We start from the raw sequence: 69,128 nt of genomic DNA, 5'->3' as shown, positions 1-69,128 counted from the left end.
GGGTGCAGGATTTGGGTGCAGGGTTTTGAAGTGCAGGGCTAAAGGGGGCAGGATTTGGAGGTGCAAGATTTGGTGGTCCAGGGTTTTGGGTTGAGGGATTTGGGGGTCAGGATGTGGCGGGGGGGGAGGGATTGAGGGTGCATGCTTTTGGGGTGCAGAGTTGGGGGATGCAGGGTTTGTGGGGCAGGATTTAGGATTCAGGGTTTAGGGCTGTAGGGTTTGGGGGTGCAGGGTTGTGGGAGGCAGGATCTGGGGGTGCAGCATTTGGGTGCAGGTTTTGGGGGTGCAGGGTCTGGGGGGAATGATCTGGGGGTGCAGGATTTAGGCGTGAGGTGTTAGAGGGTGAAGGATGTAGGGGTGCAGGGTTTAGGGGTGAAGGCTTTTGAGGGGGTAGGGTTTGCAGGTGCAGGATTTTTGGGGGCAGGGTTGGGGGAACGATTTGGGGGTGCAGGGTTTAGGGTAGCAGGATCTTTGGGTGAAGGGCTGGGTAGGGCAGGATTTGGGGGTGCAGGGCTTTGGGGTTAGGGTTTGGGGTTGCAGTATTCTGGGGTGCAGGATCTGGGATGCAGGGCTTGGGGTGTAGGGTTTGGGGTTACAGGTTTTGGGGGTGCAGGGTTTGCAGGAATGATTTGGGGGCACAGGGTTTGGGGTGCAGGTTTTGTGGGTCAGGATTTGGGGGTGCAGGATTTTACGTCTGCGGGGCTCGAGGGTTGGGGACATGGGGTTGGAGGATTTGGGGGTGCAGAGTCTGGGGTTCAGGGTTTAGGGTAGCAGGATCTTGGGGTGCAGGTGTTGAGGGTGTAGGGGTTTGGGGCTGCAGGGTTTGGGGGTTCCAAACCTGGTGGTGCAGGGTTTGGGGGTACATTGTTTGGGGGGGCAGGGTTTGGGGTGGAGGGCTTAGGGGAAGGGTTTAGGGTGGAGGGGCAGGGTTTACAGTAGCAGGATCTTGGGGCGCAGGGGTTTGGTACAGCAGGATGTGGGGTGCAGGGTTTTGGGGTGAGGTTTTGGGGCTGCGAGTTTCATGTCTTTAGGAACTGGAAGTGCAGGATTTGGGGGTGCAGGATTATGGGGTGCTGGGTTTTAGGGTGGCAGGATTTGTGGGTACAGGGTTTGGGGGTGCAAATTTTAGGGGAGCAGGGTTGGGGGGAAGGATATCGGGGTGCAGGGATTGGGGGGGCAGGATTTCAGGTGTAGGATTTTGGGGTGCAAGGGTTTGGGGCACAGGGTTTGGGGGTTCCAAACCTGGCAGTAGAGGGTTTGGAGGAGCAGGATTTTGGGGTTCTGAACCTGGGGATGTAGGGGTTGGGATGCAAGATCTAGGAGGGCAGGATTTTGGGGTGCAGGGTTTTGGGTGCAGAGTTTGGGGGCGCAGGGTTTTTGTGTGCAGGGTTCAGTTGGTCAGGTCCTAAGGGTGCAGGATATAGGCATGCAGGATTTGGGGGTGCAGGGTTTAGGGGGCAAATTGTGGGAAGAGGATTTGTGGTTGAAGTGTTTGCAGGTGACGGTTTTGGGGTGCAGGGTATCGAGGTGCAGGTTATGAGGGTGCAGGGTTTGGGAATTCAAGATCTTGGGGTGTATGGTTTTGGGTTGCAGAATTTGGTGGTGCAGGGTTTGGGGGTACAGGATTTAGGGTGTAGGGATTGGGGGTGCAGTCTTTTGAGGAGCACTATCTGAAGGTACAGGATATGGGGTGCAGAGTTTGGGGGTTCAGGACGTGGGCGTGAGGGCACAGGATTTGTGGGTGCAGGGTTTGGGGTGTGCAGGGTTTGGGGATGCAGGATTTGGGGTGCAGTATCACAGGGGTCAGGATTTGAGGGTGCAGCATTGAAGGGCAGGATCTAGGGGTGTAGTGTTTGGGGGTCCATTTTGGGGAGGGAGAGGATTTGGTGGTTTAGGGGTGAAGGGTTTGGGGTTCAGGATTTAGGGGTGCTGGGTTTTAAATTGTTTGGGGGTACAGGGTGTGTGGGAAATTATCTCAGGGTGCATAGTTTGAGGGTGCAGGGTTTAGTGGGGCAGGATTTGGGGGTGCAGGGCTTTAGGGTGAGGGTTTCGGGGTGCAGAGTTCTGGGGTTTTGGGTTTGAAGGGCAGGATTTGAGGGTGCAGGGTAAGGGGGTAGAAGATTAGGGGGTTCAGGGCTTGGGGGTGCAGGATTGGCTGCTGCAGGCTTTGGGATTTCAGAATTTGAGGTGCAGGGGTTTGGGGCTGAATGGCTTTGGGGTGCAAGATTTGAGAGTGCAGGGTTTGGGGGTTCAGGGTTTAGGGGTGCAGGATCTGGGGGTGCAGGATTTGGGGTTCAGGTTTTGAGGGTGCAGAGGTTTGGGGCGCAGACTTTGAGGGGCAAGATTTGGGGGTGCAATATTTCGGGGTGAAGCATTCTGGGGTGCAGGGTTTAGGGGTGCAGGATCTGGAGTGCAGGGTTGGGGGTTCAAAGTTTGAAGGTGAAGAAGTTTGGGGTGCAGGGTTTGGGGGTGCAGGGTTGAGGTTAGAAGGATTTGGGGGTGCATGGGTTTAGGTGAAGGGTTTGGTAGGGCTGGGTTTGGGGGGGCAGGGTTTGGGGGAGGAGGATCTGGGGTTGAAGGGATTGAGGGTTCAGGATTTTGGGGTGCATAGCTTGCACAGCAGAATTGGGGGTGCAGGATTTGGAAGGAAAGGATCTGGGGATGCAGGATTTGGTGGTTCAAGGTTTAAGGTAGAAGGATCTTGGGGTGCAGGGTTTGGGGTGAAGCATTTGGTAGGGCAGGATCTGGGGGTGCAGGGTTTGGGGTTATGGGTTTTGGGGTTGCAGAGTGTACAGGAATTATTTGGGGTGTAGGGTTATGGGGGTACAGGATGTTAGGGTGCAGGATTTGGGGGTACAGGGATTGGGGGTGTAGGGCTTGGGGGGGCAGGGTTTGGGGTCCATGGTTTGGGGGTCAGGGTTTGAGGGTGAAAAGTTTAGGGTGCAGGGTTTGAAGTGAAAGTTTGGGGCGGACAATTTTGGGGTGCAGGGTTTATGGGGGCAGGGTTTCGGGTGTGGGGATTTGCTGTACAATGTTGGTGTGCATTATTTGGGAAAGTGAAGGGTTGTGTTGCAGTCGGCAAAAGAATTTAGAAAACGTGGGACTCATTTCATATATAGAGATGTAAATCAATGAGTCCCAAAGGGAGCTGTAGTCATGATCACTTGAAAGAATGAATCCTGCCAGCAACTGCTGACCTAAGGATACATAAATCCTCTCAGTTTTGGTCACTCTGCTCCTCTAACAAAGATGAGAGTGACTTGCAAAACACCTAATCAGGAACTACAAAGACCAGTGTCCTGCAGCGCAGGCGCAGACGCTGAAGCCTGCTCATTTAGTTGAGCTTTAACAAAAATCTCAGAATGTCCTTTCGCTGAACGTTGCTCATTATATGCTCATTATAATACTAAAATACACGCTCCTAGGACAGGAAACCCAGGCCCAGCCCAGGCCCCCTCCTCAACAAGCCTGTGCAGTGGCAAAAAGATTATGTAATGCAATATGCAAATGTGTAATCAGTGGCTTTTAGGACTTGCCCTGGGGGTGTGAATGTAGTGACAATGCATACAATGGCTGTTACTTTTCTTCCTGGTGTGCTGCCTTTATTCCAGCAGCCAGGCTTGTGCACCCCTGTCATAAACAATATCTCGTCTTTGTGTGCTATTATTTGGCTCTTTTTTTTTCCTACACCAGGTGACAGAACCCTGGTTTTGGGACAGCATGGGAGACCATACGAAATCAAACTGTTTGAACCACAAGGACAACACATTGAGGCTACACAGACTATAGATCACATAGACTGTATGAATACCACAAAGACACAGAGACCACTTGGAACATGGGAAGATAAGAACAACCTATAGGACACACTGCCTTGAGACGAGCATAGGACAAATTTCAAGGGACGCAGTGGGACACCTCTTGAGGGAAGCGTCCTCACCTTCTTCCTTCTGTCACTTTGCTCCCGATTGCAGTGGTGTGCAGGTCAGAGCTTCATGATTTCACTCCTTCTCCATGCAGATTCACATTCTCCCAAGCTCTTCATGCCCATGAGCCTCAGAGCTGTAGCAGGACTGAGGACAGCCATGAGCATCTGCTACATGTGCCAGCGCTGGGATGTGATATTCCTCCTCTGTGGGGATGGAGATGGGGCCTCCCAGCAATGCCAGGACCCACCAGCCAGCCAGGTGGACAGTGGGCCACACTGCTGCTGCTGCACTAGAAGGATGGAGTCAGCTGTCCCACTGGTGTCCAATGGCCCCTAGAACTGGTGACTGTTACGTTAAGTGATAAAAAGCTCATCTGCAGGCACATGGAGCATAGACAAACCACGAGATGAAGGTGTAACTATTCAGCAATGGTAATTTGTGACCAAGGAATGACATGGCATGGAAAGTGAGGATGCCCAGCTGCAGAAAGTGTTATACTGGCTGGGAGCAGGAATGCCAGGAACATTGACTCCTGTCAGGGAGTGAAATTTCCCTTGCTGATGAGGTAAGAAGTGCAGCCGCCTTGGCTTTTAGCCATCAGGGAATTAAATCACTGAGGGGCCACCTCTGGCCAGCTGAGTTGGCACTGGGCGATGCCACCTGTCCTTCAACAGCTCTGGTCACACAACCCATCCTTTCCCTGCTGTCCTCGCTCCCACATCACCCAAAGGTGCAAACAGCTTCCCCTGTTTAACTAACCCTTTGTTGGTGCCAAAGGGAGCTCTGTCTATACCACTGGTCAGCCCAGACTACGCGGCAGCTAAGGAGGCTGGAGCCCAGCCTCCAGGTGTGGTGGAAGTGAGCAGTCATCTGGAGCAAGGAACTTCCCGTTGCTCCAGCTTAGGACTGGGGAGGCCTGCATAGAGGAGGTACGGTGCCAACCCTCTGGGGTGGATCCAGACCTGCAGGTAGGAGATATAGCTGTCCCTCCTCCAGTGAAAGACACTATATGCCAGGTGGGATAAAACAGCCCCTGAGGAGGTGAAAAGGGAGGCCAAGTTACTTCCCTCCTATTATACTCTACAGAGTCACCAAACCTGCACCACGGCTGTGGGGAAGAGCACAGCCTGGACAGAGCCTATGGTTGGACCCAGTGTCCTTTCTTCCTCTACCACCTGCTCCATACTGCAGTGAGGGACACCATGCAGTGTTTTCAGGCATGATGAGCGGGCATGACATGGTGCAGAGGTCTTCCTGGGCCTCGGTGAGAAAGGCCTGACAACAAATGGGATAATAAAATTGCTGCCATAATGGCACAGAATGGAAAAGAGGAATATAGATCACAAGTAAATCTTACACCACTTCAGATGCTGGGCTCATCTCCACAGATGGGATTCCCACAGCAAGTCGTGGGAAAGTCTATCTGGGGTCCATCAGTGTTGCAGGAAAGTGGGGTGCCCTGCCTCCAAAAGGATTTAAGATTTACTTGCTAATAGTCCCCTTCTTATTCTGTCTTACTAAAACAGCTATTTTATGACACCACTTGCTGTTGGAGCTTCCTTACCAAGATTCAGAGAATCCTGTGTTGGTTCTTCTTCCCACCCCGGATGCAGAACATCACCCTATTTCGCAAGGGCTGAGAGGAAGCCATTTCCCCATCAACTGACCAGAGCCAAGAAAGAGAAACAAAAAAGTTCTGGTAGCTTTTCTCTTCAGGTCCGCAGGATTGTAAGACCAGGTTGTCAAGGATACCCAGTCCTGGGCAGGTGACTGGGACGTTTTGGTTCCAGTTCAATCATCCCAGCCCTGCAATTGTGTCTGCAGAAAACCAAGCTGTGGGACAGGAAGTGAGTTGTGGCAACAAGGGTGTATCAGGACCCACAAGAAGCCACCCAGCTGCTCACTGCCTCCGGTCAACGCCTTTCTCTGAAGAAGCCCTGCCTGAGCTGAGGATGGAGGGAGCCAAGAGGGGCATGATGCTGCCCATGACCCATGTGCTAGTGTTCGGTGAGTACCAGAGGCTGTGTGGGCTCCCAGTGAGTAACATGAGGCGTCCAGAGACTCCACAGAGATGTTACACAGCTGTTTCTCTTGTAGGTGCTTGGCTGGCAGCACAGAGCGAGGCTACACCAAGTGAGTATCATGAGGAGGCAGACGCAGGGTTTGGACACATTCCCGGTCTCCTGCCCATCTCACAGGGCTCCTCCTCAGCCCCACACTAAAAACTCGCTCTTGTGCAGAGGTGGGGCCTGGAGCCACCTCCAGGCTCACTGCAGGGCAGTTGGGCACTGGGGACATCCGTCTGTCTGACAGCATCTCTCTCCCTGTGCAGGCAGCCCCACAATCTCCATCTTCCTGAAGCCACCTGGGGTGATCCCACCAGGAGGCTCTGCCACCATCTGCTGCAGTTGCCAGTGTGACAATGGGAACTTCACGCTGTATAAGAATGGTAACCCGCTCCATACCCTGCAGCTGCATGACAGCAGGGCCGAGTTCTCCATCTCTAATGCCACCCAAGAGGATGCAGGTCCATACAGCTGCCATTACCTAGATGGTGGGACTGTGCTGTCTCGCAGTGAGACCCTGGATGTCATGGTGCAAGGTAAGGGATGTACCACTACCCCTTCACATGGCATCAGATGCCATATGGTGAGACTGGGATACACGTAGCTACTTGGCTTCCCCCTCCACGTAATGGGCAGGGGTTTTCTCTGGTGGCTCCTGGCACCATGTCAAAGCCCTGCACACCTTCTCATACCCTTTCTTCTTCCCACAGAGTTCCACCTGCCCAAACCTGTCCTCTCTGTTCTGCCTGGGCAAGAGGTGGCTGCAGGAGCTCACGTGGCTTTCTATTGCACCATTGCACACTCCAGTGCTAGCTGTTTCCTGTACCTGGAGGGCCAGAACAAAGCGGAATTATTCTCAAAGGAACAAGGCGATTTCAACCTCTCCCATGTACGTAAAGGTAATGGGGGCCGCTACAGCTGCCAGTGTTACACCAAGGGTGCTTCTTTCAAGTGGTCCGCTGTCAGCAAGACCCTGGATTTGGTGGTGAAAGGTGAGACATTCCCCAACCACACTCTACTCTTCCTCCCTGGCATCTGCTACGTGCTGGGGGAACTAGAAAAGACAATGTGGGGGAAGAAAGCAGCTGCAAGAAGGGTCCAAGCAGAGCAGTACAGCTTCCTTCAGTTGTGTTTGAGCTTTGCCAACTTCTCTGAGACCCTACAGATGACCTTACAGACACAGGGTTGCTAGGCTACCAGTTGGGGGGCAAGGGCTAGGAGACACCTATGCCTGCACCCCCCAGCCCCAGGACAGTCGTACCTCTTGTCTCATTGCAGCACAGTGGCACCATCTGGCTGGTAGTGGCAAGTGAGGGTCAGCTCCATGTTCTTGTCCTCTCTTTGCTTTGACAGGTCAGAAACCTTAGGCAGGGGGTGTCCCAGGGACAGGGATGTGGACTGTAGAGTTGACAGGAGCCCCTGGGGCTCCCTCTGCTCCCAGTGAACTTCCCTTTATCCTTCCTCCAGCCCCAGGAGCTCCCCAGCACGTTCCCTTGTCCACGTGTCTGTTTGCCCTGGGAGCCCCTCACAGAATCCCAGAATGTCAGGGGTTGGAAGGGACCTGGAAAGCACATCTAGTCCAATCCCCCCATGGAGCAGGAGCACCCAGATGAGGTTACACAGGAAGGTGTCCAGGCGGGTTGGAATGTCTGCAGAGAAGGAGACTCCACAACCCCCCTGGGCAGCCTGGGCCAGGCTCTGCCACCCTCACCGGGAAGAAATTTCTTCTCATATTTAAGTGGAACCTCCTGTGTTCCAGTTTGAACCCATTGCCCCTTGTCCTGTCACTGGTTGTCACCAGAAGAGCCTGGCTCCATCCTCCTGACACTCCCCCTTTCCATATTGATCCCCATGAATGAGTCCCCCCTCAGTGTCCTCTTGTCCAGCTCCAGAGCCCCAGCTCCCTCAGCCTTTCCTCACACGGGAGATGCTCCACTCCCTTCAGCATCTTGGTGGCTGCGCTGGACTCTCTCCAGCAGTTCCCTGTCCTGCTGGAACTGAGGGGCCACAACTGGACACAAGATTCCAGGTGTGGTCTCCCCAGGGCAGAGCAGAGGGGCAGGAGAACCTCTCTGACCTACTGACCACCCCCTTCTAACCCACCCCAGGTACCATTGGCTTCCTGGCCACAAGGGCCCAGTGCTGGCTCATGGTCACCCTGCTGTCCACCAGGACCCCCAGGTCCCTTTCCCCTACACTGCTCTCTAATAGGTCATTCCCCAACTTACACTGGAACCTGGGGTTGTTCCTGCCCAGATTCGAAACTCTACACTTGCCCTTGTTCTATTTCATTCAATTTTTCCCCACCCAGCTCTCCAGCCTGTCCAGGTCTCTGATGGCAGCACAGCTTCCAGTGTCACCACTCCTCCCAGCTTGGTGTCATCAGCAAACTTGCTGACAGTCACTCTAGTCCCATATGGTTGATGAATATATTGAATAGGACAGGTCCCAGCACTGCCCCCTGAGGCCCTGCACTAGATCCAGGCCTCAACTGGACTCTGCCCCATTGACCACGACTCTCTGGCTTCTTCCCTTCAGCCAGTTCACAGTCGCCTCACTACCCGATCATCCAGCCCGCACTCCCTCAGTTCAGCCGTGAGGATGCTGTGGGAGACTGTGTCAATGCCTTACTGAAATCAAGATAGACCCCTTCTGCCCTCTTGGGTACCCATGAGCCCCCATGGGACTCTTTTGGTCTGGAAGCTCCTTAAGTCTCCTCCCAGGGGCCCCCACTGACTGTCCCTTCCTGTTCCCTGCAGATTACACCTGGAACAACGTGGTGCGCCTGGTTCTGGGGGTCGCGGTCCTAGTCCTGCTGGGGATGATGGTGGCGGAGGCCGCGCACAGGCCCGGGCCCCGCTAGGCCGGGCTGCGGCTCCTCTCTGCCCCGCGGGGAAGCGGCCGCCCTACCCGCCCGCAGAGCTCCCGTGGCCGCGCCGAACAAGGGGACACGGAAACTCTCGTGCGGCGGCTGCGTGCGGTGAATAAACGAGCCCTCCCTCCGGCGGCCTCCGGGAGTCACTGCGGGGCGGGGCCAAGGGAACGCCTGGCAGGGGGCGGGACCCGGGAGGGGGCGGGGCTCTGGCCTGGGGCGGGGCCCGGGAGCAGGGCAGCCCCCCCCCGCCGCGGCCCCGTGTCCGTGTGTCTGTCTCCGTGTGCATGTTTCCTCCCACCCCACCAGGGACAAGCGACTTTCCCCAGGGGAGGCATCAGGGCTGAATAACCAGTCTGCAGCTGCACAGTCCTCCGTTGCTCACATTCGTTTATTATTTAAAATCACCGACAAAACACATCACGCCATGATCTCTCTATATATAAATTTACTTTTAGACAGATGTAAATTTATATATATATATATATGACCTTTAAACTGCTGTACACTCAGGACACAAAATTCCAGAATAGCTTCACTGGCTACAACAAAAGTATGTTTGTTATGAAAACACAAAAGAGAAGATGCAAATATCAAAAAAGCAGGAAAAAACAAACGAACGAACTAGTGCAAAATGAACGAAAGTGCAAAAAAGCTTTTGTTATCATAATCACACTCCTTCAAAAATACGCCACCCCCCCAGCGTCTCCCTCCAAGGACCAGTGAGTCTCAGGCGCAGGGCAGAGCGGAGGAAGGGAGCCGGGTCAGGTCCTTCTCTGTCCCCCGCCCCAGGGATTCACTCCCAGAGGCTGAGGAGTGAGGAAGAGGAGCAGAAGCAGCCAAGTTGCATCCCTCTCATGGCTCCATCTTCTTCTCCAGTGCCCCTCATTGCACTCAGGTCCTCAGATTTGCCCCTGCAGGCAGCAGCTGCTTTAAGCCCTCAACCCTCCTAGACAATTTGGAGGGCTTATGTCTTTTCTGAAAGTGCTTGTGATCTACACAGAAATCCCTGGAGGAAGGCAGAGGCAGGCAGGCAGCTCTGCGCTGGCAAGGCAGGCACAACTGCCCTGCTTGCTGAGCTTCAGGCTGGCTGCTTTCACGGAAACGGGCACCTTGGCCTTGTGCTGTCATGATTTCCGTGAGGAGGCTTCCTGAGGAGCTCCAACTGCTCCCACGCACTTGGAGCCACCTGTGGACCAGCCGCCCCAGAAGACACCCCGTGCCTCAGGCTGGAGCATGTGGTGGGACATCTCCCATGGCTCCAGCTAAGCCCTGCCAATATCTGCAGCAGCAGGGACAGGAACGGCAGAAGCACGGGCTTGGGGGTCTTCCCTCAAGAAAACAGCTGACTTGAAAAATTCTTCACTGACCTAGAAATTTTGGCTACAGCCACATCTCTCAGAAAGACCTCAGAGAGGAACCTGTGGGCCAGACTCAGCCACATTGTCCTCTCCAGATTCTTAGTGACATGGCAACAGACACCCCTGTGAGAAGTTTGGTCAGGCAACAGGGGAAGGATGAAAAACTTTGGTGCTTCTGCCTTGGTCACAGCTGCCCTTGATGCTCCCTGGGGGGGGGACTCACAATCAATGCTCTGTGGAGATGGAAGAACTGGCAAGGCCAGTGATGTAGCAAACCTTCCTTCTCCTGGCTTCCCTGCTGGGACCACAGAGAACTTCTGCTCACAGAGGACACATTGCCTGAGACCCTGGGACCAGAGCCTGCCACCTGCACAGCCACAGAGACAGACCACCACATTAAAACAGCAACACACCAACAGTGGAGGAAATGGCATCATGGTACTTCCATAAACACCCATTCACATGTACACACAATGCTTTGGGTTTAGTTTTAAAGGAAACAAGAAGAAGGTTGTAAGTTTAAACAGTAAATAGCCCTTGACCACCTACAAACCCTGTAAGTCTTTCACCCAGATGAATCCAGAAGCTTTGTACCCGAACAGCTGAGTCAGCTCAAGAGGCTGACGAACTGAGGCTCAGGACAGCAGGAAAGCGTGTGACACACGCTCACATCGCCCTTCCAGCGAGGCTGGTTTTCCCGGCAGCTGCTCCCCCACAGAGCTCACATCCCGAGAGCCGGGGCCCAGCTGTGCAGCCAGAGCCCACAGCCAGGCAGGAACAACTCGGCAGCCCTGTCCCGTTTCCATCTGCACTCTGAGATGGAGGTCAAAAGAGCCCAGGTAAGGCAGCACCCCACAGGTGCAGCTTCCTGCTGAGCCCATGGCTGGCTCAGTCTGGAGCATGTATCTCTGCCTGCCTTGCTGGTGCCCAGGCAGAGCTCGGCTTGATTGCACCCAATGGCAGAGCAAGAGCCAGTGGTATTGGTTGCACCTAGTCTTGTGGGTCAGCCATAGCTCATGGCTCCACTTCCCCTTCAGCAGGGATCTTCTGAGCTCCCCATCACCTCTGCTCTCCAGGGCTGCCTTGTGAGAGACAAGGCTCTCCATCCTTCAGACTAGTTTCAGATCTGATTCTTAGGTAGCAACTCCTCTCACAGCACTCAGGGACAATGCTTAGTCCCTGACCCAACAGAAGGAATGACTTAGCATGAGTCAATGGGGCAGATGAGAACAGGATGATTTCCTAAGATGTTTCCTTATAAGCTCAGTAACTATGTTCTGTGCAAGGGAGCCACTCTGTTCCAGATCACACCTGGAGAGGTCTCAGCACTGTTTGCATAGCTGTAAGACTTACAGCTGAAAGTCCCAGGGCTCCTCTTCTTCTCCCCCAGCGTACAGTGGCCCACAAAGAGACTCCCCATCTACTGAAGAGACCATTTACAGTACCATTTACCGTGGGATCAGGGACATGGCTGTTCCTTCCCACTCCCTCTCTCTCCACAGCTGGCCACACTGCAGTGCTTGAAGAAATGGAAGAAAATTTAAAAAGGAGAGGGAGAGCTGCCAAATGTAACCCAAGCATTGACAAAACAAATATATGGACTAGTTTTAAGTCCTCTGTGAAGAGTAAGCAGCAGACATTTCAGGAGCAGGTCAAATGTGACCTCAAATATTCAATAACAAGAGTCAAAATGCTACATTTCCATGGGAAGCCTAGAACAGATTGACCCAGGTGACAGTGACTCACAAGGCAGTGCTGCTCCAAGACACATTGCTGGTGCACTAAGATTCCTTCATGCCTGTCTTTGGGCACCGAGAAAGGGGAAAATATTGTTTTGCTTATGATATGTCATTCATGGAAATTGGAAAGAAAGTGGACGTGGGACTTGGATCACATCACCTCGGACTGTGGAGTGGCCGCCCTCCAGTGCCACACCACTGCTTCCACAGCAGACGTGCACGGGAGGGTGACAGGCCACGGAGAGAGCAGCGTGGCTGCTGCCGGGGAACACAGGGACTAGCAGAAGCTGCCTGGGACTTTGCCAGCATCCCCAGGCACGTTGGCTTTCCTGGCTCTGGAGTCCTAGCCTACTCAGCCTCTCCTCCATTACAAGGGACAGTGTTACATGGGCACTTCCAAAGTGCCTGAACCCTTGTTGAAAAGGTGCTATGTTACAAAAAGGATGGCAAAAAAACCCAGCTAACTGCTGAATTTCTTTTAGCTCTGCAGGTAAGGAATGCAGGGACAGCAGGAGATTCTGCTCTTTAGACACCAAAACCAGAGGCCTCATGAGGACAAAAAAATGGGAGAAGGCAGCTTGGCACAATGGAGTCCGCCAGCTCAGGAATGCCTTCAGAAGTGAGCTGCGGATCTGCCTATGGAGGAATGGATGCTTCCTGTCCTTGGCAGCTGTCCCCATTCTAGAAAGGGCCTTGCTCCCAATACATAGACCAAAGAGGGCCCGACTCTCCCTTGCAAAGTATTTTTTAATTGCTGCAAGGGGAACAAATTAACCAAGCATCCTTTCTCCCAGAAACGTGCTGGCCAAGACAGCCCGAAGCACAAGAGGAAACTGAGCTTGTTCTGCACCCTCCCAGCCCTGGCCCTGTGAGGCCCTGAGGCTGCTGCATTACAGTAAAGAGGAATAAAGCACCGACGCTGGTCGTGGGCAGAGCAGCAGCCAGGACACACTGCTCGCTGGAAGGGGCAAGAGGTAGGCCACTGGCTCCCAGTGCGACGACGGGGCAAAGCAAAGTCAGCGTCTGGTCTTAAAAGAGAAAGTCAAAAGAATTCAGAGAAAAAGGCAAAGTGAGCAGAAGCTCCTTTAGAGCATCTCTTGGAAATGACGTTAGCACAAGACACCCCGGGGGATACACTCAGGGGAAAAAAAATTCTTCTTTTAGCTGCTGAGCAAAGCCAAGACCAGCCTTTAAATGGGTGCAAGCACATACACAGGCCATCAGTCCCTTCTCTTTTCTGGGTGACCTGAGCAGTGGTGTCAGCCTCGGCTGGTATACCCTCTGCCCTGCTCCCCCATCCCTCAACACACCCCCCAAATCAGTGCAGCCACAGCAGGACATGCAGGGCAGCTGTCGTGCTAAGACAGGTTAGTCTCACATCCACCTCCTGTCCCTGCAGTCGCCGCTGAGGCTTGAGGTCAGCCTGTACCCAGCGCTGGTGGAGAAGGGCAGTGGGGAGTGGAGGGGAGAGGATGGGGCGAGATGGACTGGTGGGAGAGTGGAGATGCGGCATCCGAGAAGACATGAGCAGGACATGACAAACTGCAGTCAGTTGGGGGGAATCTGTCCTGACCAGACAGTTTGGCAGCACTGCTGCTGAGAGAAGATCATGACTGGGCCAAGAAAAATCACTTTAAGGTGTCATCAGCATTCTTGAACATGAGGATGGCATTGTAGATCTTGAGTGCTGGGCCCAGCTTGACACTCATGATCTTGACGATGTCAGCCTGCGTCAGCAAGAGGAATGCCTCACCATCGATCATCTGGAGTGGAAAACAGGGACAAAGGCACTCACTGAAAATCCAGGCTGTGACTTTCTAGGGACAGCCAGCACAGGCACAACCTGGGGATGTGCATCGTCACACTCACCCTCAGCCAAGTGCCACAGATGATCCCAGGATGTAGGGCAGTGGCCACCCACAGCACCCCCACACTTCCCCAGACAAGCCAGAGCTGGGAGCCTGCACACCCAGGAACAGGACAGAGAGGGGGACAGAACCTTCCAAGGGCCAGCCTCAGGAAATGACACTGCAGCCAGCCCGGGCTTCTGCACCAGAGTGCAACGGGCACAGCACACAGCCAGCAGGCAACCTGCTCTGGGCAGACACCCGTCCATTCCCTGCTCGCATGGAGGTTGCCTCCAGCTCAGCTTCGCGTGCATGAGCACCCTTAAAGTACAGGGGACATTTCCTAACCGGCTGAGACGCTTGCTGTACCCAGTGTGCCCAAGATCAGCTGGCTCTTTTCTGCCAGAAAGCAGCCCCTCTGTGCATTTCTCCACAGAGAAGTCTAAAATCAATGAACCAGAGAGCTAGACAGCAATGCCACTGAACTGCTCTGCTGGTGAGAGGATGCAGGCAGGAAAGCATGAATGGGTGAGGATCAAGCAGCTTCCCTCGCAGGTGGTGGTGCTGTTAATGCTGCAGCACCACCCTCCTCCTGTTCCCCGATCCTGACCTCCTCAGAGGGGCCCTCCCTCACCCATGCTGGGAGAACAGGGCAGGTTCCTTTGGGTCAGCATCTCCCCTACTGCCACCATATCTGCACAGGCAGACAGCCACACACTCCAATGCAGTGGGGCAGTGACCCCAGGGGTGCAAAGTGGGATCACTGTCAAGTGCTGGGTGCGCTCACGGCAATCAGCAGCAATCCATCAAAGGAAGGCCACTGACTCCCCACCCTGTTGGCCAACAGCTGTCCTTGGCCACCTGCACTCATCCTCCAGCCCTTCTCACCTCATCCTTGAAGAGCTTGGCTTGGTCCTCACAACCCGTCAGAGTCTGAACAAAGCTAAAGACCTTGGAATAAACAGAGAGAAATGTCAAGACAGAAGTAATGTTTCTGGCTGGAGACCCTCCCAGGAGCCCACATCCCCACTTCCACAGAGGCGTTTTGTACCCATAAGGTAACATGTGGCTGTTAGGGCAAAAGCTGCAGTTGCAGCACCCTGCCATGCCTAGAGATCACCCTTGGACCAGGGCACAGGAGCTGGCCTCCTCCAGCCCAAGTAGAAAATGCTACAGCAGGTTCATTTCCAATAAGCCATCTCCAGCACAGCAAGACAATTCTCCCTGAGGGTTGGGGACAGGAAGGGGGCACACAGGAGGGTAATGAGGGAATGAGGCAGCTGCCTGAGTTCTAGCTACTCAGGCCTTAAGAGAGGCCATCGCGATGCCAAAGAAAGTGAATGAAGGTGACGATGAGGAACCTGAGGTAAAGATTTTTTTTCAGAGAAACAGGGAAGTGACTTCTTATCTTCTAACTTGGCAAAGATGAAACTGATACCTGTAGAAAACTCTTAGATGCTAAATGAAGACACTGCTGTTTGTCTTCACCCACCTGCCCTGGGGAGGGTCACAGACAAGCCAGTTGAGAACCTGGTAGTTCTGCATGTGCTTCCCAGAAGCTGCCATCAGGTCTCATGTCTGGCAGCTGTCTATACAGTACCCCACAAGCATGTCCAACAGCCTGCGTCCTTGCTAGCCCGGAGAAGTGGCTGCTGAAGCACCTCTGTGCCTGGTGCATGTACCATTGTGCTGCACAGCCAGGTGGAGTGCTCCCAGCCATGCCATTGGGTTAGGAGCCAGCACACAGTTTTCAAAATCATCTCACCTCATCAATGGTCCACTTGGCCACTGTAGTTGCTGTGATGCCAGCCACACCTGGCAGCAGTTTGCAGTGCTGCTCCCAGCAGAGTGACAGGGAGCGGTCAGGGTGGGCAGACAGGGCAGACATGAAGAGCGATTGGTGCATATTCTCTGAAGCAATAGCTGGCAACAAAAATGCAAGACATGATACAAGGAGGAAGGACGAGATCATCCCATCCTTTCCTACAAGCCTTTGGGAGGGCCCCGTTCAGGGGAGGGCCCAGGGCTGGCAGCAGATGGTCTCATGGGTCCAGGTATCAAGAGCTAGAGGTTGTCCCTTGAATTAACAGGATATCAGTGTAAACAAGTGTTCAGCTTGGTGGGATTAGGGATGGTGGGGGAAGAAGTTCAGAAACAAGCTTGACTTTGCCTTATTCTCACCACCTCCAAGCATTCATTTTTCATACTGAACTAGATTTCAATGTCAAGTTTCACACCAGAATACCATCCTATATCATTCCATTTATTACATGTTTTCAACAAAACTTTTCCCTTGCTCTCTGCTCCAAGGAGTCAAAGATGGCTCCCAAGAAGAGATCCTCTTCATTCACCCCCAGCACTGGGGTAGGCAGCAGAACAGCCTGTGGTAAAATGGATACTGGCTGTCAGTCATCGTCTTATATCAGTCATCAGAATTTAAAGCAAAGCAAACTGTTCAGCATCAGTTTCTGCTCTGCACCAATAATTTAGCATTTCACAATCACACCAATGTTTTGGGGTATGGAAGCCACAGGAGGAAGGCACAGCATCGAGCCTGAAGAGGACAAGCACCGCAGAAAATGCACTGTAATTGAGAGAGGATCCTAATTCCCTGCCCTAAAGCACTCAGAGATTCACAGACATAAACCAAGAGACATGATGAGGGACCTAGCAGAGCTCTGGTAAGAGGCAGGGACATTCCTTGACAGATGGTCAACTTTGGCAGTTGACCACAAGCTCCTCACTGGTGCTGACCCATTTGAGGCCTGAGTGAGTGAGCCAAGGGAGACCCGCTTCCAACAGCCACCACCTCAGCTCCTTGAGCCTTGTCCCTGCAATGACAGCACAGCAGAGGATGTCACTTACCCTGGAAGTCTTCTTGCTGGATCTTCCGGTACTTTGGAGGTCGTCCTCTAAAGAGACAGGAAGACTGATTTCCAACTTGGTTGGGACTGGCCCAAGGGCCCTCCTCCACACCGCACAGAGCGATGCCCTGTCAGTGGGAGCAAGGACTACCTCTTGGACCCTGACCCAAAGGGTTGACAGCTAAAGACACAAAACACAGGAAGAAAAACCAAGAGAGATGCCCAACAGAGCTGGAAGGACAAATGCCAGCTGCCAGCAACCATGCTCCCCCATGGTCAAGGAGCCTTTCCATCTCAGGCATCCCTCCCAGGGACAGCAGTCACGGCACAGGGACCCTGCACTGCTGCCCAGGGCTCACCGGGCTTGCTCCTACCTCCCATGGTGCCTAGATTTCTTTCGCTGAGGGAAGCCAATCATATTCCTCTTGCGAGTTGAGGCCTCGGTGTCAGACAAGTCTGCCTTAAGCCTGCCCTGGTTCTTCTCTGCCAGCGGGCACCCTGAGAGGCAGTAATGGGCCGTGAATCTCCCAGTCACGTGTCCTGACCCATCACAGCCTGGCGTGGGGCACTTCCTAGAGAACAGAAGGAGGTGAGCGTTGAACCCAGCTCAGAGCGGCATGGTGGGGGAGCCAACCCTCTACCCCGAAGCACAGGAAGCTATAGCCCTGGCCATGGAAAGCAGAGCAAAGATGTGCTGAACAAATTCCGGGGCAAGGGTTCTGGGATCAAGGGCAGGGCACACCAAGTCCTTCCAGGCACAAACACAAGTCCCACCTTCTCTGTTGCCATCACAGTGACCCCATGCAAGTCACCACAGTGCTGATCAAGCAGGTCACTGGGGTTCACAGAGTCTCTATCTTCCCATTCTTGGCCCCACAGGCATCTGGACTAGCCTCAGAGTGAAGAGGAAGCAAGTGTTATGAGTGTGGCCAGTACAGAAATCCCTAGGAGCCAGATTTGCCTTCTCCATCCTCACAGATCTTCCACCGTGCTCACTCCTCTTGACACCAGCCTGCCATGCTAGAGTCAGCACTATACCATGCCTGGTTTCTCCTGGAAAAGGTCACATAAGCAACTGACTGAGCTGGGGATGATGCACTGTTCCTTCTCAGAACTTCCCAGCTCACATCCTCACAGTGAAAGGTATCCATGAGTGGTGGGAGGAAAATCATCCACGAAGCTGGTATCGGTGAACAGCATCTTAGAGGCATTGACCACTATGTAGCCCATACATCCCCACAGGTAGATGGGCACACAGGGCACCCCCAGAGGTTCTGGGTGCCACAGGACAGGCACAGAGTAAGAGCTCACAGGAGTTACACTAGCCATGGGCTCGATGCTGCCTTGGGGTCCGGCCTAGGGAGAGCAAGGGCTGCCCCTAAGCAGGGGGCAGAGCCAGGCGTGAGGTGGATGCAGGGAAGGGCTGGTTGCTGGTGGGGCTGGCAGATGCAGAGGAGGAGAGGAAGGGCTGTGAGGGAGGCTGTGCCCTTCTGAGTAGTGCTGGGGAGCTCACCTGTGGTGAAAGCTGTACTTGGAGCTCTTGGTGTGAGGGATACTCTTGCAACTCAGGGTTGGGCAGCCCCCGTGGGCAGAGGAGGCTGGTTCCTTTGGCCCTAGACCAGGAAGAGAAACAGGAGAGAAACTGCAATGGCTGCAGCCCCAAGCAGAGCCAGGGCTCCAGGCTCCCTGCCTGTGCCAACCAGGGAGGACTTTCCAACTGATAACTCCATGGAAAATCTCTTCCTCCCTGCTCATCCTTGGCCAGCACCTGCCCTCTCATTTCTGTGCATAGACAGGTGGTCATGACAGTGGGGTCTGGCTGACCCAGGCGCAGGACTTACTGAGAGGAGGCTGTAGTGGGTGTCCAGTTTTTGAGCACCAGCCTACGGGGTGGATGTCTGGATGATCCGCATCAATCCAGAAATCATAGACATGGCTCCAGCCATCAAAATGGATCTGGGGAGACAAGTAGAGAGGTCATCCTTCAAACCTCAGGGCATCTGCCTGAGGAGCAGCGGAGCCATCCAAGCTGACAGCAAGCAGCAGGCTAGAGCTGAACTGCAGCACAAGGCTTTCCTCCACTACTGGAACCAGGCACTAGACCTGCCTTCCTCCACAGAGTGTGCTTCCGCAACCTCCACACACTTTGCCACTGCAACCAGCAGTGAGTTGGGAAGGGCATGAGCAAGCCAGCACAATGCTTGGACACAGACTCAGCACCAAGAGTCTGGAACTCACCTTTATCCTGTGATCTTCCACATCCTCCACACTAGCCACTCGGATGAAGGCAGGAGTCCTCCTGTCCACTGCCTCCAGCTTCATGTTGACCAGAAAGCCGTGAGGTGGGCGCTGGGACCAGGAAGAACCCAGGTCAGTGGGGAGCAGGGCCTTCCTTTGGGCTCCCATGCCCCTCAACACCTTTCCCAGCAGCGTGTGCTACTCAAATCCAGCTACCAGCCCTGGCTTGTCTGGGTAAGAGCCATCCCAGCTCACAATAGCAACAGGACAGAGTGGGGACAGGCCTCCCGGACCTGTGTTTTATCAAGGTGGGAAAGCTGTGTCCGAGAGGAGAACAGGTTTAAGAGACACATTTTGAGGGATCTATATTGCAGTCACACTTGGCTGGACACAGCTGCTGTTGCTGCAGTTAGAGACAAAAACTATCAAGCAAGCATAAATGATTTACCATCACCTGGCTCCTGTCTAGCTCCTGTCCCCATTTTTCCCAGTTTTGAACTATATCCCCAGGATAGCCCTGACTTCTGAATCTTGAGTGTACATCCAGAACCCAGGCCTGTGGCCCTGCATATTCAACAACACTTGACACTTCCTATAAAAGCAAAGACCTGACAATGGAGAAAACCCAAATTACTGCCCAGGCACAGTACAAATGATGTGGCACTCACCACTTTAAAGGCCCAAGCCGGGACAGCAGATGCTCCTGTTTCCTTTAAGTACTTTTCCCAGGTAAAGTTGTCAGGGTCAGGATAATCTAGAAGGAGGAAGATGCAGAAGGTGAGACACTCCTGCAAGAAGATGGCAAGTACCCCAGAATGTCCTACTGCCTTGAAGGACCAACCAAGTCTGTGCCAGGCACATGGGAACAGGAGAGACATCATGAAATGCTATTATTTTATCACGGACCATGAAATCCAGGGTACAAGGAAGCAGAGACATCTGTGACTGCACAGGCAGCTTGGGTCCTCCTCATATCTCCACTCAGTCTGACACAGCCAGCATGATGCACCTGAACATGGCAGGAGCCTGCCACCTCCCTGGCTGTGGCCTTGCTGAAGGAAACTGCCTGCGCCTGCAGACAAGCAAGGGCCATGGGGTTTGTGTCCCCAGGCTCCCCATGCCAGCCTGGGAAGCCTGTCCCCAAGGGGATGTGCCAGTGAAGGCTGCACTCCCAGGATATTAACTCACCTTGAGGAGGTGTGAGGGGTTTGCCGTGCTCCTGACACCATCCAACTGGGTGGATGTATGGACTGCTGGGGTCACACCTGGAAAACATACCCAAACTCTTACACAGGGCTGAGATGCCCATCTCATCACCACCAGGCAGCATGGGCTGCAGGCATCAAGGGCAGGCCATTTGAAGGCAGCCCCCAGGCCTGCACCACCAGCAAAAGCCCCTGCAGAAGCCAAGGTCTTCTACAGCACCCTTGTCCCTAAGTGACCCAGGGAACCACTGGCCCTGGCAGGACAAGAGCTAGAGCAGGGGGAGTCCAGCTCAGAGGAGCAGGACACAAACGCCCTGAGTGCAAGCCCTGTTGCAGAGCTGCCCAGGGAACAGCCGCCCTTTGCTGCGAGCAGGGAGACGGGCCATGCCTTTCAGAGCTCAGAATGGTGAGACCTGAGCAATCACAGGGGCTCATGTCCCGGTCACAGCTCCCAGTGGGTCACAGCACACTCAGGTGCTGCTGCTTTGCAGGTCTGGCCTGGAACAGAACAGGCAGCTGCCCAGCACCAATGAGCGAGGAACAGCCAGGGACAGAAACTGCTGCAGCCCCACAGTTCCTCGGGGCAAAAAGAGAAAGTCAGAGTGTTCCAGCCACAGAGGAAACAGTTGCTCTCAGGACTCTGACTGTGTTAACTGGGCATATTAACTGGCCTTAACCAGCCTCAACTGGGACCCACCCAGCCACCATCCTCTGTCTATAGACCCAGGAGCTCCTTTTAAGATCAGGCCTTCAATCTCTGCATTGCAAGTGGCCCATTTCCCAGGTGGGTTTGAGGGCGAGCCACAGCATGTGATCATGTCTGTCTTTGCCCCTTGTTAACTACAGGGCCATGGCAACGTCCTAGGAGGTGATGTGGCATAGGTGAAGGTTTGTCCCCCAGCACGGGGGGTGTCCCTCTGCCTCACTGGACCACTGGTGGCCTGTCTGCAGCAGCATGCTGGGATTCTCCCATGCTTTCCCAAGCACCTCATCACTCTTGCTGAAATAGTGGAAGGGTGTCTCCTCAGCACTGCCACCCCAGGAGCCTCTGTGTACTTACCAGTAGTCATAAGTATCATCCCAGTTGTCAAAGTGCACCAAAAAGCGATTGTCCACCACATCAGTCACTGTGGCAACACAGATCAGGGAAGGGTTCATGCGGTCCACAGCTTCGAGCTTCATGCCCACCTCGAAGCCTGGGAAAGCCTCATGCTGGGAGGAAAGAGAAGCAGGTTTCTTTCAGAGCCCTGGCCCCGGCACCTTCCTCACCACTTCCCTGGTCTACTGCAAATAGGTCCCTGCCCAAACCCTCCCAAAACCAGACCCTCTGCCTCTTTTCTTGCATGCATAGCAGGGCACTGCCCTTCTGGGATCCTAAGTGGCCCTGGACCTGCCTGGAGGTCAGGGAAGGTCTGTGCAAATCACTGCATCACATATGCTAGTGTGATTATTGCAGTGATGAACAGGAGGGTTTAGACACAATAACTTGGAGAAACTGATCTATCAGTAGCTTGAATTTCCTCTGCAACTGACAAAGAAACCATCAGCACTTTGCACTCTGCTTATTTTCCCACTTTCCTTATCCAAGTTGCCATATGAAAAATAAAGGTGGAGACAGAAACAAAGAAGACACAAAGCAGAGACAAAAGAATTATACTTATGAAACATTAACTGAGGGTTTTGGGAAGAAAAAGAGAGTAGCAGTTGTTTCTCCTCACCAGTACTTTTGCAACAGATTTAACTGTGCATGAGACTAATCTGGATGAAAACAGAATCAATTTTGGGCACGCCAAATTAGTGTCCAAGCTGCAGATCCTCAGCAGCAAAGTGTGCTACATCTCATTGAGCAATGGCAGGAGTACACTCTGCTGGCCCTCTACATTGTGGGCTTAAGAAGCGTGGGGTGGATAGAGAAAAGCCCAGCACTGGTGGAGGAATTCTGTGAAGCTGGAGGGGAAGAAATCACATCAGAACCTGCAGGCTCTGGCAGGAAGGTGAAGCTGGTACTCACAGTGTTTCGGACCATAAAGAGGTGTTTAGGAGCTGCCTGAGCCTTCGTTATCTTCAGGTAGTTTGTCCAGCTGAATTCTTCTTCCTTATAACCTACAACCCCTCAGGAAGAGAAATGAGAACAGTGAGTTCACAGAGAGCAGCGAGGAGGTCATGAGGCTGAGTCTGGCCATCCCCAGTCGTCCCTCAGCCTGCCAGACGTGTCCTGCTGTGGGTGGACGGGCCCTAGTGCAGCCCTGGCAAACCTAAAGCTTGTGACTTAGACCCAATGGCTGATTTTGAAGGGGTGCGAGGAAACATTAGCAGTGGAGTTGAAAACCAGAGCTCAGCTGCTCCCTGGAGAGCATCAGTCCCACCTGTCATGGGGCACAGCCGCTCACTCCAGCCTGGCACTGGGACATCCAGGGTGACAGGGCTTTTCCCCAAAATAGCAGCAAGCAGAGATCTTTAGCATGATGAGTGCCAAAGAGGTTGTCCTGTGGAATTCCCCTAGCACACCAGCATCTGTTCCTGGGCCCCATGGAGCCACCCTGCCCCCATCTCCAGCTCCATGTTTGGGGGCCCACTACATCCCACTCCTTCAACATGACCCACCAACTGAGACCTGCTAACTGCTTACCTTTCGGGGGCTGGAGTTTGTGCCCCGTCTCCTCAAACCAGCCAGGAGGGTGGATATCAGGGGAGTCAGCATTCAGCCAGAAATCATGGCACTCAGAGTAGCCATCAAAGTGCAGGCGCATCCGGTAACCACAAACCTACCAGCAGTGAGGGCAGGAGAAGGAAAGGCCATCACATGCACCTCCCCTCCCACACACAACCTCAGCATTTCACTTGGGGAAGCCACGAGTTAATCACAGGCCAATGCCCGAATCAGGAGGCACATGCCAGTCCCAAAAGGTGTTCAGCATGGAATGAGGTAAGTGCAAGGCTACCACAAGCCAGTCCTAAGAAAAAGAGGTTCAGGCTGGTGTGTGAGATGCCATGGTGTGCCACCTTTCTGGGTCCAAGTGCATGGATTCCCTTTTCTCTATCTGGGGGAGATATTGGCACAGGGATTTTGGCTAAATGCCACACTGCTTTGGTGAAATCTCTCCAGCAGCAAGAGCTGCAGCCACTGTTATATGGCTGATCTCCCTGGCTGCCTGGGGAGCACTACAAGGCAAGGCTGTTTCAGCTGCCACATGGCTGAGCAGAGAGAGGACATTCACAGACACAAGAAAGAGCAATGGGATGCCTCCACACCCTCCATCTCAAGGGCTTAGACCTGTCTGAGGGGCATCAGCTCAAATATAAGAAACTGTTGCTGTCATCACAGCCTCTCCTCCCATGGCCCTGCTGTGTCAGGGTGATGGAGGAACCAACGAGGCTGGGCCATGACAACTGCTCCACAGCACTGTCTCCTGCCCCTACAAACTGGAAGGAAACTCCCATTCACCTGAGTGAGGTGCTGGAGCACCAGCTCATCTCATGCAGCGACATGCTCAAAGCTCATGTCCTTCACGGGCCAGCCAGCAGCATCTCCCCTCCCACAGAGCTTCCCACTGCACAGGTGTGAAAAGGAACGAAGGAACATCGGGACTGGAGGCACCTTACCTCAACCACTGTCAGGATAAAGTACATAGATGGGTGCTGCGGATCAATCCCCTCCAGCTTCATCCCCACTTTAAAGCCATTCTTGTGCTGGGAAGCTACTTGGTACTAGAAACAAAAATTAAATTACAATGTAAAAAATGGCACAGGTAGATGGGTCTAGAACCATCCCAAGAAGCAACCATCAGGCAACGGGAGCTGCTGGGACCAGGAGATTGTGGGCCACAGGCTTTTTTTTATCCAAATTTTTTTTCTTTTTCCTGTAGAAAAACACATTCTTCCACCTTCTTGTGAATTTGCTTCTCTTGCTACTGGCAGGGCAGGGTGTCCCTGGGCTAACAGCTGCAGTCAGGGAGAGTGGGGCACAGGTCTGGCTCCTCTTGTAAACTGGCAACCAGATGCCTGGGAGCAGGGGTGCAGTGCAGCAATGTGCCCTCAGGAGAGCCCACGTCTGGCTTCAAGGAAGGGTTGGAAAGGCTTCACCACCCTGCCAGAGCCACAGGGATGTCCTAGGCCAATGGGGGGTGCTTGGGATGCAGGACAGCACCCTGCTGGGCAGCGGGACTTGGGGCAAATCACAACTAGAGGCTGACTGGTCACCTCCAGGTGAAGATGGGAGCTTGCTTATCACTCAGAGTTCCACAAAATAGGGAAGCAAGAAAGAGAGGAGAAGGAGGAGGGGTGCGGGAAAAAAGAAAAAAGAAAAGAAAAAAGAAAAAAAGGAGAGGGAAGGAGAGGAGAAAAGAGAAAAGAGAAAAGAGAAAAGAGAAAAGAGAAAAGAGAAAAGAGAAAAGAGAAAAAAAGAGAAAAGAGGAAGAGGAGAAGAGAAGAGAGGAGAAGAAGAGAAGAGAAGAGAAGAGAAGAGAAGAGAAGAGAAGAGAAGAGAAGAGAAGAGAAGAGAAGAGAAGAGAAGAGAAGAGAAGAGAAGAGAAGAGAAGAGAAGAGAAGAGAAGAGAAGAGAAGAGAAGAGAAGAGAAGAGAAGAGGAAAGAAAAGAGAAGATGAAAGAGGGGAAAAGACAGGAAAATCCCAACTCACATCCTGGAAGAGATCTAAAGGGGCAGCGACAGCTTTCTGCTCCTCCAAGTAGGACGCCCAAGACCAGCCTTCTTTCTTCTCCTCACTGGCACCTGAGCGCAGCACAAATGCACACACAAGAGCGCTGCTGAGGGTCCGCTCCAGCCCCCACCCTGCCTGCCTTGGGGCAGCACGGAGGGCAGGTAAGCCCATGGGTCCCACTGGGGCCACATCCTGCTCTCACACGCAGTCCTGTGTCCCTGCAAAGCTCAGCATCACCCTACCGCAGCCCATTCTCCAGCAAACCTGGCTGGCTGACCGAGGAGGGATAGAGCCAAGAGGGCCCCTCTCACACAGGTCCCAAGACTCAAATGTCCTGTCACTGTACAGCGCTCTCTTAGGCACCTAAGGAGCCTGAGAGACGAGTCATCCTGTGCAAAGCAACCCCAAATCACCTTTGCAACCAGTCCTCCTTCCAGCTAGCACATCCAAAATGGCCACAGCACTGATGGATTTGGGACAACCAGCAGGATCCATCCAGAGGTCTTTAGAATCACTCCCAGCTGCAAGGGGCTCCAGGCCAGTCAAACCAGCAGTGAGTTCATCTCCCACTGCTGCTTCAGAGGCACCAGCTCTGCTACCCTCTGCTCTGAGACAACCACATGAGCCCCCTCAGCACACCAGGGCCACCCTGATGCCCTAGAGATGCATTTACCCTTACAGTTTTCAGGAAAATAAGACAGCACTGTCTCTACATGGGCAGGGAGAGGATCCTTCATGTTTTTGACCCCTTTGGGAAGGCTACAAAGGCCTTGCCTGAGGCACGGGAGACACAACCCAAGTCTCTTGCTCTCCATCCACTTTCTCTGCCTGCTTTGTAGAGGCTGATGGGACACCAGGAGTGCTGTGCCTAGTCCAACACTGACTAATTCACAGCTACAGGTCAGCCATGCCAGGCAGCCTTGGGTAGGGCCGGCCAGAAACGTGGGGGAAAAACAGACCAACTCCTTCCTCCCTTGGGCTTACGGGAAGTGGAGATGGAAAAAATAGGAACTTGCAGAAGAAATGAAAGCTGAACTTCAGTGAGCAAGGTTACTAATTTAGTTGCTTTGCTAATACTTAAGAGTGATGGAACACCTCTATTTTTCTTTAGGATATAGAAAAAAGTGGTAGGCATGTTTGGGGAACTCATAAGTACTTCTGGACAATGACATACACCTGGAGACAGAGCATACAGTCACTTTGCTGCACTAAAGCATCCAGTTGTGTATTTTGTTTGCTGATGTACTTCTAAAATAAGAGAAAATAAAACGCTGAAATAACAAGGCTCAGCACTGCTTATTTATGTGCAGCAGGGAAGGTTACATGCTCAGGACTCACAATGTCGAGAAAAGGACCTGGAAAGTGAGTATGAGATCCCTCCTTAATAGTGGTTAACTTGGTGTTATATCGGGAGTTAATGATATCTGGCCCCTGTTACTGTCTGTACATTTGGTTATGGAGAGGAATATGAGGTTGGAACAGTTCAATTTTAAAATTACTTTGAGTATGACCTTTCACTATTCAAGCACAGATGTTTCCCATAAATGTTTATTTTCAGTGTTTTCCCAAGTTTTCCTTCCCCTTCACCCCATTGTACTGCAATGAAAAAAACAATCAAGCAAACACTGCATCCCTCCACTTGTCTCCTTTCCCTGTGCCAACAGCTCTGCATTTGAGATCTCTGATATGGTCCAGGTATAGATCCCCAGAAGATGAGACAACCCCAAATCACCTGGCTTCAGCATCACCAAATCTACAGAAGCAACTCCCATATTTGTGAGCTCCTGATCACATGAGCCAAGATCCCTGTAAGACTGTCCAAAGGGGAGGCAAATCCAGACATGGCACAGAGCCACATTATTGCTCAGGATAGTGCCTATTGGAGCAAACAGCTCCGCAAGCAAGTACTGAATTCAGCTCCCAAGGGGAGGGACCAGAAAGCACTGTATACAGTACAACCCAATGTCTGAAGAAGACACAGCTGTATCTGTAAGGGTGCACCCGTCCCATGAAGAGAAAGAGAGGAAAGGAGAGAAATGGAAAGAGACAGAGAGAACAGGATCAAGCAAACACAGGAGCTCACAAGCCTTCAGTAACACGTACCAGCACACTGGACTGGGTGTTTGACCCTGCAGGAGCACCAAAATGCTGGCCCAGCCCCACAGCAGAACCCCAGAGCCGCGGTGGGAGCACTCACCCCACTGCCCACCTGATCCCTCCATACCGTGCTGAGTCCCGTTCCATGCATCAGCCTCCAGATTGCTGATGGCAGAGTCCTCTGCAGAGTTTTTCATCTCTTCCTGCTTTTCCTCCTAGACATGAGAAAAGACAAAACAGAAATCCATTGTGTTGGAGGTCTGCACAGAGGTTTATGCTGTGTGTTGTACTCTCACACTGGTGCCAAGGACTCTATGTGCCTCTGCAACAGCCACGATTTGACTGATTCTTGGCCCAGAAATGGGCAGCCAGGAGGATATGATGATGGGAGCCTGAGGTGAGGAGGATTTTGGTGCAGAATGGTAGCAATCTCACCTGGAGTGGGTCTGTGATAGTTAGGGCTGGTAAAGAGAGCTTTCTTGCCTTGTCAAGGTCACTCTTCCTTCCCCAGGATACACATAATGCAAATATACACTCTCTTACTCCAGCACTTACTTTGGTGGCCCAGACTCAAGAGCAGTTGAGAGTGCTTGAAACCTCCAGCCCATTCAGGACATGTCTAGCACTGCCCAGTTGAAGGTGCCTGGCATGTCAAATAGCCAGCCAAGTGTCTAGAACCCCTGATGCTCCACACATTCAAGTCTTTTGGGCATTAACAGCCAACAGGTTACCCCTTCGACACAGAGCTGTCATAGCACTGAAAAGCACTGATGAGAACTGCACACACCTACAGCGCATACAGGGGTGACCCATGGTCCATCCTTGACATTGGCATATGCATACACATGCCCTCCCTGTCCTCTTCCTACCATTTGCTCAGATTCATATTCTTCCTCCGAAGGGCTCTGGTACTCCTTCCTCTTTCGTTTCTTCACTGGCTTGAGGATTTCAGTGGCATTGTTGCTGCTGGCAGAGTTTTCCACAATGACAGACCTGCACGGAGGAAGGGAGAGTAAACCACTGTGGCATGTGGTAACAGCTGGGGTGTCGGTAAAGTAGAGGCTGCTGGAGAATCACTGTCACTCTATTTCTTACTCATACATGCTCCCATACCTCCTGACTAATGTATACACTCCTCTTAGCACACAAATTGTTAGGAGGTTAGAACCAGGGTACAGACCAGAGTCACCCTCACATGCCTAGGTGTCAGAAACCTGAACCTAAGGATGGATCAAAAGTGATCTAGTTTTGTTGCAGGGCTCTAAGCTGCATCAGACTCACACAGAGATGCTGGAAAACGAGTCACAGGAGTCACACATTAGCAAGCAGAGGGGCTGAAAATGCCCTCGTGACCCAGACCTCCCACTGCTGCTCAGCCTGGAAGCACCTGCTGCAGCAACCTCCTGCTGCACCCGTGCTCCAGCAGATACATGTTTATGAGGCCACAAATTGGACAGCAAAATACCCAGCACCCATGCTTCCTGCTGTTCCCTGGGACAAGTCTTCATCCCATCACACTGCAGTCTGGGCACTCTGACTACAGAAAGGAGGGAAACAAGAAGGGTCCCCAGCACCTGCTGCAGACACATGAGCTTGCATCCCTTGCTGGAGCACGTGGACCAGGGGAGGGTGGGCAGACAGACGGATATGGCTCTGCATGGAGCAGTGTCCCCTTCCTTTACCTTTCTTTGAACTGCTGGTGACAGTGCTCACTGCAGAAGCCCCTGCCTTCCCGGGCTCCATCTGACACATGTCTCTGGCCACAGGTATCACAGTGGTACATGCTTTCTGCTGTTGGCAGCTTGGTCTGCTCCGGCACATCTGAGTCAGAGAGAAGAGGAGCAGTGAGACACAAGGTGCAGCAAAGGAAGCAGGAAACATTTGCCTTGCCCAGGGCCTACACCAGACAACGTCTGCTGGCTGATGGTACCCACCCCAGAAGTGCCACTATGGTGCCCTTACCCTGAGCCACAGTAGGATTGTCCCTGCTGGTGGGTGCCACTTCTGAGTCCCCATCTTTCTCTGTGTGACCCTCCTTTATAGCTTCCACTGGAGGCATCTTATCAGCGCTCACTACCTTCAGCGTCCCGTACTCATTTATTCGAAACTATGCAATTGAACCAAAAAACAAGGAAAAATAGTTAACAAGGAGGATAGAAATTAACAGAATAACTTGATAGCTAGTGGGTGCACATGAGCTCTGAGAATGAGAGGGACATGGTTCAGTCACTAGTGAGTCCAACAAGAGGACAGCTTTTCCAATGACAGAGGCGAGCATGGTACCAAAGTCACCTGTCCTGCTGCCCCTCCACACAGCGCTGGCCGCTGAGCCCGCCAGGGCAAGCACACTGCCTGCACTTGGGTGAGACCAGCACCAGCAGGCAGCACGAGTGGCAGGGTGATGGCTGGAGGATGTGGCGCCCTGAGGATGAGTAGCAGCTGAGAAACTGGAGCATTTTGTTCAAGCTATTTCATGTAATGAGGGGTACACCTCAAGGCACCTGCTGTCTGATGAGCACAAGGCCACTGTTTCCAGGGTGCGTGCAGGTGTTTGGTGAGAGCCAACTCCATGGCACAGCTTGGAAAGGAAAGATGCCCTGCACAGCAAATATCATCCCTCTGACTTCCTGTGCAGGGCAGACCTGCTGCAGTCCCCCACACACCATGCGTGTGCTCTATCTGCCAAGCTCACAAAATGGGAGGGCTGCAGAGATGGGGCACAAGAAGCCTTGCAGAGCCAGGACAGCTGAGGGATCCTTCAGCTGGGGTGCGGGTACTGCCAGGGGCCAAGTCACATCCTGCTGGTCCCTGACTGGCACAGGCTGGGAGACTGCCATTTACAGGGGCAAGCAGCTGCAGGGACTGCCGGGCGTTAAACGTGGTGGCGCAGGGCTACACTCCAGGACAAGAGCAAATGGCCTCAAGTTATACCAGTGGAGGTTTAGATTGGATATTAGGAAAAAATTATTAACGAAAAGGGTTGTCAGGCTGCCCAGGGAAGTGGTGGAGTCACCATCGCTGGAGGGGTTTAAAAGATGCATAGATGAGGTTCTTGGGGACATGGTTTAGGGACAGTGTTAGGTTAGCAATAGGACTTAATGATCTTAAAGGTCTTTTCCAACTAAAATGATTCTATGGTTCTATGATTCTACGCTTACCCGCAGGTTACTCCCAGGCAAAGTAGCCACCCCATCTTTCCACTCCAGTACACGGACTGTGCTGCAGGTCTGCACCCCGCTGATCTGAGGAATGACAGTAGCTGTGATGGGCTCACTCCCCGCTCCCCTCTCTGGCCTCTCAGCCCCTGTGCTTCTCTGTGGTTCCCGGGGGAAACGCTGAATTTCTAAGGTGCTCGTGGGAAGGTTGATGGTAGCAGCATTTGCTTGAGAAGGGAAGAAAGCAAACAAACAACAATAGGCATATGCAGAACACTTAACTGATGCAAACAAGGCTCAAAGGCAGCACAAAATGACAGAGAAGACATAGTCTCCCAGATGAGAGCTCAGTGCTAAGGGCTAAAGCACCCACAAGCAGGCAGCGTGACCTGACAAGATCTGCAGCCAGCAATAGCTTGTGCTGGGGTATGCCACCAATACTATCTGCATTCAAGGGCTCCGGCATCAGCCTAATCTCAAGCTGTTGCAATGACCGGGATGCCCTGATGTGGCACTAATGTGCTGGCAAGCTCCTGGACTGCATCTTCCAGTTTAGTTTCATTTGAAAGGAACACACTGTGTCGCCCAGGGCCTCTCCACAGTGGGAACCGAGGCACCAGGAGCAGGAAAACTTGGGAGATTTGCTTCTAAAGAACACCCCTGATCTCACCTAACACACATCCATGCTTTTCCCGGGCACCTCCTGAAAGACACTGGTCAGCTGGGCTGAAAACTGTTGTCCCAATTTTCAAGAAGGGTAAGAAGGACGACCCTGGTAATTACAGGCCTGCCAGTCTCACATCAGTGCTTGGTAAAATTACGGAGAAGGTTATCCTGAGAGTTACTGAAAAACACTTGAGAGACAACGCAGTCATTGGTCATAGCCAACACAGTTTCACAAAGGAAAGGTCCTGTTTAACTTAATTTCCTTTTATGAAAAGGTCACCCATCGAGTTGACCAAGGCAAGTTAGAAGATCTGAGTTTTATGCATTTTAGCAGAACCTTTGATATAATTTCTCACAGTATCCTCCTAGGCAAGATGTTCAGCCAGAAAAGTCCATAGTATGATGGGTGAACAACTGGCTGACAGGTCGGGCTCCAAGACTTACAGTAAATGGGATCACATTAGGCTGGCGGTCAGTCACCAGTGATTCCCCAGGGCTCAGTTTCAGGGCCAGTGCTCTTTAATATTTTTATAAATTATCTGGATGCAGGAGTCAAATGTACATTCAGTTTGCTGATAATACAAAATTAGGAGGAGCTGTGGATTCCCTCAAGGGTAGAGAGGCCTTAGAGAGAGACCTAGGTAGACTAGAGAGCTGAGCAGTTACAACCTGTATGAAATTTAACAAGAGCAAGTGTCTTATTCTCCACCCACGGCAGGGTAATTCTGGTTATATGCACAAACTGGAAGATGAGAGGCTGGAGAGCAGCTCCATGGAGAGATCTGGGGTTTGGGTTGATGGCAAGTTGAACAGGAGTCACCCCTGTGCCCTGGCAGCCCAAAGGGCCAGGCGTGTCCTGGGCTGCGGCCAGCACAGTGTCCCCTCTGCACTGCCCTGCTGCGGCCTCACCCCGAGCACTGGGGACAGGTCTGGGAGCAGCTGAGGAGCAGCTGAGATCACTTGGTCTGTTCAGCTTGGAGAAGGCTGAGGGGTGACCTCATCCCTGAGGGTGACCTCAACACTGAGGGGTGACCCCACCACTGAGGGGTGACCTCACCACTGAGGGGTGACCTCACCACTGAGGGGTGCTCTCATCACAGTCTACACCTTCCTCGGGGGGGGCAGTGGAGGGGAGGTGCTGATCTCTTCTCTCTGGGCTCCAGCGACAGGACACGAGGGAATGGAATGAAGCTGCATCAGGGGAAGTTCAGAGTGGACATTAGGAACAGGTTCTTCACGGGGAGGGTGGTCGGTCCCTGGAACAAGGTCCCTGGGGAAGTGGTCACAGCACCAAGCCTGTCGTATTGCAAGGAGCATCTGGATGATCTCTTAGTCATATGGTAGAGTTTTAGGTAATCCTGTGAGAGGCAAGGAGTTGGACTTGATGATCCTTGTGTGTCCCTTCCAACTCAAGATATTCTGTGATCCTGTGATAATGCGACAACACACTGCAGAGCGGGCACCCAGCATGCTGTGCTGCACTGGCACACATCCCCAAACATCAGGGCTTTGTTTTGTAACTCAAGAGGTTTTAGTTGCCCACAAATCATCCAAGTGACATGGGATAGCCAGAGAGAACCTCTAAGATGGCAACAGCAGCACAGGCTTGCCTTACAAGGTTTGGGAGGAGCACAGATATACAAGGACCATGAGGCATCAATGTAGAGGGAGAAGGCCGGGGAGGCACCAGTTAGAGAGGACAGTCCTGCATACCTGGTATAATGAAGGCAGTCGTTGGCAGGTGAGTGCTCTCAGTAGTGACCACATGGACGCTGACCTCCCCAGCAGCATTCCCCTTCGTGCTTCTCACAACCTCCATCTCTGCTCTGCTGTCCATCACCTTGCTTGGGCACAGAGTCAGTCACTGGAAGACAGCAAGAAAGAAATCAAGTTGGGTACAGGTACAAACACGACAAAGGAGTGACAAAGAGACTGGGGAGGATGGTCCCTCCCTTTCCATCATTTCCCAGCAGAAACCCCTATAAGATGTATTACAGGCCCACTGAACCCAAAAGAGAAGAGCATGAAGGTCACAGCTAGTACAACATGACCTAGTAAACCCCCTGTTGCAAGATCCCAGCTCAGAGCCTGCGAATGCCAAGGGTTTTTTCTTACCTGGCTCCACTATATGATGGTATGAGCACAGCAGGTCCACCTGAACTATGGCCACTCCTGGGTCCCACTGAGGCCTACACCACTCTGACACAGACTGTGACTGAGGGTTGGAAAATCCTACCCTGGAGAAAATGAAGGTCCCTGAAGTTCCCCTTGCAGTTCTCCCATTGGGCAGTCACCCTTGATCTTTTAACTGTCTGTAAAAGAGAATTTCACAAGTGACAGGAGTTAACTGGGAGATGAGAGGGGAACATGAAGGCCACTGCTGAGATTCTCACAGGACTGTGAGAATCAACCCATTTAGCCATGAATTTCAAGGAGTAGGCAAGGTGTCAAGGCCCTGAGGGCACTACTGGGCCTTACTGGCCCTGACCAGCCTCCCCTGGGACCCAGGGGCTCCATGTCAGCCCACTCTCAGCATCTCTATGCCACGCTGCAGCAGTGCCTGGCAGCAGAGGAACCTGATCCAACAGCTGGTGTCCTGGCTTGATCTCAGACCTTGCCTGGTGACCTGAGCTTCTAGCAGAACGTGGCCACGGTGGCCCTGCCAGCTTGCCTTCCTCGGTCCCCTGTCCCTGGGGCAGCAACCTGCCCCTCCCGGGCCCCAGCAGGCAGGATGGTGCCTACACCGGGATGTCTCCATTCCAAGACCTGTCTGCAAGCCGGAGAGAAGAATGGCATTGCCTGCTGGTGCCCAGGGCACCTCGTCAAGGGACGGCTCTCAGTGCTGCTCCTGCCCTCACGAAAACGTAATGGACATACAGAGCTAAGCAAAAAACAAGCAATATCATCAGATGTGCTCAGGGAAGGCAGATTTCTCCATGCCTCCTGAAAACGATGGTCCGAGTGTAACAGAGACTGCTGGAGACTGAGGACACTGGGCTGGGAAAGGATTTTGGACCTGCCCGGTTTCGCACACCCTCTTCAAAGCACTTGCTGCTGCGATGCAGGATGGGCTGCTGTGGGGCTAAGCAGGGGACCGCACTTGTGTCTTGGTTGCTTTTGATACAATCTGAACTTGAAAGAGAAGACAGCCATGTGCAAAACAGGATGATCATCTTAATGAAGCAGTCTTAAATAAGAATTTGGCTACAAAGGACAAAGTCTGGAATTTTAAAACTTGAGACACTAAGATAAAGGTGTCACAACCAGAGGGTAAAGAGTGGCATAGTGGGCTCATGTTAGGGAAGATCTATTTCTTCCTCTCTCTTACAGTGCTGTCATGTTTGTAATCAGAAATACCTGATGTTCAACTGCAAATGGTATGGACCTTTAAGGCCCTCCAGGTGCAACATCAGAAAAGTGCTGTTACGTATCAGGAGAACTGAAGGAACTCAGTAACTCAGCTGGACACCAGACTCCAACTTAAAGTCACAATGAATTTTGCAGCCAGCCTGTCTTGGTGCTTCCTAATACCATCCACGAAACTATCTGCTTTCTTAGGCATTTAAATCTGATATTTATCCTTGATTCATCACTTGTGTCAAATGTTTCAAGGACAACTCCTTGTTTTGTGTGAGCTGTTGTCTTTTTTTATTGAAACAGAACTTGGGACTTGAAATGCCTAGAAAGGAAGAGAAATAACCACATCCAGTGCCCAAGCTGGGTAATGCTCAAACTCATCTCTGTACAGCAGTCTATGATGCAAACACAATAGCAAACAATTGCACAGGAAATAACCAACACTAATTATCATGTGTCAAACACTCTCCAAATCCTTGCGGAGCTGCCTGCCAGTGCTGTTGAGATTGGTTCTCCTGTGCCTTATGAGTTACAAGGGCGAACAGAGTGAATGTGGATTACAGATTGTGGCACTATTCCTTAAACTAGAAAAAAAAAAAAAAAAAAAAAGAGAGATTTAGGACTTAAACCTCCAGATAATCTCTCCTCCCATAACCTCCTTGGTTGGTGAAGGGTTTAGAGGGGAAGACATACGAAGAGCAGCTAAAGTCTCTAGTCTGTTTAGCCTGGAGGAGACCTCATAGCGGCTGCAGGTTCCTCAGCAGGGAGCAGGAGGGGCAGGGTGAGCTCTTCTCTCTGTGACAGTGACAGAACCCAGGGAATGGCAGAAGATGTGCCAGGGGAGGGTCACGTTGGACATTAGGAAAAGGTTCTTCACCCAGAGGTGCTGGACACTGGAACAGGCCCCAAGCCTGACAGTGTTCAAGAAGAGACTGGACAACATCCTCAGACATGTAGTGTGAAGTGTGGGGTTGTCATATGCAGGGACAGAAGTTGTACTTGATGATCCTTGTGGGTCCCTTCCAATTCAGGACATTCTGCGATTCCTGGGAAAGGCCTCACTGCAGCAAAGGGCTTGTCCCCTACTGCACCACAGCTGGGCAGAGGGGTCAGGAGCCCTCCAAGGAGCTTGAGGGAGCCATACAGACCATGGCCCTGTCCCACAACAATCTGTCACTCCTGTTCCTCCTCTGCCCCTCAGCAGCGGTGTCTGTGCTCCCCCTGGTACCTCTGGCCAGAGCAACCTCTTTCTTGTTAGCAGAAACCTTTTCTTAACACCTTACCCCAACTCCTGCCCTTCAACCACATGTGGAGCACAAACACTGCAAACAACTCCCCCTGTGTCCTGCTCCATCCCGCAGGAGAGCAAAGACTTTGAGGTCCTGGACACCACAAAACCTTATGCTTACAGATATCTAAAGCCGCGTTTATCTCCTTTTAAGATCCACGGTGGGAGACAGACCCAAAACTATTCCAAGGTCACACATGAAATTCAAGAACATTGTTGGTGGTAGAGGGAACTAACACTTAAAGGGTTAAACACATAGCAAGTGCCTAGCTTAGAGCTTTGTGTAACCTACTGTGTTAGAAACAGGATTTTGGTGAAGGGAGCACACTCTGCAAAGATAAGAGGCCCAGCAGCATCCTTGGGTGGACGAGATAACGAGAGTCTTCAGCACAAGGGAGAACGATGATCCAGTTAAAACCAGTCCAGCAGTTTGAGCCCAGCCAGCTCAGCATACTAGGCCAGAGATGAAAATTCCACAGTGAAGATGAGCAGCCTTCTTCCAAAGACCCCAGCCCACGACCACCAGGTTGGCACTGCACAGGTACAACAGGGAGGAGCTGAAGGAGGAGACTATGGAAATGATTCCCCGGAACTCATTTTAATAAGAACTGTCTTTTTGGGGAAAGGTTATGAATATGTATAGGTGTCCTGGTTTTGTTAAAAACAAGTTTCTCCTTTAGTGAATTTTCCTGTCAGCTAAAGTCTTCTTACTAACTGCACTTTACTGAAAGTTAGACACATGTTTTGGTAGACATAGCAATGGAATGCAAGGTCGCTGATAAGGATGGATGCACATCCTGCAAGAGGGGCAAGGAGAAGCAGTGAATTGAAACTGACCAACTAAGTATTCCATCCCATTCACATGACACTTCACAGAAAAGTGGGAGATCACGAGGATCTCATCCCTTTTCCCTATGGCTGACATCAGGAGAGGACCTTGCTAGTCGTCCCTGTGAACTGAGGCCAGTGACAGACTGAATCCAGCTCCGGTTGGCTGCAGAGTCCAGTCCAGGACTTCGGGTGTCGGCTCTGCAGTTGCTGGGACTTTCAAAATTGGTTTTGTATATTCTGTATTATTTTCTCTATTTTATTAGTAGCATTAGTAAAACATTTTTAAGTTTTCCAACTCTCTTCTCTCTCTCCTTCTTTCCCTCCAAATCACTTGCCCTTACTGGGAAGGGAAGAGAGGGAGGGGCTAAAGGGGGAAAAAGGGGGGTATAGGGGGTCAACAATACATCTGCCAGGGTTTATTGTCACCCCGCAATCAAACCTTCACAACAGGCATTCCCGGGATTACCGTGAATATGTAACACCTTGCTACATTTAAACACACTTCCTGCCGCCAGGATCTCCCGCGCTTGCCTGAGAAGGAGTGATCCCCGCGCGCCCGGCGCTGGATAAACACGCCTTCTTTATAACCTCCTAGGTTGTCAAGTTTTTCCCCCGCATCAGTTGGTGTGCACTTGTAAGCACACCCTTGCACAGCTGAAACCCAGCCACTCCCAGTGCGCTCTCACCTCTTGTCAAGGGCTTCCATGGTGTCAGACAAGAACAGACCACCAAAATGTGCTGACATGAACCATAGCACATTGTTCATCTAACTCTGAGATGACCCCAAGCCCCAGAGCTGCCCTCCTATGCTCTGAGGCCTTGCTGGCGGGCATGACACAACACCCAGGCTGCAGAGCTCCGTCCCCAACCCAGAGAAAAAAGAATCAGGACAGGAGACATGGTTTGCAACACACAGTTTTCAAAACCCTGGCAGAAAAGCCCCTGGACGCCCAATCTGCTGTGAAATATCTCAGGTCAGGAGCAGCATATAAGGAAAAGCAGAGAACATGCATCTCTGTAAAGGAGTACAGCCACACCTATGAGCTGCCCTAGCATCACTGTCACAGCAGGAAAAAGGCACCAGCACACATCCCTTTGGACAACCCTGCTCCCCAACAGCAGGACCTCCGACAGACGTCACAGAGACGATGCCCACGTCTGAGACGTCTGGTTGCACCAGGGCATAGAACCAGAGCCTGAGCAGATACCACCACCCCAGAGATCACTTCAAGGGTTCTCTTGCAAGCCCCAGTATGACCCATTAAGGATCACAGGTTAATTCAGGCTGGAAGGAACCTCAGGAGGTCTCTAGTTCAACCTCCTGCTCACAGCGGGGTCAGTGATGGGATTAGACCAGGTTGCTCAGGACTTTTCCCAGTCTGGTCTTGAAAATCTCCCAGGATGGAAACCATACTTCCTACAAATTAGCACAATTAGCAGAACAAATTAATTCATTTCCTTTCTGGTGACTGCTCTAGATGATGAACAAAAGGTTTATCTATTTTCTAAATTTCTTATTTAGTTGGGATCTTAAAAAGCTTTTGGCCTACACGTGCCCTAGGGATGCTTGGTAAAAATCTGCCCACTCTGACAGGACCAGAATTAAGCCAACACTTAGCAGCTTTCAAAAATCTCACCATTCAGATTTTAAAATAGCAAGCAACTGTAGCAGTGAAAGCTATTTTGGACTTAGCAGTGAGGCTGTGAGTTCTCCATTTTTTCCAGTACTGAGTGTAACTCCGTATGTCTTATAGAGGGTGTAGGTCAGTTCCACTCCCCAACAAGCCTGCCATTCAGCCTTTCCTTGGGGTCCACAGGGACCTAAAACTCTGCACACCCACTGCTCTTTTCTGCCTTCTGCTGAGGGGCAGCCAAGGACCTCAGGCTCCCACTCTGGAGAAGCCAGAAAGCAGAAAAGCCACAGAAACCCCAGCCACACACACACGCTGACCTGGGATTCCTCCAGAAACAACCCCAACATGCTGGCTGGAAGGAGGAATTTTTCAATACAACTTTCATCCAGAGGACCTCTCTTTGTTGGCCTGCTTTGCTCCAATAAAACAGTTCTTGCAATTGTGTTCTCCATGTATTAGTACATACGTGCATATGGACATCTGTCTGCAGTCAGACCCCACCAAGCTAATTCAATCAGTTTTGACAGCAAGATTAGATGTCTCTATAACAATGGTCTCTGTCAGAGTAAAGCCTCCAAGTTCAGGAAACCAAGCACCTGCACAGAGGACAAGGGTCTCTGTATCACCCCTCACCGCACAGGGCAGGGCTGGACTTCCTGAGCAGAGAGCAGCTGGGGACAGCTGATCTGTGCACACACAAGGGCAAGTGCAGAGGAAAGTGGCCACAAAACACATGCTGTAAGGCAACCAAGCTACACCCATTCTGCTGCTCACAAAGTTTCTAGCTTATCCAGCAAGAAGCGTTGGGTGTTGGCAGAGCAGTGGTCCAGACCAGTGGCACAGAGGCTTAGAAATCAAGTATTTCTACAGTTACTACACACATGAGTCTCCAACTGTGCCACAATCTCACACCCGCCCTCTCACAAAACCATAGCAAAGCCAGCGAGTGATCTGCTGTTTGGAAAGAGGACGGATACACTGTACGCAACAGGCCATCGAGGAGCATGGAGAAAAGCAGACCCGTCGGCACTTCATAAATACGCATTTCTTTTAATCACAAAATTGGCTTAAAATAGTGGTGTTTCAAAGAATATTGACATGTTTATTGCCTTTGTGGCTTCTCTGATTTCAAAATATTCCTGAAGTCTGTACAGGTATACACTGCAGGCCACCCAGCTGGAAAGCAGCTCTGCAGAAAAGGCACCGGGGGTCCTGGTGGCCATCAGGTTGCCCTCTTGCTGCAAGGGCACGTTGTTGGCTCGTGTTCAAACAGCATCCTGGGCTGCATTGCAAGTGTCACACCAGGTGGAGGGAGCGGATGCTTCTCCTCTGCTCAGCTCTGGTGAGGCAGCCCTGGGGTGCTGGGCTCCCCAGTATAAGAGAGACAGGACATACTGGAGAGAGTCCCGTGAAGGGCCATGGAGATGATGCAGGGACTGGAGCGTCTCTGCTGTGAGAGGCTGAGAGAGCCGGGACTGTCCACTGGAGCAGAGCAGGCTCAGGGAGATCCCGTCGGTGTGGAGATACTGGAGGGAGGGTGCAGACAGGACAGAGCCAGGCCCGTCCAGTGGTGCCCAGCGACAGGACCAGAGGCCACGGGCACAAACTGGAACACAGCAAGGCCCCCTGAGCATCAGGAAACACTTTTTCTCTGTGAGGGTGACCAAGCACTGGCACAAGTTGCCCAGAGACGTGGTGGAGTCTCCATATGTGGAGACACTCAAAAGCCACTTGGACATGGTCCTGGGCAACTGGTTCTGGGTGGCCCTGATGGAGCAGGGGTTGGACAGGGTGACCTTCAGAGGTACCTCCAACCTCAACCAGCCTGTGCATCTGTGAATCATTTTACAGGAATTTCCTCAACCATAACAGAGAACTTATCTGTCCTCAGCAACTCCTGAGGTATGGATGATTAATTACTTCAGTGGCAAAATTGAGCCCTTAAGAAAAAGCACCTACTGCAATTGTGCTAAAACTGCAAGTGATTCACCAGAGCACTGCAGAGACACAGTGGGTTGGGAGCTGCTCCCTTGGACCTTCCCCTGTCTTCTGGCATTGCCCAGGGCAGGCATTTAAGACACTCATGGCACTGCAGAAAGTATTTGCTCCACATTCACACAGAAGCACATTCAGTAGCACCCTTTCCACAGGCAGGTGGACCAGCAGAGAAAGGCAAACACACACACCTCTTCCAAATCTAACTGTTGCTTTAAACCCAGGAGGTGATCCCTCCTCTGGAATAAACCCAGGACCACAAAGTCCTCCTCCATGCTGCAGTATGGGGTGAGGTTTGGAATGGACTGCAGTATTTATCAACACCTCAGCACAGGATGAAGTGTCCTTCTGTGCAGTAAGAGGCTGTTCATGTTGCACATTTCAAAATAGCAAATAGATTCTGTGAAGACAGAAATCGGAGAGAGAAGGGCAAGAGAGCAGAAAGCTGCTTTCAGTCCTCAGATACAGCTGTCAAAGCAGAGACAACTGGGTTGGGTGTCACCTGCTGTCCCCAGGAGCACCTCGCCACCGGAAACAGCTCTTGGGCCTGTGGATCTGCTCAACCCACAGGTGGAGAGAATGAACAGTTACCAAGGGATCTCAAGTGCCACCCCAAGGGGCTCAAGATGACACCATCCAAGCTCAATGCTGGGGCCAGAAGGCCTGCGCAGCTCTGATGGGTGCAGACTCCCAGCCGCCGCTGAGAGAGGCACAAAGGGGACACCTGCATCCCACCTTACACGCTGGTGTTGTGAGCCACTGCCTACTGGTAGTGCCAGACGTGCTGCAGTATCCAGACCTGCATAGACTTAGGGCATAAGACAGGATATTTTTTCCACAAGTACACTTATAAGCAGGCAGAAACAACCAAAGATGATTGATACATGATCCCAAAATATTTTAAAGTGTGCAGTCTTCTATCTTCTTTTGCAACTAGTAGAGAAATAAATCCAGAACCCGCCCTAGACCATATGGACCATCCTCACATAGCCTGGGCTGTTTGTTCTGTGCCCTGCTAGGCTGGACTAATACCCTCCATGCTGCAGGACCCCTTCAAGGACTCCAGTAGCATCATCTTCAGGCTCCACGACGGCGTGTCCTCATGTGGTGTTTAACAAACACCAGAAGGAACATGGTCAAGCACCCACCCTGGAAAGGGCTTCCAACTTCTGTATGTCCCAGAGAGTGTCCCTTGGGAAAGCCAGGGAAGAACAGTCCCACTCCCTGTCTCTGCTGGACACCGTGTCGTGCCCAGGCAGCGCCTGGCACCACACACACCCAGCTGAGACCAGTCAGCCCAGCAAGACCTGCAGTCGCACCGGTACAGAACTTGTCCAAAGGAGAAAAGCACCCGGGCGTCGTTTTTTAAAGTTTTTGGGAAGACAGCCACAACTGTTGGACATAGCGTCTTGCCTTGAGAAGAAAACACCTTGCGGCACGTAAGTATTACAGCTGTAAAACGACCCGGTGCGGGCCCGCCGCTCCCCCCGGGGCGAGCAGGGCAGGGCAGGCAGCTCCCGGCCGCCCCCGCCAGGCCGCAGCCCCCCCCCGCCGCGGCCCGGCCGCTCCGTGCCCCGCCGACCCGCCTGGCCGGGACGCGGCGCAGCGGGCCCCGCCGCCCCGCCCGCCCGCGGTGGGTTTGAAAACAGGCGGCAATAGCGGAGCGGGCCTCAGCCGCCGGGCCCGCGGCCGTCCGGCTACAGGGGGCGGCGCGCAGCGGGCCCGGCCCCGCCGGCCCAGCCCCGGCAAGGCCCCGGCCCCGCTCGCCCGACCAAAACGTCGCCTGTGGGGAAAATCAAAGGCGGCGATCCCGGGCGGGGAGGCGGCCCTGGGCTGGGCAGTGCCCGGCCGCGCTCCTTACCTCCACGGCAGGGCCCGGCGGCCGGGACCCGGCCAGGGCGCTGCTCCGAGCCGCAGCGGGGCTGCCCGGCCCGGCGTGCGCTGCGCAGACCGCGGAACGGCCGGGCCGCCGCCGCGGCGCCCGCACGGCCCTACCCGGCCCGGGGCTGCGGGGCTGCGAGCGCGGCCGCGCCGGGCGGGGCGCGTGTGTGAGTGCGCGTGAGTGTGTGCGCGGGGAGGGGGCGGTAATTGGGCAGGTTGAAATGCAGGCACTTAATGAGCGCCGTCGCCATGGCAACCCGTGCGCTCCTCCACGCCGCAGTGTGCAATCCCGCCGCAGCGTTTCGGGAGCTGCCTGGCGGGGAGGGGTCGCCACGGCAACGCCCGAGCCCCCAGCCGGGGTGGCCGCCCCAAGGCCGCCACCGCCTGGCTCGGCCGCCCCTTGGCAGGGCAGGGGCTGCGGGCACGGAGCCGCTTGTCCCCGCCTCGCTGGGGAGCCGGCATCTGGCGCTGGGCGCCTTGAGGCACACGTTGAGTTCCGGGGTCCCAGCGAAACCCCATCCTTGCCTTGCACAGGGGCTGCGAGTTGGCTGAAATGCAATTTTCCACTGTTTTTCTCTCTTGGGTTAGATGGGACGGGGGGCTTGAAAGCCAGAAGTTGCTTTTTCTCTAAGTCATTAATATTAACACCCTCAGAGAGCAATAGGACTGTATCACTGGTGGTAACATGTCCTCCTCGTTAACAGCCAAGAGGCCCCGGAGAGCAAACTGGTTCCCCAGCCTGACGCAGGGAAAGCTGCTCTTGCTCAGCACTCGTACCACAGCATCAAAGAACAGACAGAAAACAGTCACATGAAATCCCCAACATCGCTCAGAAGCAAAAGGATAGCATGAACTAGTTCTCTTGCACAGTGCTCAGTAGTTCTTCGTAAGTGCTCTGCTCAAAAACCAGAGGAGTTTACATGTCCACCCTTTATTATCTTATGGCCACACAAGAAGTGTACCTTTCAGACACAGAATGTCTGTCCCACTTACCCACCGAAGGTGGCAGTGGAAGAAACCAACACTGGAAGCAGAAGGGCCAAAAGGCAAGAAGCTGCTGAGAACTGCAGCGGCGCGTTGGAGCCGCCGCGGGAGGCGGGTGCTGCTGGCCCCGCGGGACGCTCCCGCCGCCGACCCGGCAGGGACCGCTCCGGCTCGCTTCGTGGTTCTAGCACGAGTATCTGCCAGTTCTTTATCACCTTGAGTCGCATACTTTTTTAATACATTTAAAAAGATGAAGACTCTGATTAAGCAATCAGATCCTGAAAATCAGGAAGTAAGTACATAAGCAAAAGTATTTCCCTTGCTGCTGCTGCCTTCTTCCCCTTTTTCAAATAAACCTTAAGTGGCACAGTATAGAAAAAGTTCTTGCCATATAAATCCTTCTATGCTGCAGTGGGAGGTTCAAACAGATTTGAATCAGAAGCAGAGTGAAACTCAGTCACTTGAAAAGCAACCCAGCATTCACCTTCTCCCATAAGTTCCCTGTTCTGGCTATGCCTGCCATAAAAAACAAACAGAACATTAATTCAGTATGATGAATTCCCGGGAAACAACTACTTAAAGCAAAAAACAGAGGCATCCCTTGCTTCCCAGCAAGCCCTCTGGCTGATGTAATACCGCACCATTTCTCCCTCCTGTGCCTCTGCTTCCATTTCTGTGACCTCTGCTATAAAGCATCTTGACTTATAGGTACACGTTGGGGTCTGAGAGGCTGGAGAGCAGCTCCATGGAGAGATCTGGGGTTTGGGTTGATGGCAAGTTGAACAGGAGTCACCCCTGTGCCCTGGCAGCCCAAAGGGCCAGGCGTGTCCTGGGCTGCGGCCAGCACAGTGTCCCCTCTGCACTGCCCTGCTGCGGCCTCACCCCGAGCACTGGGGACAGGTCTGGGGCCTCAGGAGCAGGAGGACATCAAACAACTGGCGTGTGTCCAGAGGAGGGTGACCAAGATGGTGAAAGGTCTTGAGGGCAAGACTAACAAGGAGCAGCTGAGATCACTTGGTCTGTTCAGCTTGGAGAAGGCTGAGGGGTGACCTCATCCCTGAGGGGTGACCTCAACACTGAGGGGTGTCCTCACCACTGAGGGGTGACCTCATCACTGAGGGGTGACCCCACCACTGAGGGGTGACCTCAACACTGAGGGGTGACCTCATCACTGAGCAGTGACTTTATCACTGAGGGGTGTCCTCAACACTGAGGGGTGACCTCATTACTGAGGGGTGTCCTCAACACTGAGGGGTGACCCCACCACTGAGGGGTGTCCTCACCACTGAGCGGTATCCTCATCACTGATGGGTGTCCTCACCACTGAGGGGTGACCTCAACACTGAGAGGTGCTCTCATCGCAGTCTACACCTTCCCTGGGGGGGCAGCGGAGGGGAGGTGCTGATCTCTTCTCTCTGGGCTCCAGCGACAGGACACGAGGGAATGGAATGAAGCTGCATCAGGGGAAGTTCAGAGTGGACATTAGGAACAGGTTCTTCACAGGGAGGGTGGTCGGTCCCTGGAACAAGGTCCCTGGGGAAGTGGTCACAGCACCAAGCCTGTCGTATTGCAAGGGGCATCTGGATGATCTCTTAGTCATATGGTAGAGTTTTAGGTAATCCTGTGAGGAGCAGGGATTTGGACTTGATGATCCTTGTATGTCCCTTCCAACTCGAGATATTTTGTGATTCTATTAACTTTTGTTTATTTAAATGTAGCTCTTAGTAATGCTTTTATTATTTAATTTATTCTGACATGGCTTACCAGACTGCACTATGCCATTAATACCACTAGACCTAACTAGTGCAGACTGCAACAGGGCTGTGCTTAACAAGAGATGCTCTGGGACACGTTAGGCCAGGATTGCCAGGACTCATCCCCACGCATTCTGCTGTTCACAGGGTGGCAGCATCTGCAGGTTGTTGTGCTCGCCACTCCTGTCTTCACCCCCAGTCACAGCCGCTGCTCATCTGACCCAGAGCCTGATAGAGACCTTAAAAAACATGAATCAACAGGAGTAAGTCTGAAGTAAGAACTGGCATCCATAGCTTTTATTCCCACTGGGCAAGTCACTGTAATTCTGTGTCTTAGTTTCACGCTCTCCAGGGGGCTTTTGTGTGTGGAGTACTACAAATCAATTCTGCTCTGGGTTGTCAAACGTACATAGATGGCACCTAAGGTATAGGAAATGGTGGATTATGCTTTCAGCTCACAGAAAACCTTTTTTTTATTGTCAGCAAACAGACCCAGATGAGGCGAGCGGAGAGGCTCTTCCAAAACGCTCTCTCCCGTCTCCCCAGTCACTGTCGGTGCTCGCTCCGTGCCCAGTGGCTCGTGCCAGACGGCTGAGAGAACAGGAGATGCCAACCAGGGCGGCTGTTGCACCCGCCACTGCCACCCAGGTTAATTGTACAGCATCACTGTCACACAACTGGGATCACAACAGACTATTTGTTGTGTTATTTTCCTGTCATGTCAGTGCTGACCAAGGACGTGGACAAGCAGAACAAGGAACACCAGTGCTGTGTAGGGGAAAGCTTTTAGCACTTTACCCATTTCTAGGAGCAACGCTGCTCTTTGGCTAGCAGACAGACTGCGTGCAACTGTACATTGTGACCACACCGAGCAGATGAGATGGGATCTGTTTAACACCTACGGGCTTAACAGCACTAACTTTTCATAATCACATTTACAGGATAACTCTGTTTCAGGAGCTGTGCACACCAGTAATAAAATTTGCCCAAGTAATTCCCCCACAACTCCAACCACACGCCAGCACTGGCTGCATCTTCCAACCCTCGCGTCACCTGCAGAGCTTTCCCTCCACTATTTTCAGTATTTTGGACTGAAATCACTGTACTCAGTTCTTGCCCAAAGGCAAAACATACGGGCAAATCTTAAGCTTTTGCATTTAAAATGAGTAAAATTTTTAAAATGAAGTATTTGACATATTCTAAATTAGATCACAGCCACTTTCTGTGAACAAGAGCAAGAGGATGTAGCTTGAGTGAGAGAAATCATCCAGAATCACCTCCAGAATTTGAGTATTAGCACGAACAGTTGTGAAGTACATCCTGAAACATACATTAGCTGCAGATATCTTCCTATTGACACTGCTGTTTCAGTGGTATGTATCACACCAACTGCTGTGACCCATTCCTTCCTATATAGCAGTGCACCTTTGTTCATCCAACCACCTTAGCTATGTACAGATGTAGCTAAAAGTTTACAAACCACTTCAGAGCAGTTTGTTTATTTCAATTTTTTATTGGATTATGAAAAAAATGGAACTTCCCCTCCAATATCTACATAAGCATTTTGCAAAAATAATAATGCATGAGGCAGCTTTCAGAGTTAAGAGCCCACATTCTGCTATTTGATTCTTTCCACCTCACCACAAAACAAAACACGGGGGAAAAGGGCTGATCGCAGTACTAACAGATACCATTATCATCCCAAGAAGAGATAGTTTAAATTCTTGAATCATTAACAGCTGCCTCTATGCAAAACAATATTCATATTAGTTTTGCTCCTCACTTTTAAAGTAATGCATCCCTATTCACTTTAGATAGACATGACAAAGTGCACAAGAAATGCAGCAAAGATGTGCTAATTATGTCACAGGAACTTGACCTTCTGATCAACAACTAACATTTGAACTATGCATCTTTCAAATTATCACAGCATTGTGCATCATCTGAACATCAGATCAGCTAAACTGTTGGGATTTCCAGGCTTCTGAGCCAAATTCCTACTTTTCCAGATTTTGCTCTTTAGGTAATTGCTACATGGATGTTACAATGACAATCAGAACTAGATTTAAGTAGGAATTGGTAAATGTTAAAGTTATTCCATGTGTGAATAATAAATCCAGCAATCATGTTTTAAATGCCCCTCCACATAGCTCATGCAAAGACGGTTACAACCTTATTTGGGACAGAGTAATCTCGCAATTGGAAATGGACCCTAAACCCACAAAATTTAGAGGTAGAAATGCTATAGCAGGCAAGAGGAGCGTCACCTATTCTAGACACTCACTGTTTGACTTTAACCGCAGTTAAGGCGAGATACTTATTTTAGTGTATGTCAGACAGAAAAGTTGTGCTCTTCCTTACAGCAAGTCAACCTACTGTACCTGTTTTTTCTTAGTGGTGTAATGTAAACGGCTATTTCAAAGGGTATGTTTTGTGACAGCACAGTTTAAATCCTCTTGTTCTTAGCCCATCTGCTTTTTCTTCAGCAATGATTTCTGAACGCTTGGCAAAAGACAGGCCGGTGTATCTGCCTATTAAAGCATGTTGCATTCTTTTCCATGCTGGCACAAGGACTTGCTGAAGCAGAACCACTTGCATTGGACTCCAACAGTAGTGTTATAAGTTGCTGAAAATCCCATGTTGTGGATGTAAATTCCTTTCTGGGCCTCAGCATGGCAGAGGAAGTCAGCATCTTTATTCCTCTGCCCCCTTCACAGGCTTTGGGAACAATCAAATTACCTTCCTTGCCAACTAGATGCTCAGCACCGTCCTCAAAGCCTACAGCACAACCTCATTTCGTGCTTCAGGACTGGAGTCCATCACCTACCTAGATCAGGAATGATCACATTTTGCAGCTTGCTTCCTCATCAGATCAGATGCATCAGGGACCAGTTCTTCAGTAAAGCACTGGGCCAGAAGCCAAGGCACGGAAGAAAACACCTTTTAAGCTGTGAAAAGACTTCTATAATCTCCTGACACTGGCAGTGAAGGAGATTAAGTTCAAAGCACACCAACGATGGGTCACCCAGAAACTTCGAGTAAGAATGAATTTTGTTTAGTACCAGATGTCCCCATTTGTGCATGCTAGCCGATATCACTGCTGTCAAAAGGAAATGGTGCAAATAAGATTTCATTTCAGGTCCAAAGCTTCAGCGGGAAGAGTGCACCGAGTCACCCCTACACAGCAGAAACTTTCCTACTACCTGCCAGGGATTATGTGAGACACACGAAGGGGAGTGTTTTCACCATCCAACTTTGAAGCAGGTATTTTGCATTACATTAATCACTGATTTAAGGACAGAACTTGCAAGGAGGGAGCAACTTTTTTAAAATACAGGACAAGTCTAGGAACACGCTCCAAATAAAATCCCATTTTATTTTTAACTGTCGAGCAGGGGTGTCCAACTCATTTTCACCGTGTGCCATGTCAGCCTCGCAGTTGCCTTCAAAGGGCCAAATATAATTTTAGGATTGTAAAAATGTAACTACTCCTGCATTTATAGTCCTAAAATTACATTTGGCCCTCAATGGCAACCACAAGTGAAACCCCAGCGAATATGAGTTTAACACCTCTGCTGTAGAGCATTGATTTCCTATAAGACACATTTTAAGTCAAATCTGAAGTCCACGTTTGATGAGAAGTCATGCTTCTCTTTCGTCTTTTTAAGAACAACCTTCTGTTGGTCATACCAAATGCAGAATAAGAGCCAGGATGTCTAATATTACTAATGCACATCCCTTAAACGATGGCTCCACAGGTTAAAAACTAAGAGCAGCACCTGATGGTTTTGCCATCAATTCCTGCTGCTCCTGCAGGCCAACGCAAAGCACGTGCTACAGATGCAGAATGCACACAAGTCTTCTACCACGTCTTAATGTCTTAAGACATTTATCCAAACCACGCTTTTGTAACACCTACAAGAGATCTCAGAAATAATCATGCTCGTGATCACATATCCACATCACATTGACTCTTCCGCTTCTACAAAAGATGGTGCTGACAGACCCAGAGGGACCGGTCTTTGTGTTTTGTTGGTGGGTTGTTTATAAAGAGTTACCGCGAGCCTTACACTTAACTGCACTGCCTCAGTACCCACCACTCCTGAAATCGTACTGGCTTTTCAGAGGAAACAAATCCAGAAGGATGCAAGTCATGCCAAGGAATTCCTGGTTCATCTGCACAGTAAAGGGCCATTTCTCTTCTCCATAGGAGCCACTGGAGACACTGCATGCAGTTCCAGTAACAGAAAAATAAATCTTTGATATTTAAAGGAGTTACAGGCAAGTTGGTCATATCCAATTGGTAAATTAAGGTTCTTCAAACATAACCATTGTCATAACAACCTAATTTCAGAAAGCTAAGAATACAGCTGGTAAAACCTTCATTACGCATTGCTGCTTAAGACAGGGGTGCTAATGGCTACTGTAAGGACGTTCTCATGCTGGCACTGGAAATCTGTTTTAGAAACAAGCTTTTACTAATATTTACAAGCATGTGTAAAAAAGGAATTAGCATCTTACCACAAAGACACACAGAGATATTGAAAATATGCACAGACACCTTTTTACCTACTAAGCTACAAGCTCAGTTCTCATTTTTGAGGACTGTGACACATACGTATTTTACTGAAGAGCCCCTGAGGCCAACGAAGAGGAACAGTTCTCCATGAAATCTGACCTACTCCATGATCAGAATCAATACGGTCAAGAGGGCATCATGTTTTTGTGTCAACAAGTTTAAGGCAGGTAAATATTTCCACAAGTGTGCCTTATGGCTGTAAACTTGCATTAAAACTCTTCTCACAGTCTGACTTGTGTAGAAAGCCCCCAGTGCTCCTCCACATTTGAAATCCGATGTAGAGGTCTTACCTGCAGTGATCAGACTACAGCATATACTTTTTCCAGGCATTATTCTTTAATACACCTTAACTAAAACAGCTTCAATTTGAAACAAAACAAAAAACCCCCACAACCTTATAATAAATTCATACAGGAGTCACCTCATTCCACATGCAGAGAATAAAATGAGTACTAAATGCGCTCTGAAGAAGTGTGGATTTAGTCATGCCAGAAATATCTGTAAAACTCCATGGTTATATGAACAATCATGGGGAAGTTTGGCTTGGCAGTTTAAATGCAACTGCTTTTCCACGCCTGGAATAGAAACAGCCCAGAGAAGAGTACAGTCAAACAGCAACTGTAACCAGATCTTACGGCAAGCCAAGCCATCTAAGCCCTTCCATTCCAGTTCCATTAGGGATGTGAGCTTATCAGGCAAAACCAACTTGACTCAGCCTGGGCTCCCTTCTTGTACTAGCACAGCTACTGACACAACAGGGAAAAGCTCAAGCTTTCTAGATGTGATCAGGAAATGCTAAGTGAGTATTAATTTTCAAGAGAACTGTTTACACAACGTATTGTGACACAGCGTGCTTGGGCGGTTGTCTCAAGCACAAAAGCAAGTGCATTTCAAGAGCGCCCAAGTCTCTTACTAAAACAAAGCAGCTACTCCAGCAAAAGAGATAAATAGGATGAATTGTGATTTCCACACCATGGAAGGGCAGATAAGGAATCCCATTACACTGCAATAAACACAAAGAGTTTGAGTCACCAATTTAATTTTATACAAGTCAAACTACATGTTGTATAAAGAGTACAAGGCAGCTCTAACGTTTGCTATTGCGTGTTACAAAAGTCAATTTAGCTATAAAGGGGAATTTTTGGGATGAATCCTATTCCACAATTTAAGTGAATTGGCAACTGTGGTTTAGCAAAGACTTTGTTAAGACTAGAACTCTAGCTCAAAGAGATTACATTTCCAATGAAGTTCAGACTCACACACAATAGGAATATAGTTCTAGTCTGAAGCAAAATGTTAACATAAATGAGGGAAGACATTTTTATTTACCTAGTTTTCATATCCAATAGGTATTCAGAGGCTGACAAACCATACAACATACTAGTGACTTGGACCACATCCAAGAGACATGTTAGTGTGTGACAACTGAGTGACACTCCATATTCAGGCAAAATAAAAAAAAAAGTCTGAAAGCTTTCTTTCAAGGTTGAAACATAGGATTTTTCAGCAATACTGTACGATACAGTTTCCAGACTACCTTTATTACCTTTAATACAGTCACAGTATGGGGGGGGGGGAATGTTCTTTTGGCAAGTTAAGATACAAATGCTCCAACTTGAGTTTATTGCTGGTCTAAGATCTTCCTAGTATTGTTACCAGTCTATACAGTTTGCAGACTGCTTCCACAAATTAAGATAAACCAGAGAATTATGTGACCTGCTCAGCAAGGCAATCCTGCCTTTGGTAGCAAGCTGTAACCTATTAAGCTAATGATACCCATAGTTCTAAAACCATGAAAATATAGGAAAAAATGATACTTCCAAAAAAGCCCAGATTTAAGCCTGTTTATATTGTTTATTTTTAATATAAAAACCACTGTGCACTTAAGAGGAGTTCAAGTTACTCCTGCAAAAATGCTACAAAATGAAACTTTTAGCTGAATTTCTACAAAAGGGGGACTTTTCCTGCTTTGTACCACCATCTGATCTCATATTTTCAAATTTGGGATACAAATTAAGCCTCTATGCTTCATTTCTTAGTTCTTAGGCCATTCACTCCTGCAAGAGAAAAAACCAACTTCTGAAGTACTAACATAACACTAATGGCCTGACAAGTAGGAAAATGTTCTGTAATAGTGTGCAATGTAAGAGGAGAGTTCTAGTCTTAATCTCTTGAACTAGATCTTGATCGTGAGCGAGATTTTGAACGAGACCTGGAGCGGGACCTTGATGCAGCTCTCTTGGGTGGTGACTCTGAACGAGCCTTGGCAGACGGCTGCTGCTGCGGAGAATTGGAACGAGACCTACTCCTTGACCTGGACTTAGACTTAGCATCTCCTTTACCATTTTCTTTTGGAGATCGAGACCTGGACCTGGACCTGGACCGAGACTTCTCAGACTTCTCCTTGGATCTGCTGTGAGAGCGTGAACCCCTGTCAGACTTGGGTTTTGATTTGCTCTTTGATCTAGACTTCCTGCTTTTAGATCTGGAGCGTGAGCGGTCTTTGCTTCGCGACCTGGATTTAGATCTTTTAAAAAGAGACACAGTTTATTCTGCATGATCTGAAGTGCACTTACAGCAGTTATAAACTGCTACCAATAAGTAGCAGTTCCTGTACTAACAGAAAACAATGTATTACTTACCGCGAACGGCTTTTGGAAACACTACGGGACCTGCTGCGGCTGCTCCTGCTTCTACGACTTCTGCTTCTAGACCGTCTCCTAGATCGTGACCTAGAAACATTTAAAATGTAATTTGTCCCTTATTTTTTGTCTGGTGTGCCCTGCTACGCTATCTATTAGAGAAAAGCTAAAAAGAACTTCTCAAAAACAAGTATGGCCACATAAGATGAAGTATTAATCAACCAAGATTTGATATACTGTCAATGAATTATACCTGAGGTTTCGCATGTAAAAAACTCTTAAACCAGACTTAGCTGTATTACATAATTCCTTCTATATTCTCAGGCATCATCCTATTCCTAAAATATCAACTAAAGTTAACTACTGCAGATACCATTTTATCACGTAATTAGTTTTGATGCAGCGACTGACGTGTCCCCGCAGTTACCTTGACCTGCTCCCAGAGTAAGATCGCCTGTGGCTTGACCGCGGCTTGTCTTCAACCAGCCTGATCTTCCTGCCGTTGATCTCTGTGCCATCCAGTTTGTCCAGAGCACGCTTCATGTCCGAGTAAGATCGGAACTCAATCACTCCTTCATTTGTACGTTCTTTGTGAGCATCTGCATAGGTTACCTCCCCAGCTTGCCTCATGAAATCCTTTAGGGAGCAGATGCAAAATTACATAACCATTCCACATGCTTATGCTCTACAAGTACTTCAGCTTAAGACAAGTCTGAGCAGATGCAAGAAGCATTAACTGTGTGTAAACAATTCATGCACAAATACTTCTTCATTACTTCTACCTAAATCAAAATGAACATTGATATTAAAGGCAGTTATTGCTTCCTGCTAGTCACAACAAGCTCTATGATAGAACATGAATACATACTTTCAAATCCTGCCAACTACAGCGACTGGAAAGGTTTTCAACAATCAGTCTGAACTCTGTACGAACAGGTGGTCCGTATTTATCTCTTCCAGATTGCCTCCGACTGCTATATCCGCCACCACCCCCACCTTTATTGTACAAAGAAATAAAGTTAGATTGTCTCCTAGCATGAAGAAAACTAAATGTTCTGAAAAAGTTAGTTAAACAGTTATATTTACTGGAGTAGGACTTTATTGTTCTAAGCCTCCAATAAACTTTGCAATTTTGCCATAATCTATTATTAATGGCAAATCAAACAGACTAAAATCCTACAAGTTTGTCCTCCTAAGATCTGTTAGAGAGTGACTGCTCCTTATTAGATTCACCTTGCTAAGTTTTATTTTACAGAACATTGTAAAATATAAAACTTAACTGATTACATGCATTTCTACATTTTTACAAAAACGTTTACTAGTTACACTAAGTACTTACATCACAGCATGAGGTTTTTGGTGGTGGTTTGGCCACAAAACACGCAAGGTAACAGTCACCTAGTTCAGTTTAACCAGTTTTGTCTAACCCTTGGGATCCTCACCATCACCCTGCGTCTAATGGCAAAAGGCTGCTGTCGTCATGGCTTCCGGTAAGGTCAGCCAAAGGGTCATAGGGCAAGGGTCACACAATGTATGGAAAAGCCATGGCCAATCAGGAAAGGCAGTCATCTTAGCCTCAGTGGACACAGCCTCAGCCCCACTGGTCACTTTTAAATTGAAACATCAAGGACTTGTTAAAAAGTTTGAATTGAACATGCAACAATTTTAAACAACATACATTTGATTCTTTTTTAAAAAGACCGATACCACCCCCCACCCCCAAATACCAAGCTTCTAGAGATTACAGAAAGATGAACCTTAGTACTTTTAATTATAGTACTAGGCCAGTTAAAGTCTGTACATGTCAGCTCAATAAGCTATATAAGTTAGCTGAATACAAATATTTACAAAATCCCCCACTTAGTACAACAGATTTCTGCTTGAAAACCTCCCCCCCTTCTATATTGTCAACTGCAACATTCACATTAAAGTTCACAGCTGAATGCTTCTGTCCCAATTATGCAATGGTATTTATCCATTAACATCAGTGATACAACATCACTGTTTCATCTAAATGCTCCCAAGAACGTCAAAGCCCTTAAGTTACCAGAGCACGTCGTTTCTAATTAACAAGAAACCCTTTCTAGAAGGCCACAATTTTGTAGCCAGAATTGCTTCACGTATTTACCCTCCTAAATTTCTTAGGGATACCTGGCACCAGGCCAAACGCCCGGAGCGCTGGGTCGGCAGATCGCTCGCTCCCAGCCGTGCACCAGGTATCCCCGCTACCGTGCAGACAGCCCCCATCCCCGAACCCCCCGGCTCTGCCCCGCAGCACGGCCGAGCCGCCCCCGCCGCCAGCCCCGCGCCCGCAGCGGCCCCGGAACCGCAACCGCGCCGCCGGCCGGGCCCGCACTCACTGCGGCTGCTGTAGCTGTACCCGTCCCTGTCGCGGCGGGGCCCGCGGGCGTGCTCCACGATCACGCGCTCCCCGCACAGATCTTTGCCGTTCAGCTCGTAAACGGCATCGTCGGCGTCTCGGGAGTCCTCGAACTCCACGAAGCCGTAACTGGGGGAAGAAGAGCGGCCGCGTCAGGCGCCGGCCCGGCCCACCGGCGGCTTCCGGGGCAGCGCGGCCGCGCGAGCCGAGCGGGACAATGGGAGCGGCCCCGCCGCAGCGCCCCCGCGGCCGCCGCCATCTTGAGCTGCGCGCCACGCGGCAGCGCGGCCGGGAGCCGCCGCCAACATGGGGGAGACGCAGCGAGGGGCGGCCCGGGCAGCGCTGCGGGCGGCGCGGGCGGGCTGGGGGGGCGGCCGCCGGGCGGCGCCGGCCCTTGGGCCGCGGTCGGCGCTCACCCGTTTTTGAGGTCGACCTCGAGCAGGCGGCCATAGCCGCTGAAGAAGCGCTGGATATCCTTCTCCCGGACGTGATAGCTCAGGCGGCCGATATAGACGCGCGGCATGTCCGCGGCGGAGGGGGCGGGAAGAGGAAGAGAGAGGGAGGGAGGGAGGGAGAGAGAGAGAGAGAGAGAGAGAGAGAGAGAGAGAGAGAGAGAGAGAAAGAGGGAGAAAGAGAAAGAAAGAGAGAGAGAGAAATAGAGAGGCAGCGAGAGGAGCGCGGAGAGCGACGCTACCAGACCCGCAGCCCGCCCCGCCGCGGCCTGCTCCGCAGCACAATGGCGCCCGCTGCCCGCCGCCGCTTTTATAGCGGGGGGCGGAGCCCGCTGCGGACGTTTCGGCGCAGGCGTCATCACGCTCCCGAGAGCAGGGCGGGGCGGGAGGGAGGCGGGCAGGGTGGTCACGCGCGGGCGTCGTGCACGCGCTGAGCCCCAGCGCGCTCCGCGAAGGCGTGCTGCTCTGCGCACGCGCAGCGGCGCCTCCTGTGGGCGCGGCCGAGCGGGCCCGGGCCTGGGCTTCCGGCGGCCCCGCGGGGTGCCGCGGCCCCTCCGTCGCTGCTGAGGCGGCCGCAGGGCGGGTGGCGGCCGGTCTGGCTTTGTCGGTCAGCTCCGACCGGGTCGCTTCACCCATATCTGCGTGACGGCTCTGTGGGCCCGGGCTCTGACGGGACGGCGCGCGGCCTGGCCGGGGGCACCGCGTGTGTCGTGACGGGGCCGGTCACGGCGCAGCCCCGGGGCCGGCAGGCCGGGCAGCCCAGAGCGCTCTGGCTATGGGGTTGCTGTTCAGACATCATGGTAATAGAGCAGTCCCTAATACCAGCCCGAAGTTACCAAGTTCTATGTCCTGGTTTCCCTTTCATATACGTTCTGAATTAGAAAAATCCTCCTGATATATAATAAAACCACTGTTTCTGCCTGCTTGGCTTTACATTCTAAGACTATTTCGTAGTTTATACTACTGTTTCCATATTTGATAGAAACTATACATGTATATGATATTCAAATACATATGTTAATGTACACAATACAAATACTTTAAGGTGAAAAGGCCCTGTTTACTCCTCCTGGATTTTTCGCAGCTGCATGAAAAGCAGTTCCCGTTGACCTAATGCTTCACCACCATGAGCGTCGATGGCAAAGACATCTCAATCGGCCTCAGTTCTCAGGACGTTAACCTGAGCTAATCTGTAACAAAGCAACTGCTGAGTTTCAGTTAAAGAGGCGGGGGAAATGCCTTAAGTCTCATTTTTTTCTCATTTAATTAAAGCTTTATTCATATAATACAACAGACAATGAATGACCTCTTCCGTTACAGTGGGCAGTACTTGGAAGATTTCATGAGTTCATTGCGTGTTTTCTGTCTGCTTTAGAAAGACTTAAGCAGGTAAGTCACTAACTTAAAGGCCTGCTGTATTTTTTTCATACAATATCACTGGGACACTTGATTTGAAGGTAAATTTAGCCATTAGCCAGGCTGTAGTGTTCATCAGCTCTGTGTGGAGAGTTCAAAAAGCTTTTATTCAGTCCTGAATAGCCCAGCACAGGGGGGAACAGCACAAGATACGCTGTACCTTGCCCCGACCTTACTGAAATAAAAACTCTTCTGGAAGAGCTGGGATGTATCTCACACTCATGGTCTTTAACTTGGCACTGTTCCATTTAGAGAACAAACTCTGAACCACCAAGTAATTTCTCAGAAACAGGTAACTGAGAAAAGTATTATAGCTATTTATTGCTAGAATGTAACAGTGTCTCTCAGCCTCTCACATGGACAGCAGCCTTGAGAACTAAAGGGTGGCTTCTCCTGCCAAAAGCTTGTAAAAAAATCCACTGGTCCTAGTTGTTTGTGTCTTCTTCGACATAACTGCAGGCTATAGTGTCTGATCATGAAGGTCCTCTCCCCACTGCAGCTGTATGCTGTCATCTTCCACTCCTGTTCTCATAAGAAGATTATGATTCATGGGCCCAAATTTTAAAAACCTTGGATATGAGCATTCATCTCAAATTGTCTGTGCTGGCACTTAAGGAGTAGGAGAGCTGTATGCTAAGACTCACTGGAAACAGCCCAAGGAGTTCTTGCTAAAACATCCTGTGCTCGGTTGAAGATAGTGTGTAAGCCTGTACTGAAGTTCAAGGATAAGAAAGCAAGCTAAGCCACTTCCCTGCAAGTGGATGCTCTTCAGGATCATAGCCTTAAATAACCACCTTTCCTGAAAGATCTACACTTCTTTGTTTTCCTCACAGCCCATAAAAGCCGCTTGCTTGTAGGTGATAACAGTAATTTCAATATCTCTGCCTCTTAGTGTAAGGAATTTCTTTTCCCTTTGGTCATGGAGGCACCCCAGAAATCAATTTAGGCAGGCAATAAGCTCCACAAAGACATTATTCTAACCATAACTGTTTAGTGGAGAAACAACTAGAAATGGGGTTTATCCAAAATTATTGAGCACTTCAGCAACATTTAATAAACTGCAGGTTCAATGTACCAGTTGGGGATATTATCACCATAAGACCACAAAAGACTGATGACCCATAGCGTGCATGCACTCACTCTCAAAAAGAGGCCCCTTTCACTCAAAGGTACCCAGAAGAAATAATTGCTTGCCAGGGGGAGAGGGGGGTCAAGGGCTCTCTCAAGGATATATCCAGAAGAAAATCACTCACCAAGGAGCAGGTGAGGGCTCAGTCCCGGGAATTCTCCTTAGACAGTATCCCTGATCTCAGGGCAGGGCTCTGATCACAGTCCCGTTGCTCCGAGAACACACTCCAAGTGGGTCTTCAGTGGGGGTCGTATTTTTTATAGCCTTTTTTTTATAGCCTGTTCAGATCTTGGCTGTGGTCATTACAAGCTGGTCCAGAAGCTTCTCTGGGCCTGGGTACCTCCTTGGCTTAGGACCCTGTCTGTTGACCTGGGGTCCTGCCCTGCCTGCTCCCCAAGCCAGGCGGAGCTGAATGCGAGGAGTCACCGTGTCCAGGGGTGGGGGTACGTGACTGCTGGCTAAGGTGCATAGGACATGTACAGCGGGGCACAAAAGGTGCTAAAGAGCCATCAACTGCCATCTTGAAAGCTCCAGATCTCATTGGAGATTGTACAACTGCCACACAATCCACCCTGTGATGACAGTCATGATGCGCCTGGTTACTTTGCAGCGGTGGTGTGGTCACCTCCAAAGTTAAAAGGGGGCACAGTGTTGGTGAGTTTTAATGCTCTGTATGAATCATCATACCTTAAGTGCCTTTTAGCTGGTATGAATTGTCATTATTAATCAACATGCCAATAATGAATCAACAGTAGAAATGATGCAATTTACAACAATTACAGTTGTAGTTATTAGCAAAGATTGGAGGGGGCTGGCTAGTGTGCTGGGTTGGCTGAGATATGGTTAATTTCTACACAGCCGGGACAGCTGGCCCAAAACCAGCCAGAGGGTGATTGGTACCACATAAGGTCATGCCCAGTTACAAAGGGGGCTGGCCATGAGGGCAGGCTCGCTCTCTCTTGCTCTCTCACTCTTGCTACCAGGATCAGGGCACTGGGGATGCTTTCGGTTTTCTCTGGACCACGTGGTTTGGTGGGTGGGGCAGTTTCTGCGTGGGCTGTGACCAGGAGCCCACTTGCTGCTTCGGAGGGGGGTGAGCTGCTGAGGTGGGGCTGCCGTGTGGTGGTTGTGCTGTGTGTTCACTGCTGTGTAGGTTCAAGAAGGACAGGGAACTGCTGGAGAGGGTCCAGCGTAGGGCAACAAAGATGATTAAGGGAGTGGAGCACCTCCCTTATGAAGAAAGGCTGAGGGAGCTGGGGCTCTTTAGTTTGGAGAAGAGGAGACTGAGGGGTGACCTTATTAATGTTTATAAATATATAAAGGATGAGTGCCACGAGGATGGAGCCAGGCTCTTCTCGGTGGCAAACAATGATAGGACAAGGGGTAATGGGATCAAGCTGGAACACAAGAGGTTCCACTTAAATTTGAGAAGAGACTTCTTCTCAGTGAGGGTGACAGACACTGGAACAGGCTGCCCAGGGGGGTTGTGGAGTCTCCTTCCCTGGAGACATTCAAAACCCGCCTGGACATGTTCCTGTGCGACCTCACCCAGGCGTTCCTGCTCCAGCAGGGGGATTGCACTGGATGATCTTTTGAGGTCCCTTCCAATCCCAAACATGCTGTGATACTGTGATACTGTGTGATAGGTTCTTTCATTATTGTTGTTGATACTGTTTCTTAATTTTTCTTCACTGTTCCATTAAAGAGTTCTTATCTCAATCCATGACTTTTGTTTTCTGATTCTCCTACCCATCCCAGTGGGGGTGGGTGAGTGGCACGTGGGTTTAGCTGCCGGCTGGCAGGGACTGGGGCTGAACTACAGCAGATGGCCTTCCTGGTAAGGTAAACCCAAATGCATTGAAAGTTTTTCCACCAGTTAGCCTCCGTGCAGCAACAATTGCCTCTGAGTCCTTTGTTATTTTCTTTGTCTCATTGATTTGTCCTTGTAGTGGCACCAAGATGTTCAGGGTATAGACGCAGCAGTTGTCTACTGAGAGATTCAGCTTCCTGCATACATATTTTTCCTTCAATAGTATCAAGGCCAATATGGCCTGGTTTTGGATAGTCCTTTTGTTCTCATGTAGCTGATGATTTAGGAAGCCCCTGCAATGTCATGCATAGGGTTCATTAGTGTTTCCAGTTGCAGGTTCACCCCTGGATGGCCTGTTGTTTTTGCCCTGGTGTGAACCTCATTCCAAAGGCTGACTCTAACCCCACCCCATCCCAGCTGCAGCCTTTTGCTTATCCGTACATCGCTTGGTCCATCAGTGGGAGCAGCAGAATTTTCCATCTTACTGTTGTCCTGCAAGAGAACACAAAGATGGGCCTCGATCCCTTGGAACCACGCTTTGGGTTAGAAGTCCGGAATTATCCACCAGGCACTAATGCAGTGGGTTTTCCCATTTTCATTGAGGGCCTCCCAAGCATACAAGCTTCTAGGTGTTTCTGGGGTCGTGGGCACAATACCGGTGGAAGGTAGTTTCACCATGACAGGCTGTCCCACGTGTGTTTTTAGTGGAGGCTTGTCCTTTCCTATGTTTGCTATAGAGTCATTGTCTGTTGTGGCCTCTCGGGGCAAAATGCCCTGATTTTGGAGCTTCCATAACTCCCCCAGTGGTTATTGACAATGAGGAGTGCTTGTGTTAGCCATGTGTCTCAGTTGGGTCACGGGATGTCAGTATGGTTTTTAACCAGATCATGAGTCCACTGAGCGATCCCATTGGAGTAATATGATGTATGGAACACCCACTTAATACCTTCCTCTCAAGCTCAGTCTTGAACCACTGCAGCTGTAAAGTGTGCCTGTTATCTCTTTGAGTATTTTCAGGGCTGGATAAAACACTGAACTACTCACACAACACTCACACTATCTGGTTTCCTTCAATGAGGTGGATTAGATCCAGAACCCTTCCAACAGGGAAAAATAAATTCTTCATGAAAAAAGCACTGTCCACACATCCTCTGAGCGCTGAGACCTCAGCTGGTGTTTATATCACTGCCTTTTCTTGGCGAGAATATCCCCACACAATGCCCTAGACATGGATGAAGAACAGTCTTTTCAGCTAAGGGCCATATGGAGCATGAATGAGCACAGGCAGTCCGGGCACTTTCTGGCCTGTTTTTATGCAAGCAGAGAACTGAGCCCATCCTGCACAGCGGGGTGTCAAGCAGTGGCAAACAAAAGCAAATGAGTGAGTCGATTGTCCTGTAATGAGACAATCAGACAAACTCACTCCCAAAAACCAACATCAGGTTGGAAAAAATTGCCAAATGAGTAAGCAACAAAACAACACAGAAGAGAGAGGGGTCAGGAAAGGGACAAATGGCACTAGGAGTGAATTTGCTGGGTCAAGGGACTATCTAGGAGGTGAAAGGAGAGACAGTTGCCTGATGCTGTTTCTGCTTGGTCTGACTCATGACTAGCAAAACCACATCTGCTGATGAGGTGAGCAGAGACACCTGGGCCAGAGGCGCTGGGGACCCCTCCAGTTCTGGACCAGCAGAACAACTCTCCACCATGCATGGGCTGTGTGCATCCAGTGACTAAGTAGCCATGCGGGTGTCTCCACATGTGCAGCCCCTGTTTCTCCAAAGAAGTATCAGTGCCTGCATATCATTTGCTTTTTAGAAGTATACAGAGGGTGTTGACCCTCATGGGATGTGAAATTCCATGTTCCATGGGATTCTGATACACCAGCACTGGCTGGTGTGTCTTCAGGTTTCCAAGGGCCCCCATCATATGATGGCTTTTTCTGGGAAGACATCTCAAAGCTCTTGGCAGGTGGCAACAGAGATTTGCTAAGGCCACATGGGAAGTGAGGGGGGTTTCACATTAGGATCTTGCAGCCTTGTTCTGTTTTTCTGTTCCTATACCTGAGGAGGGATGAAGGGTCTTCAAGGTGCCTTCTAACTGGGTGCCATGCTCCGTGTCCCCTGCCAGTGCTCTCTCAAGCCATTTTCAAATCCTTGATACTCACACCCCTGCCTTTTATTCACTGTTTGTCCCCCATAATCAGTTACCTGTTTTTCACTTTGTTTTTTCTTCCTCTAGCCTTCTCTCACCTTGAGGGGCTTTATGGTGCCTGGTGCCTAGAAGAAGCACATGCAGTTGCAGGTTCAGCCTTTGAACCAATAGAATTTCCCACACAGAAGGATGTTTGTTCCTTACCCCTGGGGATCCAGGATAAATATTTCAAATGCATTTGGTTTATGGCCTGATCCACCAAATCTACTGGTGCTGTAGAACTGGAAATAGCAACTCTGTAGTTCAAACCTTCAGTGCTTTTTCATGGCCATTTAAGACAAAGAGAAAAATGGAGAAAGATAAGTCTTACAGTCTTTTCATACCATTTCCACAGTGGAAGGTGGGAGAAGCATCATAAGGAAAAATTGCAATTAATCTTTTTTCCTCCAAGGGCAAAAAGTCTCTGATCTCTTGGTACACAGGCTTGAAGTCTGTATTTAATCATAATCTGTGAGATAAGAAGCAGAACTCTGACACGTGGGTCTTTATTGTTAGTCCAATAAAAAGTATGACATAGTAATTCGTCTGTCTTGTTGAGGGCTAATACTTGGCTAGTGGTTATCAGAGGAACCCTTTGGTGTGAAATTCATGTTCTTCCTCCAGTCTTGCCAGCAGTGGGCATGGCCACATGCGAGTGTCTCATGAAAACAGTATAAAATATACATATCATGAATTTGTTATGGACCAGCTGTTTGTTGTAAGACTGGCGTCTCATGATGCTGCTGTCAAGTGTCTGTTTCTTTTACACTTCCCTCTCCCATTGCCTTGTCTTTTTTACATCTCTTTGACAGAACCTGGTTCTGAATCTGGGTGCTGCTCAAGAGGCAAAATGAACAGGCTGGCACACTGGCAGGTTTTCTCACATTTTCCCGTAGATCCTTTGTGAGAATCCCATAGGCACCGACTCTGAAGGGCAAGTCTGGATTCACATGCAAAACATGGGTAATTCAGTTCAGGCCTTTAGCAAGTGTGTCTGGGTACTTCGATTGTTGGGCATTTTGCTGCTGTGATCATACCCATCATCAGTGGGTATTTCACTGCAGATGTACCTGCATCTGCGTTTTGTTTGTAGGGATCAGAGGCTTAGGGACAGCAGAGGGCGTGAGGGGTCCCCATGGCTGTCTGGCAGGCCCTACCTGCGAGGGTCCCTTCTCACACATGGCTCCTCCTCCCCAAAATTCAGGGTCAAGGAGCATTGCAGGGGATAAAGTTCTCTTTCATAGGATGGGGGGAAGAAAGCAAACTGACAAAGAGGTGCTGTCTCAGAGACAGGCCACTGCAAAACAGCATGCTTTAAATGGATGATTTCTTATGGATTTTTAGTCCTCCAGCTGCACCAACCTGTGAAAATATGAGACCTCCAAATCTGTCATCTTCCAGTCACGGCACAAACTAAGAAACAACTCTAAGTAAGCCAAGGCATGGGAGACGTTAACATGTCCCAGGAACTGTTCTTCAAGCAACTCATTCATCTGCTGTTCCTTAGCAGCTCCTTTGGAGCCACTACGCTATGTCAGCCCAGCCACTGACTCATGAACATCAGTCTGGGCTTCGGACCAAAGCAGTACCTCCTGACACATATGGAGAGAACTGCTGAACTGACCACAACTGTTTCTGTGCATTAGTGGCTGGGATGTGACATTTTTTTCTACTGTTTGTTCGTTTATGGTCTGTTTTTTTGTGATATGCAAATGAATGTCCTTATATGCCTTTTGAGTCCCCTCTGGGCATAGTCTTTGAAGCACCCACTTCAGCACCCAGTGAAGCACAGATGCACGTGGGCTTTAGTACACAAGGAGACTGAGGGCAAAGCTCATGGGGCTGCAGGTTCCTCAGCAGGAGCAGGAGGGGCAGGGCTGAGCTCTGCTCTGTGACAGTGACAGAACCCAGGGAACGGCAGCAGATGTGCCAGGGAGGGTCAGTTGGCCATGAGGAAAAGGTTCTTCACCCAGAGGTGCTGGACACTGAACAGGCTCCCCAGGGAGGTGTCACGGCCCAACATGACAGTGCTCAAGAAGAGACTGGACAACGTCCTCAGACACACGGGGTGAGCTGTGGGGTGTCCTGTGCAGGGACAGCAGTTGGACTTGATGAGCCTTGGGGGTCCCTTCCCACTCAGGACATTCTATGATTTAGTTACTTTCAGTCTCTTGCTCTCTCTTCTGCAAATGGGTTTCATTCCTCCATGGACTCTCCATCTGAACAGGGGCAGCCAGCATGGGTCTGAATTGGTGTTTATACAGTTAGGACTTACACATACAGGGAGGAATGGATATCCTTGGGCTGTGAAAGTCTTTGTTCTTTGCCCCAGTAGCACTGGCTGATGTTATGTGTATCTCCCACATGTTCACAGACTCCAGCAAAAACTCCCTCTCCACTCCAGGTGAAGGTCCTGCCTGCACCTGAGGAAGGTCACAGGAGGAATGCCATCCATTCTGTGCCCAGACAAAGTACAAATTACACTCTGAACCCAAATTTCATGTATTATTCAATTTGGGGATTGTATATAAAGGTCTGTGATTTCAGCTAATCCTATACATAATGATATAAAATCAGTTGCTCTATCTATATGAAGAACCTAGATATACCTGTCACACTGCTGGGTTCATAACAGGTTGTGCTGGTTTTGGCAGGGATAGAGTTAATTTTCTTCATAGAATCTAGGATTGTCACTGGAACAGTGTTGATAACAGAGGGACATTTTCGTTATTGCTGAGCAGTGCTTACACAGAGTCAAGGCCTTTTCTGCTCCTCACACCGCCACACCAGTGGGTAGGCTGGGGGTGCACAAGAAGCTGGGAGGGTACACAGCCAGGACAGCTGACCAAAGGGATATTCCATGCCATATAGTGTCATGCTCCGTATAAAAGCTGGGGGAAGAAGAAGGAATGGGGGGACTTTTGGAGTAATCGTTACACGTGGTGGAGCTCACCTTTCCTGGAGATGTCTCCACACCTGCCTGTCCACGGGAAGTAGCGAATTAATCCCTTGTTTTTTTTGCTTGCGTGCGTGGCTTTTGCTTTACCTCTTAAACTGTCTTTATCTCAACTCACCAGTTTTCTCACTCTTCTGACTCTCTCCCCCATCCCATTGGGGGAGGAAGTGAGCAAGTGGCTACGTGGGGCTTGGTAGCCAGCTGGGGTTAAACTGTAACAGTCTTTTTTAGTGTCCAATGTGAGGCTGAAAGGGTTCAAGATAATGACAGATTTTATTTGAGTGTGCTAGGTTGCATTTATTGTTGCTTTACTATTAGTTGATAAGCTCCTGTGCTAGCCACGGGGCTTGCTTCCCTCACTGTACATTAGAGTCTAGTGCTTGTTAGTAGCTGCTTTATGCTGTCACTGCTTGCTGTACTGCTTACCATCTCACTCTGCTGTGCCTGGGAACGTTCTGATAACAGCAATGACGCTGTGCCTGGTCTGGTAGATGGCCAAGGCATTGCTGCTGTTTCTGTGCTGCTGCACTGCACCGGCTGGAACTCCAGTGTGAACCTGAGTTGAAGGGGCTGTGACCTGTGGATGAGGCCACGTGGGAGCAGGACACCTCAAAGCGTCTGTGGCTGTGGATAAGCCCATGCCAGGCCAGGTACATCTCAAAGCATCTGTGGCTGTGGTTATGTCTCTGCCAAGCAGGTATACCTTGAAGGGACTGGGGCCCAAGAATAAGTGCATGCTGGACCAGGTGCACCTCAAAGCATCAGTGGCTGTGCATGTGGTCATGCTGGAGCACCTCTAAGTGTGTGGTTACGGATAAGCCCGTGACAGAGCATTCCACCCTTGGAGGGACTGCAGCCATGGACAAGGCCATGTTGGAGCAGGTACACTCCTGAAGGAACTGTGGCTGTGGGTAAGGCCCTACTGGAGCAGGTACATCTCTGAAGGCATTGTAACCCATGGAGAAGGCCATGCTGGAACAGGTGCACCTCAAAGTGACTGTGGCTGTGGGTGAGTCTATGCCACAGCAGGTATACCACTGTGGAGACTGTGGCTCATGGATAAGGCTCCACTTGGTACACCCCAAAGGGACTGCAGTCTGTGGATACATCCAAGCTGGAGCAGGGGCAAAGGGAGGAGATCACTGCAAAGTTTAACCCCGTGGTCTGGTCCAAAAGGACCAGAGATGGAGATTGTAATGTAAATACCTTTAAATTGCTGTAGCCCATGATTTGAGTTGCATGTGATAAGAATTACTGTATCAGGAACCACCTAGCCAATGGAGAACAGCCCTTAAAAGAAGCAGTGCAAGCACAGCAGTGACCTGGCCTGAGCTGGCTTTGGTGGCCAAGACCTCAAAGCAACACACCACATCTCCTGTCCTGAGTGACCACCACAACAGATGGAGCCCAAGGTCATGGACTAAATGAACTCAATGGACATTTTGTGGACAGCTGTGGACATTACATTGCATGGGCTTTTTATGGTGGTGGTCCATAGACTAAGGGAATGATACCTGTGTATTATATCAAAGAATGGGAAGGGGGGTGGTTGTTGATGCGGCTGTATTGGATAGCGTGGGATCTGAGCATGAGATAAACGGTGTGGAGCAAGGAGTGGAGAATGTGCTGGTTTTGTCACAGGGAGAGAGTTAATTTTCTTCATAGTATCTAGGATGTGGCTGTGTTTTGGATTTGTGCTGGAAACAGTGTTGGTAACGCAGGGGTGTTTTAGTTACTGCTGAGTGGCGCTTACCCAGCATCAAGGCCTCCTCTGCCCCTCACACTGACCTGCCAGCCAGTGGGCTGGGGGTGCATGAGAACCTGGGAGGGGACCCAGCCAGGACAGCTGACCCCAACTGACCCAGGGGTGCTCCTCGCCACGTGATGTCATGCTCAGTATGAAATCTGGAGGAAGAAGAAGGAAAGGGGGGACCTTCGGAGTGAGCATTTGTCTTCCCTAATAACAGTTACGTGTGATGGAGCCCAGCTTTCCTGGAGATGGTTGGACACCTGCCTGCCATGGGAAGTCGCAAATGAATTCCTTGTTTTGCTTTGCTTGCATGTATGGCTTTTGCTTTACCTATTAAACTGTCTTTATCTCAGCCCATGGGTTTTCTCACTTTTATTCTCTGTGGGGTGTGAATGAGTCGCTGTGTGGGGCTTAGCTGCTGACTGGGGTTAAACCACCACACACGTCACACAATGCACATGAAAACTTTGGCTGAGCTTAGGCTAAAAAAACCCTCTGATCTGTGATGTCTCCAAGCCTGAATCCCCAACCTGTGCTGCCTTATGAGAATGTAAAAGATGATAGATTTTTTTTTCTTTAATATGCTTCCTATCCAGTTCTTCTACATATCCAGGTATCTAGAAGAGCAGGGCAAGAATTCCCAGCTTATTTTTCTCTTAGTGATTCTCCTGATGAAAATCTCCAGTTTGATGCTGCGCTCACCCAGGCAGAGCAGAGCCGAGGTGTGTTAGCACAGGCTCCAGCGGGGCTGGCAGCGGGGCTGGTGGAGATCTTCCACACCGGGAAACTCTGATAAAGTGATTTTTCTTTCACTGGTATTTTAATTTTAAAAACGTTGTTTGCTTGTTTTTTCTTTCCTGACAGCCCTCATTCCTGCCCACCACTGCAATTCTCTGCCACATTATTTAGCAATTGTACTGACTGCCCAGAAGAGGGGTGTAGAAACCAATATACGGGCAGCAAGCTCGCTTCCATTACCCCATTTTCCCATCCTGCTCTCTGGCAGGGAGCTCCTGTCCTCATTTCAGTGTGCTGAGCCGAGGCAGCCCCGGGCCGGAGGACCACGAAGTCACAGGAGCCCAGGGGACTCTGCGGAGCTGTGGTGCTGGAGCAGCCCTGCTGTCCCCAGGCAGCTGCGGGGCTGGTGTGAGGGGGAAGGCAGGGAAGGGGGGCTGATGGGGCAGCTGAGAATAAGCCTGCCAAGCCATCCAGGAACTTGTGGTACAGGCGCAGTACCACTGACCTGCTCTGGGCGCAGTGCCGGGTGTGCCTGGCCCGTCACGCCGCGCTGCAGGCCGTGCACGGACAGGACACCAGCCTCACGGCTGCCAGCACGAGGGCTTCTGGCAAAAAGCATGAGGTGAAGGAAACCCTCAGGAGTGCTCTGCTGCTGCGTGACATCAAGGCAGGCTGTTTCAGGGGATGACAGAGGTTCGGCCTTTCCTGGCTTTATTTGCTTGGAGTGGTGTGAGCTTCAAGAGCTCAGAAAAGCTGCCAACTTTGTCCACATGTGGGCAGCCCAGCGAGCTTGAGGCAAGGTGCACGGCATCTCTCAGGAGCTCTGGCTGTCCTCTGACCCCATTGGTGACCGGAGCAGGTCAGGACTTGCTCATGAGTGGCCGCAGTGCTTTGCCTCCTCTTGCATTCTCTCCTTTCCACCTCTGCATTCATGACTGGCTGCTGGCTGGTCTGCTGCTCAGACAGATGCCCATGATGTGTGTTTTACTAATGAGGCACTTCGGGGCCTTCAAATTATGTCCAAATTTCCTTACCTCCATGTGCTTTCCAGCCTCTGTCCATCTGCTCTCTATGCAGGTCAGGCCTGGCTGGAATTTGTCACTGGAGGATGGCTCTTCGGAGGTGCAGCACAAGGAGCCTGCAGGGACACCCTGATAAGCACTCGCCTGCCCATCCCCGACACTGCCAGCACCACCCGCCGGATCCGTGGCCAGGGTGACTGTCACTGCCTGGCCATGGCTGCCCAGGCCATGTCTGCCCACAGCCAGCCCTGCCTGTCCCCACAGGCAGTCCCTGTGTCCCTGTCCTTGAGACACAGGCGGCTCTGCAGCCCCATGGAAGCGCTTCTGTCGGCCTGTGTCCTGCTCTCCTCTGGTGCAGCAGAGGTAAGGATGACGGCTGCTGGTGTGGAGGGAACGCGGGCTAGGTGTGGGATGAGCCTGGAGTAGGCACAGGTTTGCAGGTGGGTGGCAATGAAGCTCCAAAAGCTCAAGTCTGGTGTGAGAATGGTAATTTGCTGAGCCCTGTTGCATGCCGTCCTGGGGGCTTTTATCCCCTTCTCCAGCTATTCTCCTGCCCCTGGGGTTCGGCACTTGTTATTCTGCACAAAAAGCAGAAATTCCCTGGGCTCCAAGAGCTGGATGAGTGGAAGGATTTTGCAGTGCTGTGGCAGAAGTGTTGACTCATTCAACTGACGTCACAGAAAACACTCTTTGCATTGAGGAGAGTAATAACAGCTCTTTTTAAAAACGAAACAAAACAACAACAAAACAACAAAACACAAAGCAAAACAACAACAACCAAACAAACAAAGCAAACCCAAACCAAAACAAAAAAAACAACAACCAAACCCCCCATACTTCTGTAACTCCTGTGAATCCTTCTGTGAAACCTCCTCTATGCTGCCTGTGGTATTTAGCCTCCTTGGCTCAGGCTGGAACTTATTTAGCATTAAAAATCCCACTCCCAACAGTATTAATAAAACCTAAACCCTTATGGGCTGGAAATTCAAAGAGATTATCTCCCTAAGAGAGGCAACCTGTCATGGCTTTTTCCAAACCACAGGGAAAAAGCAGGGTTTGCAACAGGGGGAGCACAAATAAAAACATTTCTGGAAAAAAATGTGACGCATTAAGGCTTTGGCAGCAAAATGCCTGACCTGTTAGCTGACATGGAACACGGGGAGGCTGGGCACATGCCCTTCAGTCTGCTGAACTGTGCTGTTCTGGTGGGTGGGAGTCTCTCCTTGGGATGCTGCTGGGGATTTCAGCCTGAGCACCATGAGGAAGCCGAGCAGGAGGGCGAGACCCTGTGTCAGAGGCTCTGAGGAGCTCAGAGGAGCCCCAGCTCCTGGATCTGATGAGCAGGGGTGTTGGGGAAGAGCAGGCAGGAAATGTGCCGATGGTGGATGAGGTGATGCCGCCCCTCTGAGACAGGGCTGACGGGCAAACGGAGGCGTCCTGGCACACAGGAGCAGCGCTGGGCTCAGAGATGGCTTTTAGGCAATGGCCCTTTGCTGTCCAGGGAAGGAAAGAGTAATTGCTTCACTTTGGTGGGACCTCAGAGCATTTCTATTGAGTCAAGAGACCAGCAGCCGGTGCTCATCTGCTTATCCTGAAAGCCAAACCTCTAATAAATGATGTGAGACTTTCACATATGTTGC

The 69,128-nt window shown here is 50.7% G+C and overlaps 3 protein-coding genes across 6 annotated transcripts; 1 reads left to right on the top strand and 2 right to left on the bottom strand.

Annotated features, from left to right (window-relative positions):
• Window positions 1-5,574: 5,574 nt before the first annotated feature.
• On the top strand, window positions 5,575-9,217 carry LOC309446198 (osteoclast-associated immunoglobulin-like receptor). 2 transcript variants are annotated; one of them, XM_082065727.1, is made up of 6 exons: window positions 5,575-5,645; window positions 5,754-5,936; window positions 6,027-6,062; window positions 6,262-6,531; window positions 6,706-6,987; window positions 8,755-9,217. In XM_082065727.1, exons 2-6 carry the CDS (start codon window positions 5,882-5,884, stop codon window positions 8,856-8,858), a joined length of 747 nt encoding a protein of 248 aa, XP_081921853.1. In that variant the 5' UTR covers window positions 5,575-5,645; window positions 5,754-5,881; the 3' UTR covers window positions 8,859-9,217. The 2 variants fall into 2 exon arrangements, with proteins under 2 accessions (XP_081921853.1, XP_081921852.1); XM_082065726.1 differs by having other exon boundaries at window positions 5,583-5,936.
• A 3,602-nt stretch (window positions 9,218-12,819) lies between these two features.
• Window positions 12,820-32,949, bottom strand: L3MBTL1 (L3MBTL histone methyl-lysine binding protein 1). The gene is made up of 22 exons (XM_082065728.1): window positions 32,813-32,949; window positions 32,411-32,561; window positions 30,035-30,258; window positions 28,839-28,983; window positions 28,559-28,697; window positions 27,746-27,869; window positions 26,989-27,091; window positions 24,759-24,850; window positions 23,725-23,829; window positions 22,751-22,886; window positions 22,133-22,233; window positions 21,182-21,333; window positions 20,105-20,181; window positions 19,585-19,670; window positions 18,917-19,027; window positions 18,520-18,634; window positions 18,192-18,291; window positions 17,053-17,250; window positions 16,680-16,726; window positions 15,580-15,737; window positions 14,703-14,765; window positions 12,820-13,730 (listed from the first exon to the last, which is right to left on the bottom strand). Exons 2-22 carry the CDS (start codon window positions 32,532-32,534, stop codon window positions 13,596-13,598), a joined length of 2,535 nt encoding a protein of 844 aa, XP_081921854.1. The 5' UTR covers window positions 32,535-32,561; window positions 32,813-32,949; the 3' UTR covers window positions 12,820-13,595.
• Window positions 32,950-49,314: 16,365 nt separating this feature from the next.
• SRSF6 (serine and arginine rich splicing factor 6) lies at window positions 49,315-54,781 on the bottom strand. Of its 3 annotated transcripts, none has more exons than XM_082065365.1 (7): window positions 54,636-54,764; window positions 54,439-54,589; window positions 54,003-54,151; window positions 52,511-52,638; window positions 52,070-52,278; window positions 51,643-51,732; window positions 49,315-51,527 (listed from the first exon to the last, which is right to left on the bottom strand). In XM_082065365.1, exons 2-7 carry the CDS (start codon window positions 54,543-54,545, stop codon window positions 51,164-51,166), a joined length of 1,047 nt encoding a protein of 348 aa, XP_081921491.1. In that variant the 5' UTR covers window positions 54,546-54,589; window positions 54,636-54,764; the 3' UTR covers window positions 49,315-51,163. The 3 variants fall into 3 exon arrangements, with proteins under 3 accessions (XP_081921491.1, XP_081921492.1, XP_081921490.1); XM_082065366.1 differs by having other exon boundaries at window positions 54,622-54,755; XM_082065364.1 differs by having other exon boundaries at window positions 54,439-54,781.
• Between the last annotated feature and the right edge of the window lie 14,347 nt (window positions 54,782-69,128).

This window comes from Streptopelia decaocto, assembly GCF_964273445.1.
Source record: "Streptopelia decaocto genome assembly, chromosome: 14".
NCBI lineage: Eukaryota > Metazoa > Chordata > Aves > Columbiformes > Columbidae > Streptopelia > Streptopelia decaocto.
Note: the sequence above shows the minus strand (reverse complement) of the source record. Positions and strands in the feature narration are given on the sequence as shown.

What these genes read in the sequence shown, in the direction of transcription:
- L3MBTL1 (XM_082065728.1), bottom strand. Translation starts at nt 32,534, where the DNA reads ATGGACAGCAGAGCAGAGATGGAGGTTGTGAGAAGCACGAAGGGGAAT. An exon ending in AATATGAATCTGAGCAAATG is followed by an intron (nt 27,092 to 27,745) that starts GTAGGAAGAGGA and finishes TCTCATGTCTAG; the next exon opens with GAGGAAAAGCAGGAAGAGAT. An exon ending in CAAACTCCAGCCCCCGAAAG is followed by an intron (nt 22,234 to 22,750) that starts GTAAGCAGTTAG and finishes TCTCTTCCTGAG; the next exon opens with GGGTTGTAGGTTATAAGGAA.
- SRSF6 (XM_082065364.1), bottom strand. Translation starts at nt 54,545, where the DNA reads ATGCCGCGCGTCTATATCGGCCGCCTGAGCTATCACGTCCGGGAGAAG. An exon ending in GTAGTTGGCAGGATTTGAAA is followed by an intron (nt 52,279 to 52,510) that starts GTATGTATTCAT and finishes TGCTCCCTAAAG; the next exon opens with GATTTCATGAGGCAAGCTGG. An exon ending in GTTTCCAAAAGCCGTTCGCG is followed by an intron (nt 51,528 to 51,642) that starts GTAAGTAATACA and finishes TCTTTTTAAAAG; the next exon opens with ATCTAAATCCAGGTCGCGAA.
- LOC309446198 (XM_082065727.1), top strand. Translation starts at nt 5,882, where the DNA reads ATGGAGGGAGCCAAGAGGGGCATGATGCTGCCCATGACCCATGTGCTA. An exon ending in GACCCATGTGCTAGTGTTCG is followed by an intron (nt 5,937 to 6,026) that starts GTGAGTACCAGA and finishes TTTCTCTTGTAG; the next exon opens with GTGCTTGGCTGGCAGCACAG. An exon ending in ACAGAGCGAGGCTACACCAA is followed by an intron (nt 6,063 to 6,261) that starts GTGAGTATCATG and finishes CTCCCTGTGCAG; the next exon opens with GCAGCCCCACAATCTCCATC.